Below are 72,089 nucleotides of genomic sequence, written 5' to 3'. Positions count from 1 at the left end.
GAAATTAAATGATGAAATCAACCATAGATTAGTAGAATATAACCATAAATGAGTTAAGAATCGTTACCCAAAAGTTTTCTCTGAAAATCCCTCAAACAATCGCCCAATCTGAGCTCTCAAAATCCCAAAATCGAAATGGGAAAACAACCCTCGAAATCCTATTTTCTGCCCAGCAAACTCGCTTCTACGAGCCTTCAATCGTACCTGCAGAAAACTCATCGCAGATGCAAAAATGGCTTCAATGGTTAGGACCGCATCTACGAGCTTTGAGCCGCACCTGCGAGCCCGCTCCTATGGCTTGACATCCGCACATGCGCTCACAGACCTTCTTGACCAACAGCGCACCTGCGCCCTTCACTCCGCACGTGCGATCCCGCACCTGCGGTTTCTCCACCGCAGGTGCGAAAATACTAGAAACCAAAAGCTTCAGCCATTTGCCTAAGTCCAAATTCAATTCGTTAAGCATCCGAAACACACCCGAGGCCCCCGGGACCTCAACCAAATATACCAACAAGTCCTAAAATACCATACGAACTTAGTCGAGCCCTCAAATCACATCAAACAATGCTAAAAACACGAATCACCCTCCACTTCAAACTTAATGAACTTAAAACTTTAAATTTCTACAATTGATGCCGAAACCTACAAAACCATGTCCGATTGACCTCAAATTTTGCACACAAGTCATATTCAACATTACGGACCTATTCCAACTTTCGGAATCGGAATCCGACCCCGATATCAAAAAGTCCACTACCGGTCAAAATCTCCAAAATTCGACTTTAGCCAATTCAAGCCTAAATCAGCTACAAACCTCCGGTTCACATTCCGGACACGCTCATAAGTCCAAAATCGCTGAACGGAGCTAACGGAACCGACGAAACTCCATTCCGGAGTAATTTTCACACAGTTCTGACTACGGTCAAAATCCTAAGGCTTAAGCTTCCGTTTTAGAGACTAAGTGTCCCAATTCACTCCAAAACCACAACAACAACCTCCCGGCAAGTCACATAAGCAGAAAAAGATACGGGGGAAGCAGTTAATAGGGGATCGGGGCAAATACACTCAAAATGACCGACCGGGTCGTTACATCCTCCCCGTCTTAAAACAATCGTTCGTCCTCGAATGAGCATAGAGACATACCTGAAGTGGTAAACAGATGAGGATAACGGCTGCGCATATCATGCTCGGTCTCCCAAGTCGCCTCCTCGACCGGCTGACCCCTTCACTGAACCTTCATGAAAGCAATGATCTTTGACCTCAGCTTTCGAACCTGCCTGTCCAAAATAGCCACTGGCTCCTCAACATAAGATAGATCTTTGTCCAACTGGACTGAGCTGAAATCCGACACATGAGACGGATCACCGTGATATTTCCGGAGCATAGAAACATGGAATACTGGATGGACCCCTGCAAGACTGGGAGGCAAGGCAAGCTCATAAGCAACCTCCCCAACACGTCGTAACACCTCAGATGGGCCGATAAACCTTGGGCTCAGCTTGCCCTTCTTTCCGAACCTCATAACGCCCTTCATAGGCGAAACCTGGAGCAAGACCCGCTCTCCAACCATGAATGCAACATCATGAATCTTCTGGGGCATCCTAAACCAAGTCCGTACCCAATAATCTAGCCTTGCCCGGCTCGAACCAACCCACTGGAGATTGACACCGCCTACCATACAGATCCTCATACGGTGCCATCTGAATGCTCGACTGATAACTGTTGTTGTAGGCAAACTCCGCAAATGGCTAGAACTGATCCCAAGCACCCCCAAAATCTATCACACAAGCGCGGAGCATATCCTCCAGTATCTGAATAGTGCGCTCGGACTGTCCGTCCGTCTGATGGTGAAATGATGTGCTCAACTCAACCCAGTACCCAACTCCTGCTGTACAACCCTCCAGAACCGTGATGTAAACTGCGTACCCCGATCAGAGATGATAGATACTGGTACTCCATGAAGCGTGACAATCTCGCGGATATAAATTCGAGCCAGCTGCTTAGAAGAATAGGTAGTCATCATATGATGGAAATGATTTGACTTGGTTAGCCTATCCACAATCACCCAAACTGCATCAAACCTCCGCTGAGTCCGTGGGAGTCCAACAACGAAATCCATAGTGATCTGCTCCCATTTCCACTCTGGAATCTCTAACTTCTGAAGTAACCCACCTGACCGCTGATTCTCATACTTCACCTGTTGGCAATTTAGACACCAAGCTATATGTTCCACTATGTCCTTCTTTATTCTTCTCCACCAGTAATGCTGCCTCAAGTCCTGATACATCTTCGCGACACCCGGATTAATGGAGTACCACGAACTGTGAGCCTCCTAGAGAATCAAATAATGCAAACCATCCACATTAGGCACACATAGTCTGCCCTGTATCCTCAATGCACCATCATCCCTAATAGTGAACTCCTTAGCATCATCGTGCTGGACCGTGTCCTTAAGGACAAGCAGAAGAGGGTCATCATACTGACCCTCCCTGATATGATCATAAAGAGAAGACCGAGAGACCACACAAGCCAATACTCAACTCGGCTCAGAAATATCCAATCTAACAAACTGGTTAGCTAAAGCCTGAATATCAAACGCCAATGGCCTCTCTGCTGCTGGTAGATATGCTAAGCTCCCCAAACTCTCTACCCGGTGACTCAAAGCATCGGCCACCACATTAGCCTTCCCAATGTGGTACAAAATAGTGATATCATAATCCTTAAGCAGCTCTAACCACCTCCTCTAACGCAAATTAAGATCCTTCTGCTTGAACAGATGCTGCAAACTCCGGTGATCGGTGTAAATCTCACAAGGGACACCGTACAAGTAGTGCCGCCAAATCTTCAAGGCATGAACAATAGCTGCTAACTCAAGGTCGTGGATAGGATAGTTCTTTTCATGCACCTTCAGTTATCTAGATGCATAGGCAATCACCCTACCATCATGCATCAACACCGTACCGAGACCAATCCGCGACGCATCACAATATACAGTATAAGACCTTGAACTTGTAGGCAATACCAATACTGAGGCTGTAGTCAAAGCTGTCTTGAGCTTTTGAAAGCTCTCCTCACACTCCTTTGTCCACATGAACGGAGCACCCTTCTGGGTCAGCCTGGTCATAGGTGCTGCAATAGATGAGAATCCCTCTACAAAACGACGGTAATACCCCGCCAAATCAAGAAAAATCCGGATCTTCATAGCTGATGATGGTCTAGGCCAACTCTGCACTGCTTCCACCTTCTTCGGATCCACCCGAATCCCATCACTCGATACTACATGACCCAAGAATGCCACTAAGTCTAGCCAAAACTCACACTTTAAAAATTTCGCATATAATTTCTTTTCTCTCAAGGTCTGAAGCATAGTCCTCAAGTGCTGCTCATGATCCTCCCGAGTCTGGGAGTACACCAGAATATTGTCAATAAACACAATGATGAACGAGTCAATATAAGGCCGGAACACACTGTGCATCAAGTGCATAAAAGTTGTTGGGGCATTGGTCAGCCCAAAAGACATCACAAGGAACTCGTAGTGACCATACCGAGTCCTGAAGGCAGTCTTTGGGATATCTGGCTCCCGAATCTTCAACTGATAATAGCCTGAACGTAAGTCAATCTTGGAAAACACTCTGGTACCCTGTAACTAATCAAATAGGTCATCAATACGAGGCAAAGGATACATGTTCTTCACTGTAACTTTGTTCAACTGGCGATAATCAATGCACATACGCATAGAACCATCCTTTTTCTTTACAAACAAGACAGGAGCACCCCAAGGTAACACACTGGGCTGAATGAATCCCTTATCAAGCAATTCCTGTAACTATTCCTTCAACTCAGGAGGAGCCATACGATATGGAGGAATAGAGATGGGCTGAGTGCCCGACAACAAATTAATGCCAAAATCAATATCTCTGTCGGGCGGCATACCCAGATGATCAGCTAGAAACACATCTGGAAAGTCACTCACTACTGGGACTGACTCAACTGTAAGGGTATCAATACTGACATCTCTCACATAAGCTAGATACGCGTCACACCCCTTCTAAACCATTCGTTGAGCTTTAAGAAATGAAATAACTCTGCTGGGAGTATACTCTAAGGTACCTCTCCACTCTAATCGTAGAAATCATGGCATAGCCAGCGTCACGGTTTTAGCGTGACAATCAAGAATAACATAATTGGGCGACAACCAGTCCATGCCCAAGATAACATCAAAGTCTACCATGTTGAGTAATAATAAATCAGCTATGGTCTCAAAACCACTAAGAGAAATCAAACATGACCAATACACGTGGTCCACAACAAGAGAATCTCCCACAGTAGTAGACACATAAACAAGGGGAACTCAAAGAATCCCGAGATACGCCCAAATACGGGGCAAAATAAGAGGACACATAGGAATATGTAGAGCTTGGGTCAAATAATACTGATGCATCTCTATGACAGACCAGAACAATACCTGTAATGACAGAAGAGTCGGAAGCAACTTCCTGTGTACGAGCCGGAAGAGCATAATATCTGGCCTGGCCTCCCCCTATCGGGAGACCTCGACCTCCCGACCTCCACCTCGAGCTAGCTGAGCAGGTGGGGCAGTAGCTGGTGCTGGAATCATAGCCTGAGGACCCGGTGGAGCACGCTGTGCTTGAGAAGTCTGTGGAGGTGCACCCCTCCTAAGTTTAGGGTAATCCCTCATCATATGGCGAGTTTCGCCACACTCAAAATAAGCTCTCGGAGTACGTGACTATTGTGACTGGCTCGGGCTAGGTCTGCTGGACTGGCTGCTAAAAGCACCCCGAGCAGGAGGCACACTAGAAACTGGAGGTGCATAATAAGGCTCATGGGGCCTAGCAGGGACCAGAATACCACTGGCGACTGGAAGAGCTGCATGAATGGGGCGACTCCCATAAACTCAGCCATTATTATTATAAGCGCACTATAGCGTGCTTGCTATCTTGCGCCCTCGACGAAAATGGGGAGGGAACGGTATCACGACCCAAACTCCCTCCGTATAACGTCGTGACGGTACCTAGTCTCTACGACTAGGTAAGCCTAACAAATTTCGAAAAATAACAAAACAGAAGTAAAACTTGGCAACTAACAGTAGTGGATAACTAAATAACTAGTAATAATGTTGCTCGACATGTACAATAACCAATACTCTATAAATACACAGTCTTCCCAAAACCCGAAACATCATAAGTCACAAGCTACAGAAGGAAACTAGTATCTCTATACACAGAGTCTAACAAGAGAAGTACGGAAGGTAAATGACATAGGAGAGAATAGAGGGGGACTCCGTGGTCTGCGGACGTGGCAAATATACCTTGAAGTCTTCGTACAACAGCAAGCACTCTCAGCTAGTAGCTGGGCTGATAAAAAGCACCTGGATCTACACACAAAAAATCATGTGTAGAAGAGTAGCATGAGTACACCGCAACGGTACCCAGTAAGTGCCAAACCTAACCACGGTCGAGTAGTGATGAGGTCAGGTTAGGCCCACTGGTATATAATAAATAAAGCCGGAGAATATGCAGTATAATAAGAGACTAGAATTTAACAAAAGGAAACACATCAAGGCAACAGTGCAACACACAGGGGTAAACAACAGGGGATCTCCCGAGATACCATCTCGTAGTCCCAAAATAAATATACAGAGAGAACTCCCGAGGAACTGCCTCGTAGTCTCAAAAGTAAATGTGTAGGGAGAACTCCCGAGGAACCGCCTCGTAGTCTTAAAAGTAAATATATAGGGAAAACTCCCGAGGTACCGCCTCGTAATCTCAAAAGTAAACACACAGCTCAAACCGACAAATATAACAGTTAACAGTAAGATTTCTACAGTATATGATAAAGAACAATGAAAAGCATGAAATCAACTAGGCATGTTTCATAGAGTTCAAATAAGTAGTTAAAGCATGTAGACATGTGATATTAGACTAAATAGGATAACTACACATATTGGAATAGCTCAATTAAAAATGAAAACAGATTAATACTCATTTAAATGGTATAACTAAAATTAAAGGGAAACAGGTTGCTACTCAGTAAAAAACATAAATCGAGTTTTTACAACAAATAGATCGTGTACATACTCGTCACCTCACGTACACTGTGCTCACATATTACAACAGTACCAAATCATAAGAGAATTTCCCCTACACAAGGTTAGGTAAGCCACTTACCTCGAACCAAGCTTAATCAATCGGTAACAATGCCTTTTCTACAAATATCCGACTCCGAATGGCCCAAATCTAGCCAAAATCAATTACATACCTTAAATACAAGTATAAGAAATTAATCTAATTAATGAAATCAAAGCTAAAGCAAGAAATTAGAGAATCACCCCAAAAAGTCTCCCCGGGCCCACGTCTCGGAATCGGGTAAAAGTTATAAAATATGAACACCCATTCTCTCATGAGTTCACTCGTACCAAAATTATCCAAATCCGATATTAAAATCTGAATCAAAACCCAAAATCTTAGTTGAAGAACTTCTTCCTATTTTCCCCAAAATTTCAACCCAAATCCGAAATTAAATGATGAAATCAACCATAGATTAGTAGAATATAATCATAAATGAGTTAAGAATCGTTACCCAAAAGTTTTCTCTGAAAATCCCCCAAACAATCGCCCAATCCGAGCTCTCAAAGTCCCAAAATCGAAATGGGAAAACAACTCTCGAAATCCTATTTTCTGCCCAGCAAAATCGCTTCTGCGAGCCTTCAACCACTTCTGCGGAAAACTCATTGCATGTGCGAAAATGGCATAAATGGTTGTGACCAGAGGCGGATTTAGGGGGGCGGAAGGGGGTTCACCCGAACCCCCTTCGCCAAAAAATTACACTGTATATATAAGATAAAATCTATTTTTACCTCTATATATTATATTTTGAATCCCCTTCACACAGCCCAAAAGCATAGATTAGTGGTCAATGCGGTTCAAGATCTTTGTAAGGTCATTGGTTCAATACCCACTAGTCAAAGCGGTTCAAGATCTTTGTAAGATCATTGGTTCAATACCCACTAACAACAGATTTTTAACTTTTTTCTTTTTTGAACCCCTTAACGAAAATTCTGCCTCCGTCACTGGCTGGGACCGCATCTGCGAGCTTTGGGCCGCACCTGCGAGCCCGCTCCTGTGGCTTGACTTCCGCACATGCGCTCACAGACCTTCTTGACCAACAGCGCACCTGCGCCCTTCACTCGGCACGTGCGATCCCGCACCTGCGGTTTCTCCACCGCAGGTGCGAAAATAGCAGAATCCAGAAGCTTCTGCCATTTGCCTAAGTCCAAATTCAATCCGTTAAGCATTTGAAACACACCCGAAGCCCCCGGGACCTCAACCAAATATACAAAAAAGTCCTAAAATACCATACAATCTTAGTCGAGCCCTCAAATCACATCAAATAACGCTAAAAACACGAATCACCCTCCACTTCAAACTTAATGAACTTGAAACTTTAAATTTTTACAACTGATGCCGAAACCCACCAAACCATGTCCGATTGACATCAAATTTTGTACAAAAGTCATATTCAACATTACGGACCTACTCCAACTTCCAGAATCGGAATCCGACCCCGATACCAAAAAGTCCACTACCGAACAAAATCTCCAAAATTCGACTTTTGTCAATTCAAGCCTAAATCAACTATAGACCTCCAATTCGTATTTCGGACATGCTCCTAAGTCCAAAATCACCCACGGAACCGATGAAACTCTATTCAGGAGTCATTTTTACACATGTCTGACTACGATCAAAATTCTAAGGCTTAAGGTTCCGTTTTTGGGACTAAGTGTCTCAATTCACTCCAAAACCACAACAACAACCTCTCGGAAAATCACATAAGCCCAAAAAGATAAGGGGAAGCAGTTATAGGGGATCAGGACTAATACACTCAAAATGACCGGTTGGGTCGTTACAGACGACCACGTAAATCTGCAAACAAGCAGCTGATTTCAGAGCTAAGAGATGAAAGAATTATGGGATTAGGAACTTCCAAATCACCACTGGTTGCACCTTACAGGGATAATGGAAAATGTGTTACACCTCCAAATCGAGTGCAAGAGCTGCAGATATCAGCCATGGAGATGAGGAATACCCCAAAATTAGATATGATAGAGATTAATCGAAGCAACAATAGCACAATTCCAGTGGGTAATCGAAGTATTGCGGCCAACTCAATTACAGTGAAAAAGGAAGGGAGGACAGTAGTTGGGGAAACAGAGCACGGACTCAGGTTGGGATGACGCAGCCGATGATAAATGTAATGATGATGGAGAAAATTCAAGAGCAGTACCCTAAGCTTTCTGACATCCAGAAGGAGGTACTAACTAAGAATGAGCAAAAGTGGACAAGCTTATTTGCGGGTAATAGACTGCCTGCTAGGGGTATGAGTTTGTCTTTCATTTCTCCGATGATTAAGGAAGGGGAGAAGATTGTTCAGTTGAAGCAAGAAGAGTTGGATAAGGGAACTATTCCAGCGATTGGAGAATTGGAGAGATTCATAGATACACAATGGAATTTTGCTTCTAAACCTAAGATCTACTTCCATAACGATGGTTATTTTGTGGTGAGATTTAGTAATATAGAAGATAGAGATGAAGTCCTCTATTCTGCCCCCCATACAATAAATAACAAACCACTTATAATCAAGGCCTGGGAAGCTGATTTCAATTTTAATGAGGAAGTACTGAAAACGATATCATTATGGGTGAAATTTCCTAACCTACCTCTAAACTGTTGGAAAATAGAGATGTTGAGTAGGATGAGCAGTGTGCTTGGTAATCCAATCTATGATGATGAATGCACGACTAAGGAGGAAAGGATCTCATATCTAAGAGTTCTTGTTAAAATAAATGTCATCGTTCCATTGCCTCGAATGATTAGAGTCCAAGATCCTAAGGGAAAAATCTTTGAACAAGAGGTATGTTATGATTGGATACCAGAATATTGTGAGGAATGTTTGCAAGTAGGACATAATTGCAACACTAGAAATGAGAAACAACCTCCTGAGAAGAAGGAAAAATAGAAAGATAAGCAGGTGCACAAGTTACCAAACAAAACCAAAGTTTATGAATGAAAAGCTAAGTTAGGGACTGCTATTGTAATAGAGGGAGACAAGGGAGAGGTGTTGAAGGAAGGAACTAGAATAACTACTCAAGGCACACAGGATGCAATGCAGTCACAACAACCACCAGAAGAAACTTGGCAGAGTGTGAAAGGAAGATTTGCTGCTAAAAATGCCAATATTCATAAACCAAGTACTAGTGGGCTTACTACATTAAATGGGTTCAGTTCTTTGGGGATACAAGAGCAGCCCCGGGAAATGCAGGAAAGTGGTCTGAGTAGTGTATGTAGGAAGGATGGGGACCCAAAATTACCTAATATCTCACGATAAAATTAATAACACGGAATGTTGGGGGATTGAATAAGTTGTATAAGCAAAAGGAGATGAAGGAGTTCTTGAGAATGAATAATTTTAGTTTAATAGCTATAGTTGAACACAAAGTAAATGAACACTATGCTAAAAAGATTATCAGCAAAATAACACCATTATGGGAGTGGAGTACTAATTATGAAAGTGGCACCAGAGGGAGAATTTGGCTAATATGGGATCCGAATACAGTGTATTTTCAGATGGAATATTCAAATATCCAATACATACATGGGAAGGATTGCTTGCTTGCCAAAAGAATTGAGTTTAGTTTCACATCAATTTATGGACTGCATACAATAGGTGACAGAAGATGGTAATGGTCTGAACTAGAACATCTTAGCAATGTGCAACAAGGCCCATGGTTAGTAATGGGAGATTTTATTGCAGTTTTAATAGTGGATGACAGAATTAACGGTAATCCAATTCATGAGACTGAGGTTACTGATTTTAGAAAATTCATGAGAACCTGCAATATGACTGAAATAAAAAATGTTGGAAGAGAGCATACCTGGACAAATAAAAGTATACATAGTAAAATTGACAGAGGAGTGGTAAATAATGAATGGATGAATCAGTTTTCCCACCTCGATATGGTGGTAATGGAACCATACTTTTCAGACCATAGTCCATTATGCATTACAATAGAGGAGAACTTAGAGAAGGGACCTAAGCCTTTTAGGTTCTTCAATTACATGGCAGACCATAAAAAATTTGCAATGAAGGTGGAAGAAGGGTGGTATAAAACTGGACAGGGCAAACTTATGGAACATATCTGGGCAAAATTGAAAATGATTAAGTTTGAAATGAAGCAATTGGCAGTATCGTATTTTCAGGGCATTGGAAAAAATGTGGAAACTATAAGACACAAGTTACTAGCAGTTCAGGATCATATGAGAATATTGAACTAGTACAATGATCTTGTTGACCAGGAAAAGGAACTATGAGAACAATTAGAGAAATGGGTGCTTATTGAGGAAAGCATAGCGAAGCAAAAATCAAGAAATCAATGGCTTCAGTTGGGTGATGATAACACAGCTTATTTCTTTGCCTCAATAAAGAATAGAGTTGCTCAGAATAAGAGCAGGAGCCCGGTTACTAATAGTGGTGAATTGATTCAATCAGAGAAAGCTATCACTGAAGAGATCATTGGGTTTTATAAGCAATTATTGGGTTCTGCAGCCACACAGTTACCAGCCATCAATCCAAGGGTAATGCAGGATGGTAAATGCTTAACCAGAGATATGCAGAAGCAATTGATATTACTAGTGACTAGAAAGGAGATAATAGATGCTTTAAATGACATTGATGATCAAAATGCTCCAGGTTGTGACGGATTCAATGCTTTGTTTTATAAAAGAGCATGGAAGATCATATAGGATGAGGTAACTGATGCTATATTACACTTTTTTCATACTAATGAGCTATACGAAGCCATTAATTGTACTTCTGTTACCTTAATTCCTAAAGTTAAACATCCATCATCTGTCAAACAATTTAGACTAAAAAAGCATCTCTAAAGTTCTCATTAGCAGACTACAAGGGGTCATGGATTATCTAATTGACTAAAGTCAATCTGCTTTTGTTCCTGGAAGAATCATCACTGATAACATCATTCTTAGCCATGAACTTGTAAAGGGGTATGAAAGGAAAAGTATTTCACCCAGATGTATGCTTAAAGTTGACATGTAGGAAGCCTATGATTCTGTGAAATGGCCTTTCTTAAATCAAATTCTAGTCAGCCTAAACTTCCCGGAAAAATTTGTTAATTGGATAATGACTTGTGTAAGCAGTGTTTCTTATTCTATATTGATAAATGGGAAGCCCAGTCCTCCTTTTCTGGCAAAGAAAGGCTTGAGACAAGGAGATCCTTTATCTCCATTCATTTTTGTGCTTGTAATGGAGTACTTGAATAGAAAGTGTTCTAAACTACAGATAATTCAGCTAGGTTTTGCTGATGACCTATTGTTATTCAGCAGAGGAGATGCGATATCAGTACAACTATTGTTTGGTTGCTTCTTAAATTTTTCTAGTTGCTCTGGTATGAAGGCAAACAGTGAAAAGAGCTCTATATTTTTTAGGGGAGTTGATAATGTGGTACAAGAAGAGATTATTAACATATTGGGGTTTGCAAAAGGAGAACTACCTATTAGGTACCTTGGGGTGCCATTGAACTCTAAAAGACTCTATGTGGTGCAATGCTACCCGTTAGTAGAAAAGATGCTGTAAAAAATAACCTATTGGACTTCAAAGTTTCTCTCTTATGCTGGGAGGTTGCAGCTGATAAAAAATATCCTATTCTTCATTCAAGTGTTTTGATCACAAGTTTTTGTTCTCCCAAAGAAGATTGTACATCTGATTAAGACAACATGTAGAATGTTCTTAAGGTCTGATGGGGTGGAATTGACAAAAAAAGCATCTATAGCCTGGGAAAAAGTATGTTGGCCCAGATCAGTTGGTGGCTTTAATGTTTTGCACATTGAAACATGGAATAAGGCAGCAATCTGTAAACTCTTGTGGAACTTATGTACTAAGAAGAATAAATTGTGGGTGAGATGGGTTCACATTTATTATGTAAAGGGGAGGCAAATATGGGAAGTAGAGACAAAGCAGGCCTCATGGATTCAGAATAAGATCCTTAAAGCTAAAAAGTACTTAGATCAAGCTGGAATAAGGATCGTTGATGTAACTCAAATGAAGATCTTCTCTATAAAGAAAATTTATCCGGCAATGAGAGGGGAATTTACTAAAGTCCCATAGAGGAAACTAATGTGTAACTACTTTGCTGTGCCTAGATGGTTATTTATCCTGAACCTGGCTATACAGGGCATGTTAAGTACAAAGGAAAGACTAGCAAAATGGGGGATAACAGTTGACTAGACTTGCATGCTATGTAGCAGAGAACAAGAATGTATTGACTATCTGTTCTTTGAATGCGATTTTTCTAAGGAAATCTGGAGTAGAATATTGAAGTGGCAACGCATTCATAGACAACTGAAGTTGTGGCAAGAGGAAATAGAATGGGCAAACATTGAGATGAGAAGCAACAACCCTACTGCTAAAGTGTTCAGAATGACATTTGCTGGGTGCGTATATTATATTTGGCAAGAAAGAAATTTTAGAATCTTTCAGAACAAGAAGAGAACTGTGGATGTCATAATTAGACTCCTGGTGCAGGACATTTTTTTGTAGAGGAAGTAGAAAATGCAAACTTGAGAATAAGCTAAGAGCTTTGAACTGGTATCCTTTGTATTAGCTGAACTTGGTTGTTAGTAGTTGAGTAGCTTACTGGGAATTGGGACTTTGTCCAATCTTCCAGATAGCCAGTTTAGTTTTGTGCTGTACAATTTTACAACTTGATAATAAAATTTCTTTATTTACCAAAAAAAAAAAAAGATCAACCATTATTTCCAATTTCAGATCTTCCAAAACATATTCTCCAAGAATGTCTTTTCGGAGAATTGCTTAACTTCAGTTTAATCTACATTTATTTATAGGATTTAATTTACGTATACAGATATTATAAACTTTTTTTATACTATCAGTGCATATAATAGTTGTAGTAGGTCACTTGAATTAGATTTTAGGTAACTAACCTATAATTAACATATGTAACTACATGTAATTATATTTTATATGACCTGATAATATCGTAAAAGAATTTTTAAATTGGCCTATATATATAAATTAAACTCATATTGGTACTAAACAAATATTACGTGAAGTGCTAGACAATCCTTCAGGGCAACATCATACACTCTGATTGATTTCCTTTTTTTCTTTTTTCTTTTTTCTTTTTTTTTTTCATTCTCCTTCCTCCATTGTCTGAAACTCACCTATTTGATTAACCCAATTCATTTTTAATTTGGATTCCTGTCGAGTAAACCCACTAAGGGGGAAAAGATTTTCTGCTACTAAGGGGTAAACCCACTATGTGACATGGTTACCATATAGCATTGTTTACACCAAAATTGGATAATAATTAAATCTGTACGCGGTTTTAAGCATACGTGGTTTGGTTCAACACGAATAACTGAGGATATTAGATAAATGAATTAAAGACGAAATAAGCGATCAAACCAATTGCGATGTTATGGCCAAGCCTGAATTTAGATTGAACAGTGACCTTGCCCTCGATTGGACTCTCTGTTCGAGTCCAATCGTGAATGAAGAACATGATAAGTGAACAAGAACTTTATCAATAGCTAAAAGACAGAAAATAAACTTGTATTGCTTTAATTTGCATGTTACAGTATGTGTTACAAAAGAAAAACTTTCCATTTATATAGTAGGAGAGTTTTACGCCTAGTATAAGTGTAAAAAAGGTAAAAATCTTCCTTTCTCGTTAATTACTGATCCATAACTGACATCGAGCGAGTTTCGCGTCGTGATATCCGATTGGGTCCGAATATTATGGCCCTCTATTCGTCGCATGTAACCGTTCATTGTGTTACCCGAGGTCTTAGAACTCATTCTTGGCCCGGGACGTGTCGCTTTACCATACCCGATGACGAGCACATTGTTTACTCTTCCTGGATCTCGATACGAAGAGTATCTAACCTCGATTACAATCTCGTGCACCCGTGCCCGTATTCAGTTCTCTCACCGGGAAATCGGGGTAGACATTACCCCCGATTTTAACCGTACACAGATAGTCCCCTCATTTTTCAGAGTGTAGGTTTACCAAAATGATGGGAAATGATAGATGAATCCTGGTTCCTTCCTTCGTACTTTATAACCGAGATGACGGGTAAATCGAAACGTCCCATCAGTCGCATCGTTCTGACTTCGGACATGTGTCAGTCACCGATTAACTGTCCTTGAATGCGAAACGTCGCGCACTGATTGTTTTCCCTCGATAAAAGTTTCGACCCTTTTTCACTTCTTCCACTTTTCGATTCTAGAATTTACCCTCGAGCTCTCTAATTGCTTTTAACTCCTCCAAATCTTCATACATTGCTCCCTGAACCTTCATATCTTCATCTTCAATCCTTATACATTTTCTTTGGATCTTCAATCCAGACCTTCATACCATCTTCAAACCTTCATATTGTTTTTCAAACCTTTATATTTTTCGTCAAACCTTCATATTTCCCAGATTACGATGGAAAAAACCTCCAAGTCAGTGCCTCAGCAGGCTACTCCTTCATTTTCTCACCCGTCCACATATGCCGAGGTGGCCGTTCCTGAGGTGGCTCAGGAGCCCTCCATGAAGATCTTCGTATCTGGGGGCTGCTCTATCAGGAACAACTTCAATGTAGAGAAAGCCTCTAGTCAACAGGACCGCGGCGAGGGAGCATGAAGATACATAGGCTCTGTTATTGAGGAAACTCTATCCATAGTCCGAGCGGACTGTAACTAGGAGGGTAAGGATATGGTCGTCCCCGAGCCCAATGACGACATCACTACTCACGTGGGGAGGTATTTAAGTGTTTACACTTATCCCTTGACGCTTGCCCCGATGGACCCCATAGTTCTTGCTTTTTGCAAAAGGCGCGAGGTGTTCCTTGTGCAAATCCACCTGTCCTTTTGGAGGATCGTGATCCTCTTACGTCATTATGTGAACGACACTTAAGACCCTCTGTTCACCCTCGACCACCTACTTCGCCTATACAGTCCCCGAATCTTTCGATGGGGGCTTATCAAGCTCGTCTGCCGAGCAAGCAAGGCTCCGTTCTCGAGCATCGATGATGACCGGGATCGAGGATGGCAGGGGAGGTTCGCTCGGGTAAAAAATGAAGACCTCATCCCTTCCGAGTTTCCGCTCCTTGAGAGGTGGAACATTTCCCGTAAGTATTTTCCTTCTTGAGTATTTGTCATTTCTTTTTGTTTTTTCTTTCATAGCCTATGTTTGTCGCCGTGCAGTTGTTGCCCAAGTTCCTAATGCAATTCCCCGCTTCAAGGACTAGATAGAGGGGATCTGCAAACATATGCCATATTCCGAGCGCGCATGGAGCAAGCTCTCGAAGCGCCGAATAGTTACTTTTGTACTTTTGGCTTACGCATTGCTAAGTCTCTTTTTTTCTTACAGATTTTCCCAAGACTACCGAACTCAAGCCGTTGGGTGAGGACGAGGATCTGCCCTTTCTTGCCAAACCCTCCACTTTGGGACAACCCGGGGTTGCCGCAAAGGAGGAGAAGAAAAAGAAGAAGAAGAAGAAGAATAAGAAAAGAAATTCCTCGGATTTCCCGGATGCCAAGGCGAATACGAAGAAAGTGACCGTCCGGGTACGAAAAATGAAAAAGAGCGCCAAGTCCAGGGTACCGGACTCCGATTCCCTCTGTTGGTTAAGGGACGAGCCCGAGGACGATGACCTTTTTATTGCTCATGGGTCGACCCTTAACAAGGGGGAGCAGGCAACACTCAGGAAAGATGACCACAATATAGATCCCCTCTAGATAAGGAGCCAAAGGGAGAGATGGAGGTTGCGGCCTCTCGGGAAGCCACTCCTGTCCCGAAAGAGGTATCTTGTCACGACCCAAAATCCTAACATGTCGTGATGGCACCTATCGATGGTACTAGGCAAGTCGTTTCTCCAAAATACTTCTAATGTTTCACAAAAGATAAGTCAAAAAGCTTTTACATGACAGAGTTTTCGTAAAAATGGGAGTTAAACTCAAAATACAGTGCGGAAAATAGCCCCAAACATTGGGTGTCACCAGGTCATGAGCATCTAAACAACCAGTCTAAGAAACAGTATCTACAAGAGTCTGTGTCAAAATACCAATACAAAAAAGAAAATATAACAAGGAAGGAGAGACAAGGACTGCGAACGCCGGTAACTACCTTATGAATCTCCGATACTCAATCACGCACGAGATCAACGTCCTCCGTGATTAGAAACACCTGGATCTGCACATGAAGTGCAGGGTGTAGCGTGACTACAACCAACTCAGTAAGTAACAATAATAATTAAGGAACTGAAAGGTAGTGACGAGCTATACAAATACAGTTCATTTCAGTAATTTCAGCAATGAAAGTAGACATGTTTCAATTCCGGCAATTTAAGTCAAGTCAGTTACACATTACCAAGTTCAGGTAAAACTGGATACAGTATTTTCTAAAAATTTCAGAACAATGACATAAATCATCTAAGTGCAGCAACATTGAAACAAGTGCAACCTCTCAGGGCAACAGTCCCTCAAGCTCTCTCAATATCTCAACACTCAGCTCTCATCCCTCAATACTCACACTCAATAGGTACTTGCGCTCACTGGGGGTGTACAGACTCCGTAGGTGCTCCTACAGTCCAAGTGCTATAATCCGCATGGATAACTCACGTGCTATAGTATCATATCAAGATCCGCACGGACAACTCACGTGCTATAGTATCATATCAGAATCCGCACGGACAACTCACGTGCTATAGTATCATATCAGAATCCGCACGGATAACTCACATGCTATAGTATCATATCAGAATCCGCACGGACAACTCACATGCTATGGTATCAATAACTCACAAATAGGCCCTCGGCCTCACTCAGTCATCAACCTCTCTAGTCTCACGGCCCTTAGTAATAAAGGGGAATCACCCAAAATAGAATGATATAATGTATCAACAGGGAATAACAGAGACTGAGGTATAATATGTAAGTAATACAATGACTGAGTACAAGTAACAATAAGCAGGAAGGTTCAACAGGTATCACGACCGCTGGGGGTCTTTACAGCACCAACACATAGCCTAAGCATGATTTCTAACATGATTCACTATCAAATTTCTATAGCACAGAAAGGGCACACAGCTAACAACAAGCTTATTCAACTCTCCAGTTTCACGGAATGGACCAAGTCCCAATTCCCACGGTGCACGCCTACGTGCCCGTCACCTAGCATATGCGTCACCTCCAAAATACTCACATAATACAATAATCCGGAGTTTCATACCTTCAGGACCAGATTTAAAACTGTTACTTACCTCAAACCATGCAAAACTCTACTCCAAAGTGCCTTTGCCTCTTGAATCGGTCTCCAAACGCCCTGAATCTAGCCACAAGCAGCACAATACAATTAATATAGGCTAAAGGAATCAATTCCATAAGAAAAACATGAAATTATAAGCCAAAATCCGAAATTGACTCAAACCGGCCCATAGGCCCACGTCTCAAAATCCGATAAAAGTTACAAAACCCAAAAGCCCATTCACTCACGAGTCTAACCATACCAAATTTATTAAAATCCGACACCATTTGGTCATCCAAATCCCCAAAATTTACTCTCTAATTCTCTAGCCCTAAACCCCCAAATTTCATCTCAAAAACTCACCAACTAGGTGTAAAATCAGTGGGGAAACATCATTATTGAAGATAAATGGACACAAGGAGCTTACCTAAGTAATCACTTCAAAATCCCTCTAAAAATCCTCCAAAATCCGAGCTCAAAGTGGTGAAAATGGTGAAAAATCTCGAAGTCCCATATTTGTATGTTCTGCCCAGGCCTTTCCTGGCCTTGCCCGCTTCTGCGGCCTCCCTTTTCGCTTCTGCGGGCTCGCACCTGCGATTAAACTTCCGCAGGTGCGATTACACCAGCTGAGTCCAAACTTCAGCAGTCTTCCAACTTCAAAACTTGGTCCGTAAACCACCCGAAATCAACTCGTGGCCCCCGGGACCTTAACCAAATATACCAACAAGTCTTATAACCCAATACGAACTTAGTCGAATCCTCAAATCACCTAAAACAACCTCAAAACATGAATTACACACGGATTCAAGCCTAATGAACTTCGAAATTTCCAAATTCTATAAACGACGCCGAAACCTATCAAATCACGTCCGATTGATCTCAAATTTTGCACACAAGTCATAAATAGTACCAGAACCTACTCCAACTTCCGAAAATCTAATCCGACCCAGATATAAAAAATTTCACCCTCGGTCAATCTTTCCAAAAACTTCAAATTTCCATTTTTCGCAAAGTGACCCCGAAACGACCTACGAACCTCCAAATCCACTTCCGGACGCACCCCTAAGTCCAGAACCATCATACGAACCTGTTGGAACCTTCAAAACCCGACTCTGAGGTCATTTACTTGAAATCACACCTTAGTAAATTCTTCCAACTTAAAGCTTTCGAAATGAGAATTTTCTTTCTAAATCAACTCTGAACTTCCCGAAATCCAATTTCGACCACACGTATAAGTCATAATACCTGAAGTGAAGCTACTAATGGCCTCAAACTGCCGAACGACATGCTAGGGCTTAAAATAACCGGTCGGTTCGTTACATAGCTGGTGGCATTGATATCGTGGAAACACCCTCCTACACCGAGTCCATGCTCGTAAAGGCCCAAGCGGTCAAAGAGAAGTCAATCGAGATGGCGCAGAGCCCAGACGATGCCCTCAACACATTCTTCAATGGGATGGATATGGCTACACTGGAGGACTTTTCCAGGCTTGGTCACCTGGAGGTCCCGAAAAAGGATACATCATCAGGAGCGAGTGAGCCGAGTTCAAGCCCAAAACTAGTGAAGTAATTCCCCGCTCCAAGCGTTGACCCCGAGCACAAGAGGAGTGTTATTCTTACGACCCTGGCGGACGCTCGGGTCTTGTCCGCTCCGGTGGGTGTAGCCAACTACCTCCAATGCCTGGTGACCGAGGAAGACCAGGCAAAGATGAATGAAGTAGGCACGTCGAGCCTCTTCAACGAGGTGCAACAAGTTTTGAACCGGGTAAGGCGTTTACCCTTCGTACCCCTTTGTGAACCTTGTTTAGTTTTAGATTTGTCCTAATAACTTCATTAGTTTTTCAGGATTCAGTGCTTCATCGTAAAAGCTTCCTCCTGTCCCACTTGGAGATCAACCAGCTTGAGTTCGAGCTCGAAGAGCAGGTCCAGAAAAAGGACATGTATAGGGCTCTTCGTGAGCAGCAGGACGAGTCCCCCAAGGACCTCCCGATTCTCCAGGCCAAGCTGGAAAAAGCCTAGAACGAGGTATTGACCCTAAAGCAGGAACACACCGAAATGGTTGAGAAGGTAAAGATCTTTGAGGCTAAAAATGAGCAGTTAGTTGTGGTGACTAACAACACAACTTCGAAGGTCCAAGAGAAGATAGACCTGATCGACCAACTTCTAGCTGAGATGGATGAGGTCAATGCCAAGACTAGGTGTGAAAGGGCAGGATGGACCTGTTGGCTTCAGAGAAAGAAGCTGCAATAGCGGAGCTGGCATCGGCCAAGAACCAAATTCGGGTGGCGAAGGATAAAGCCTATAAGTGGTCTCGGCTAAATGATGATCTCCAGGCATAGTTGAGCTCGGCCGTCATGGAACGGGATGCCCTCGGATAAGAATATGATGCACTGAGGTCCAACTTGGAGGCAACCTATTTCTAAGTACATAAAGCGACTATCCTGGAAAGAGACCCTCGAAGAGATCCATGCCCGAAGTTTTGACGTATCGGCCGAGATTGAGGAAGCTAGGAGACTCGAGGCCGAGGAAAAGGAGCTCTACGAGCCTGAGTGTTGATGGTAGGCTAGAAACTCGAGTTTTAGTCGTAGTTTACACTCTAAATTACTGCATTTTATGTGTGTTTGAGCTTAAATGGTGGTGATCTGCACTTATTACGTGTTTTATACCTTACAGGAAATGATTCTGAGTTAAAAGGATAAATTGGAGCTAAATCGAATAATTGGAGCTTTGAAGTTTGAGTAAAAGCCAAAAAATTAAATCGGAATCGCATCCGGGTCTCATGCACATGCGTTGCATACGAAAGTGGGAAGAAAGTGCAAGGTCCAGAACAAATGGACTAAGGTGATGCACAAAGCCTAGCACTGTGCGACGCATTAGTGCAAATATGCATCAGAAGTTTGACAAGTTCAGAAACTGGGTTTCTTTGGTCTGACAAGAAAAAGCAATGCTGCGACGCGGCATGCGACGCATAGTGCGACGCACTAAGGCAAAATTCTGTCAGACACGCGGAGTTCAAAGAGTTTGCAACAGGGTAAAGTACATTGATGCTATGCAGCCTGGAACGTACTGGGTGACGCATGAAGTGTAATAAGTTTGCAGGTTTTCCCACTTCGGCTCAAAGAAGGTAGTTTTGTCCGGGTTCATTCCTACTTGGTATAAATACACCGAAAACACGTTTGTTGGAGGACTTTTGACCTATGAAAGATGGAGAACCAACAAGGCAAGAAGACTCAATAATTTATCAATATTTTAACTTGCAATCGGTGCAATACATGAGTTTGTATAGAATCATTAGAATTGATATTTTCTTTGTTCTTAAACTTATGTGAGATGTCTTATTCCATAGATATGAAGTAATTTCGATTAGGGAGTTAACAGATATAGTGTTTTGATAACTTGATTAGGGATTCAATTCTTGATAATTGTTAGAATTGATTGATGGAGTTTTAATTCGTATTGTGAAGTTATTTATTATTTTGCTTAATCGAAAGAGGAGCTTTATATTGAATTTTTTTACATATTACGCTCTAGTTTAAATTCATGATTCAAATACGTAATCGAAAGAGGCTCTTGAATTGTTAATCGAACTAGAAAATAGGGAAATATTCATGAGAAGTTACCCTTTAGATCATAAACATCATATTATTATTGTAATTGTTTACAGTGCTTCAATTGGATTAATTACTGAAATTAACATTTAATCGAAAGAGGAACATTAACTTCAAGTGTAATCTGATTATCGGTTGATTCGTGAGAATCAACCGTATTATAGAGTGAATTAACTCAAGAATTAGATACGAGTCAGTTATCTTGCACCTATCTATTCAAATACCCTTATTCCTCTCATTGATCATCTACTGTCTCTTGTGATCAATTGTTAATTACTTAATTTTTAGCAGTTAATCATAGTAATAGCCATCAAATCAAGTGTTAATTCTCCTGGATAGTAATCAACTAAATATTATTCGAACACTGTTTAAATCCAATCCCTGTGGAGATGATAATTAAACTATACTATCTTTGACTAGCGAGCAATAATTTTGTATTGTGTTTGGACTCGTCAAGTGTCCCGAAGGCTCCGGTGAAGACCAGGTGTAGATGCCATAGTTCTTTTTCAATTTTTCCTTATGTATTTATTTTTGTTTATTTTGAGGTCATTCTATCATTCCTTTGTAAATATATTTTGGAGTATATAAAATTTTCCCCTTTTTGGCAATACCGTGTCTTTTACTTTTCCAGCATCTACTTGAAATTTTCTATTTGTGTTTTGTTTTTAATGCCTTAGCATAAAATCTTATGTAGTTCTAGAGCATCCATTTTTCGGAGGTCCGAACGGAGGCCGACTTTGAGGCAACTTCGGATTGCTTGTGGCTCCGAATCCTCGGTAGAACCGAAGGTCTTTAAAATGCTTAAGTGTTTTTAGACGATATTTTTGCCGAGGCTAACCTTTTAGAATGTTTTGATTTTTTGTATGGGCCTTACTTTCTGGTTACGAACTTTGGACGTCTCCGAGCCGTTTTTAGGGTGGTCATATCCTTTCATATTCGGGCACTGCCTAATAGGTTTGGTACCTCCGGGATTTGATAGCTCGTGTCGTACGAATTTTCATCGGGCGACAGTCCCCAAGTAGGGGTAGCCCATGGGCTTGACAGTCCCAGAGCAGGGGTAGCCCGTGGGATTTTAGGATCTAGGATCGAAGAAGCAAAATGCACAGTAACAAAGCGCAAGGGAGGTAGAAATTTCTTTCATTGCTTAATATGCAAGGTATATGATTGAAGACGCATAAGACTTGTGCCGTGGCTAGAGTGGACTATGTGGGCACGGTTCATATAACCGCTTGACCCTTACAATGAATCCTAACCACTAAGCCTTGGCTTTTAGCACATAAAATTTTCTTTTCGCTTGCTAAAGATCTTAACTTGGGGGTAACGGTCCCTAGTATTCAAGGCCAAACTCGTGAGGGATCAGATACTGTTGATCTGAAGCAAACGATCATCGATTCCGATTTAAGACCGGTCTCCAAATATAAGGTAGCACATTTTACTGTTGCCTCATTAAAAACCTTGCCGAAAAATTCACTTTGGGATAAAATCGATCAAGGGAAAAAGAGTGTGACACATACTTTTAGACCTAATTGCCTCATCTATCCTTACCGATTACATGCATACGTTAGTCCGATTTATAACACAATTAAAAAGGAATTGAGTTCGTACCTTAGCACTAGTACCGCTTTAAGTGTGTCACGTTCCAGTTGTTTGGTAGTTGTACACTATTTTTCGCTTTGAGTTTATACGAGCCTTTGCCGGTATTTCGATAACTCGATATGACCCTTCCTAATTTAGGCCCAGTTTTCCTTCGTTCGGTTTCCTGGTGTGTAGTTCTACCCTTATTAATACTAAGTCCTCGACTTGAAAATGTCGGAGATTAGCTCATCGGTTATAGTATCTTTCTACTCGCTACTTCTGGGTGGCCAACCGGACCATGGCGGCCTCCTGCCTTTTGTCCAGCAGTTCCAGGCTCATGATCATGGCCTCACTATTTGACTCTTCGGTAGCGTACTTGAATCTGAGGCTCGGTTCCCCCACCTCGACATGTATAAAGGCTTCAGCTCCGTAGACCAGTGAAAATGGGGTGGCCACGGTGCTTGATTTCGAAGTTGTACGGTATGCCCACAGGACTTCGGTCAAGATTTCCTTCCATTTTCCTTTTGAACCGGTCAACCTCTTTTTCAGGTTTTGGAGTATAGTCTTGTCTGTTGATTCCGCCTGCCCGTTCCCAATATGGTGATAAGGCATTGATAGTATCTTTTTGATCTTGTGATCTTGGAAAAACTTACTGATATTTTATACTTCAATACCACACGAGAGATGGGGGTGATTTGTGTGGTGTCCAATTTTTTCGTGCACTGATTATAAAAGGACCCGGTTCTTCTAAGTATTCCTTATACAACTGTTGCAAAAATAGTAAATGCGGAAAGTAAAGAATACAAGTATTTTTATGTGTAAAATACCCGGCTCAAAAGGTGAAAACATCACGACCTACTACTAAGTAGGATTTTCCCCAACACTTCACTAAATCACTGATCCAAAATAACATTTACAAATCTTTGTAAACCTAAGGATTACCTCTAATCCCGTTGTGGCAACCAACCTCTAACTGTTGCGACAACTTCAAGTTAACTCTAACTTGAATACTCAGAGTACCTAATATAATTGCCTCTTAGATAAAGCTGAAAGGTACAATTTAAAAGCACCTACTACAATGAAACTAGAATAAAAGACAGACACTTGGAACTGGTTCTTCTATCTGGTTCATGTAGCTTCAGGTTCGCACACTTGAATCATACAAGAATTGTTTGCAAAATGCCCTGCTATTTTGCTCTCAACTCACGTTTAACTTCAGCATTTGTGCGTACCTTTAGAATGAGAACATCATACAATATATAGAGTTAGTAGAATAAGAAATAACTAGAGTTCTAATGCTACTCTTCCTTGATAGAAGAGTTCTAGTTATCTTCAACTTCTAACTCCACCCTTATCTTGGATAAAGTTCTCTTCGAGCAAGGAGTCCTTCTCCTTATCATTTATGTAACCTTTTCGATCAGGAGATATCAGATATAACAACTTAAGCTTATCTCCTTCACATGCATCCCTTATGCTCGAATCTGCCCGTGTCTGTGTACACTGTGTATGGACCTAGTTCATGCTCGAGTTCCTTTGTCAATCATCTAAACAAACTTCACTTGGGCCAACAAATTTCCCTTTTTTGATGATGACAAACTTTGTGTTTTTTCTAAGCATAAGCTATTTGTCAACTTAGCTCAACATCAACACAATGTTAGAACATTTTCCATTTTAAAGTCACAAATCATCAAGGACCATGTTAGGTTATAAACATCATAATCCAGAGTAAAAAAAGCACAACCTATCTTTCCCCTTTTGGCATCATCAAAAAGTTGCATAATTATGTTAGATAACTAGATTTTAACAGAAATTACTCATGGCCATTAGGGCTACTTCAAATGCAATCATGGATTCAAGCATCATTTATCAATTTAATGATATTAGTCAACTAAGAAGTATCAACAAACAGTTAGAGCACAAAAACAGTTGATTATTATTGATACTAGTCATCCACAAAGCATAAAAGGAAATAAAAACACTGAATCATGAGCAAAAAGATCAAAAAGAAATCTCATCCGGGTCACTAGTTTGTCTAACTAGGCTAGGAAGGTTTTAAGGCTGGGAAGGACTAGGTTCTTGGTTCTTGGCTTGAAGCAGTTTCAACATATCATGAAGAATGCCATCATTCTTCTCCTTTTCTTTTACAAGCTCAGCTTTGAGAGCATCTCTCTCAGTTTCTACTTCTGCCAACCTCTTCTTCAGCCTTTCTATTTCAGCATCCTTAGACCCACTTTCTTGCACCAAGGCTTGAACTTTGATGTTCACATGTACCTTTTTGGATGAACCAGGTTCTTTGGGAGTGGTATGGACTTCATAGTCATAAGCAGTCAAAGTGTTTTCCCAAAAGTGATCCTTGCTTGTACCAACTTCCCATTTCTTGATGGGTACCTTGAAGTGCACAAGTACAGCCGTGAGAATGAAACCATAGAGTATGGCATGAGTTTTGGTGCCAGTCAGAACCCTATCGAGAAGCTGGATGATAAATCCAGGCTAATTGATTTGCCTCCCACTGTCCAGACATTCCATAAGGACCAGGTCCATGAATGTGGCAATGTGCCTCCTTTCCTGCCTAGGCAACACAACTTTATTAACAAATTCGAATAGCACTTTGTGGGGTGGCTTCATCTCACTTTTGTATATAGCCTTAGGCTCAAGCTCTTCTTCATTGCCACCAAACTTTCTTGTAATGGCAAAGGTAGTAGGGAGATTCTCTAGACTAGGCTATTTGAGTTTTTTGTAATCATTGTACCCTGCAGCAGGTACGCCTAAGATCTCTCCCAGTTCCTTGTCATCAAAACTCATTATCACCCATTTCACTACACTGGTGACTCTACCATTCTTGATCTCACAATTTTCCATAAACTACACAATCTCAGTTCTAGCAAGTTTTCCATCCATCTGAAGGACCATGTCCTTCCAACCTTGCAATTGTAATTTTTCCGGCAGCATCACCATGCCTTCCTCCTCCAAGTTCCTGAGGAGTCTACCTTTCAAGATGGTTCTTTTCCCAAACTTAACTAGTTTGTCCTTCTCTGCATCAGATTCTACTTCTTCTTCTTCTCCACTCCATTCTTCTTCTTCCACTATTTTTACTTTTCTGGACTTCAAGGCAGACCTGGTTCTTTTGGCCAAGGTAGACGGCCCTGCAGACTTTGTCTTTGAAACAAACTTCTTTATGGAAGTCTTGATCTTCTTTGCCTTTGGAGTCATAACCTCCATTTCTTCTGCCTCCCCTTCATCATGAAGAACCAGGTCTATCTCCTCAATTTTAACTGCCTCAACAGGCTCGACCACCTTCTTTTTCCCCTTAGCAACAACTTTTATCTTACTTTCTTCTAAGGCTTTTTCCAGTTCAGCCTCACTCTTCTTCATCTTAGGAGGAGTCTCTACAAGGATAGATGAGGCAACCTTTCTTTTCTTGTTTGACCTAGCAGTACCAGGGACTTTAACTGCTGAACTCCTTTTCCTTTTAGGATTGTAACTGTCAGACACTTTTCTTAGTAGGTCCTCGAAGGGTTCCTACACAGAAGGAACATGATCTTGAACCTTCTTCCCAAATCTAACCAACCCCTAAGCAGCTTCTCCAGACCCACTTTCCCATTTTTCTCTCACACTTTGTTCTTTTCCAGCCGATTCCTCACACCATACTTCCATAGCTCTTGTTTCTTCAGTCAAACCAACAGGAATGGGTGAAGATTCAATCTTCACCCACTCCTTTTCCCATCCCCTCACATTGCCTCAAGAACCTTCTATCCTTTTCTTTTCTCTTTTTATTTTTACCACCAATCTTCTCAGACTCAGCAATCTCTACCCCAGCCACAGTTCCTACCAGAACAAATCTAGTTTCCAGATTTGCAGCAACCTCAGAGATTACTTCAGATGTAACTTTAGGACCAGATGTTACCTGCTCTATTTCAGAAAAATAGTTTCTTCCCCCTCAGTAGCAGACTTGAATGATTCATCAGATTTCTGGTGTTCATCTGCCTGCCATGCCTTCAGTTTCTCATTGATTTTCTTGATTTTTTCTCCTTCGACGACTACTTTGTGAGTAAGCATCTTGAATCTTTCTTTCTTAGCGATAGGTGTGGTTGAGAGTGTGGTGGAAGGAGTGGGTATGGATTCTTTGGGTGGTAATGAGGAATTCTCAGAAGTGTTTGCCATTGCTGTGTTTGGGTATGGGAAAAGATGAGTATGTATATGTTTGGAAGATGAGAGAATATAGAGAGAATTGTTTAACAGCTTAAACTTTGAAGTAAAGAAATAACTAAGGACTAATTAATTTAAAGAGATAGAGTTTAATTGGGTAACAACTACTTTTTCAGAAGTTTAAAGGTCTAATCAAACTGGGAGTCAGTTTGAAGAGACGTTTATGACTCTCCCTAGAATCTAGGCACTTATTGCGTTTTTGTGATTCTTTTGAATGAAACTGGTTCATTTCATAACAGATTAGCTCAAGGAGGTTAGGATTAAATGGGACTCTCCATTTGATCAGAATTCAAATATAATTATTACAAAATATGCTGAGTGGAGAATACGTACCATGTAATCTTGATGAACTAGGTTCTTCACTGAGAAATCTCTTGTGTAAGTCTGAATTTTCCAAGAAAATAAAGATAATATCATTAGAGATTAATGAGACATTTTAGCACATGGCACAAGAGTATACTGGTGAAGGTATGAAACTGAGCAAAATCTAATCTAATTATGTACAAAAATTCACAGTTTTTCTAACCAATTTTTGAGTTAGAACTGGTTCCTTTTAGGTGATCTTAATCATCCCTAATGCTAACATGTTCCTTTCAAAGTGATCTCTACTTAAAACTTTTGTGAAGATATCAGCTATTTGCTTGTCAGTAGCACAAAATTCCACAGTGATCAAAAAATGATGCCTAACATCTATTTGCTTAGTTCTCTTATGATGAATCGAGTTCTTGGTCATACTAATTGCACTAGTGTTATCACAAAATATGGGGATACGACCTACATCAATTACAAAGTCCATTAATTATTGTTTGATCCACAACAATTGAGCACAACATGAGGTAGCAATAACATACTCAACTTCAGCAGTAGATAAGGCCATAGAATTTTGCTTTTTGGTGGCCCAAGACACAAGACAAGAGCCAAGAAAGTGTGCCATACCTGAGGTGCTCTTTCTATCCACAAGAAACCATGCATAATCAACATCAACATATCCCACTAAGTTGAAATTACTACCTTTTGGATACCATAGACATAGGTCAGTGGTGCCTTTTAGGTATCTCAAGATCCTCTTGACAGCAGTCAAGTGAGACTCCTTTGGATTTGCCTGAAATCTAGCACAAAGACCTACACTGAATACAATGTCAAGTCTGCTATCAGTGAGATATAACAAAGAGCTAATCATTCCCTTATACAACTTCTTATCAATAGATGAACCAGGTTCATCTACATCTAATTTTTTGTTTGTTGCTATAGAAGTGTCAATTTCTTTGGAATCTTCTATTTTAAACTTTTTAAGCAACTTTTTCACATACTTTTGTTGATGGATCATACTTATATTTGAATTTTATTTAATTTGTAAGCCTAAAAAGAAATTAAGCTCACCCATCATACTCATTTCAAATTCACTCCCCATTAGTTTAGCAAATTCTTTACTTAACTTATTAGTAGTTTCTCCAAAAATTATATCATTGACATATATCTGAACTACCAAGAGATCTTTACCTTTTTCTTTCAAGAATAAAGTATTTTCAATTTTACCTCTCTTGTAGCCATGCTCAAGCAAGAATTTTGATAATCTTTCATACCATGCTCTTGGAGCCTGCTTGAGCCCATAAAGTGTCTTGTCAAGCTTGTACACATGATCAGGACATTCCTTGCTTTCAAAGCCCGGAGGTTGCTTGACAAACACTTCTTCCTTTAGATAGCCATTGAGGAAGGCACTCTTGACATCCACCTTATGGAGAGTGAATTCCATATAAGGAGAAAATGCTATAAGGATTCTAATTGCCTCCATTCTTGCAACTGGAGCAAAAGTCTAATCATAGTTTATGCCCTCCTCTTGACTATATCCTTGAATCACCAATCTTGCCTTGTTCCTTGTAACTGTTACATCTTCATCAAGTTTGTTTCTGAAGACCCATTTTGTGTCAATTACTGATCTGTCCTTGGGTCTTGGTACCAGATACCAAACTTGACTTCTCCTAAATTGGTTGAGTTCATCTTGCATTGTATTTACCCAGTTTGTATCCTGTAAAGCCTTAGTAATATTTTTAGGTTCAATAAGAGATAAGAAGGCATCAAAAGCACAAAGATTCTTCAAAGAAGATCTGGTTTTAATTCCAGAGGTTGGATTAGTAATTATGTTCTCAATGGGATGGGAATGATACTTGTAAGGTTTCACAACCAGCTGATTTTCCCTAGATGTTCCTTCAATATTTTGTTGCTGAGGAACAGGTTCATGGACAGGTTCCCTCGAGGTTTGAGGATCAGCTCCTATTTGTTCAGTTCCCCCTGTCAAGTTGCCCTAGGTGGAAGGACATGTTCCTTCCTCTGGTGCAGCTTCAGTCTGGGCTGTGGTTTTATTTGAGTTTCTTACCAGCCCAATTGCCTCATCATCATATTCCTGCCTCTTAGAAAGAATGTTAGTTTCATCAAAAATTACATGTACACTTTCTTTTACACACATAGTTCTTTTGATATAAATCTTATAAGTTTTACTATGTGAAGAATACTCCCTCATCACTTCTGGGATCAAACTTACCTAGGGAGTCTTTACCATTATTATGCACAAAGCACTTGCATCCAAATGCCCTAAGATGGGATATGTTTGGATTTCTCCCTTTAAGTAACTCATAGGGAGTCTTCTCAACAAGGGTCTAGTCATGCACTTATTTATGATGTAACATGCAGTGTTCACAGCTTCTTCCCAAAAATTATGGGGCAGTTTACTAGAAAGAAGCATAGTCCTAGCCATTTCTTCCAATATCCTATTCTTTATTTCAACTACTCCATTTTGTTGTGGAGTCCTAGGAGCAGAAAAATTATGATTTATGCCATGCTCATCACAAAATTCAGCAAATTTAGCATTCTCAAATTCAGTACCATGATCAGACCTAATTGATGCAAGTTGATTACCTAGTTTTTTTTACTTTTTATAACAAAAGAAGTGAACATGTCAAATGCTTCATCTTTAGATATTAAAAATAATGTCCAAGTAAACCTAGAGTAATCATCAACAAGCACCATCACATATCTCTTACCACATCTGCTCAATGTTCTCATTGGTCCACAAAGATCAGTATGGACCAGTTCAATCATCCTGGTGGTGCTTACCACTTTCTTGCTTTTGAAAGAGGATCTTACCTGCTTCCCCCTTACACAAGCTTCACAAACTTTATCTTCCTTGAACCTAATGTTAGGCAGCCCTATCACCGAGTCCTTGGAGACTAGTTTGTTGAGTTGACTTAGACTGGCATGTCCAAGTCTCTTGTGCCAAAGGAGGAGATCATTATCCACCACACTTAAGCAAGTGAGTTCATTTTCTGAAAGTGTGGACAGATCTTCAACGTATATGTTGTTCACTTTTTTTCCCTGCAAAACTATTTTGTCAGTGGTAAGATTAATCACAAAGCATTTTGTAGAGGTGAATTCTACCATGTTACATATATCACACAATTGTGATATACTTATTAGACTGTACTTCAGTCCTTCTATCAAGTAGACGTTCTCAATAGAGTGAGAATCAGTCTTACCTATCTTTCCAACCCCAATAATCTCACCTTTCTTCCCATTTCCAAAGGAGACATTACCTCCTTTAAGGTCCTCAAGTGAAAGGAAATGGTTCTTGCTTCCTGTCATATGCTTTGAGCAGCCACTATCTATGTACCATATTTGGCTGCTCCCCTTCACTTGGACCTGCAAAAGGAAATCAGGGGTTAGTCTTAGGAACTCAAACTAGTTTGGGTCCCTTTCTATAGGCAAAAGGATGAATCAAATTTTTTAGCCTAACTTAGTAGCCTATTCTTCCCTTGAACAAATTCTTTGTAATTTTGACTAGCCTTTTCTTTTGCAGTGCATTCACTTTTATAGTGACATGTTTTACCACAGTGTGTGCAAATCTTGTTCTGAGGAAGTGTGAGGTACTTGCTTTTGGGATCCCACTTAGGTGCCAGGTTCCCAAACCCAAGTCCTCTTCTGTTGCTACTATGGTATTCTTGTAGCCATGAAAGTGCATCGGAGGACCTGTTCCATTTACAAGTTCTGTCTAGCTCATGCTTGACCTTGTTAGATCCTCCTTTAGAATTCTTACCTGCTCATCCCTTTCATAAAACTCATCTTTCATTTTTTATATATTTTTTTCTAGAGTGAGTTGCGTGTGATCATTTGTCTTTTTACTTGTTCCTAATTTCAGTTTTAGATTTTCAAATTTAAGCTCTAGGACAGTTGAGTCAAGTGCATGAATCTGGTTCTTCAACACAGTATTTTCACTTACAGTTTCACTAACCCTAAGTTCCAGATTTTTGCACTTAGCTTTCAAAATCACACATTCTTTAGATAATTGTTCCTTTTCATGGTTTACATCCTCAGATTCGTCAATTAGTTCTAGAAGTAACCCAGATAACCTTTCTTTAGACAACAATTTAATCTTGTTTAGCAGTGGTACAACTTTGGATTATGCTGTACTCATTTGGACCAAGTCCACAAACAAGCCATTTCTTGGCTTTAGCATTCTTCTCCCATTTTTTCAAGTCCTCAGCAGTGCAATCCGCTCTTGTCTTTGGCACCTCTACTCCTTCAGCATTTATCTTCAAGGTAGCCAGTGGACCATCGGTGACAATGTCCCATAGCTCATAGTCCTCTCCTATAATGTGATCTCTCATCCTATTTTTCCACCAAGAGTAGTACTGGACATTAAAGAGTGGTGGCCTAGCAGTGGATTGCCCTTCCCAGTTTCCAGGTGGTGCACTCATCTTGATCTTCTCCTAAGGTGTTAGCCTCTTCAAGGATAACCCTCTCTGATACCAATTGATATTTCATACTTCAATACCACACAAGAGAGGGGGGTGATTTGTGTGGTGTTTAATTTTTGCGTGCACTGATTGTAGAAGGACCTGGTTCTTCTAAGTGTTCCTTATACTACTGTTGCGGAAATAGTAAATATGGAAAGTAAAGAACACAAGTATTTTTACGTGGAAAATACCCGACTCAAAAGGTGAAAAAACCATTACCTACTACTCAGTAGGGTTTTCTCTGACACTTCACTTAATCACTGAGCCAAAATAGCATTTACAAAACTCTTTGTAAACCTAAGGATTACCTCTAATCCCGTTGTGGCAACCAGCCTCTAACTGTTGCGACAACTTCAAGTTAACTCTAACTTGAATACTCAGAGTACCTAATACAATTGCCTCTAGATAAAGCTGAAAGGTACAATTTGAATATACCTACTACAATGAAACTAGAAACACTTGAAACTGGTTCTTCAATCTGGCTCATGTAGCTTCAGGTTCGCACATTTGAATCACACAAGAATTGTTTGCAAAATGCCTTGCTATTTTGCTCTCAACTCACGTTTAGCTTCAACGTTTGTGCATACCTTTAGAATGAGAACATCCTGTAATATATTGAGTTAGTAGAATAAGAAATAACTAAAGTTCTAATGCTACTCTTCCTTGGTGGAAGTGTTCTAGCTATCTTCAACTTCTAACTCCACCCTTATCTTGGATAAAGTTCTCTTTGAGTAAGGAGTCCTTCTCCTTATCATTTATGCAATATTTTCAATCAGGAGATATCAGATATAACAACTTAAGCTTATCTCCTTCACGTTCATCCCTTATGCTCGAATCTGCCCGTGTCTGTGTACACTGTATATGGACCTAGTTCATACTCGAGTTCCTTTGTCAATCATAAAAACAAACTTCACTTGGGCCAACACTTACTCACCTTGCTGCCGATGAATTGTTTTTCGTTGTCGCAAACAATTACGGCATGTATCCCAAATCAACATATTATGTGATCCCAGATGAAGTCAATGACTTCTTTCTCTCGAATCTTTTCAAACGCTTGAGCCTTGACCCATTTGGAAAAATAATCGGTCATGAACAGTATGAATTGAGCTTTATCAGGTGTCCATGGCAGGGGACCGACAATGTCCATTCTCCACTTCATAAATGGCCACGGAGACAGGACCGAGTGGAGAATTTCTCCCGGTTGATGGATCATCAGGGCATGTCTTTGGCACTCATTGCACTTCTGTACGAAGTCTTTTGCATCCTTCTCCATTTCGGTCCATTAATAGCTGGCTCTGATTAGCTTCTGAATTAAGGATTATGCCCCCGAATGGTTCCCATAAGTTCCCTCGCAAACTTTTCTCATGGCGTATTCGGTCTCCCCCGGTCCCAAGCATCTAGCTAGTGGGCCAAAGAAAGACCTTCTGAACAATGTCCATTCGACCAAGCTAAATCTGGCGGCTTTGGTGCGCAGGGTTATCGATTCTTTAGGTTCCGAAGGCAATTTTCTTATCTTCAAGTAGTCTATATATTTGTTTCTCCAATCCCAAGTTAAAATCATTGAGTTCACTTTGGCGTGGCCTTCTTCTATCACCGAGTTCATTAGTTGCATTACTGCTCCTGAGCTGAATTCATCGGAAGCGACCGACGACCCCAAGTTAGCCAGTGCATCGGCCTCACTTTTTTGATCTCGGGGTACATGTTGTAGGGTCCATTCCCTGAATTGGTGTAGGGTTACCTGCAATTTGTCCAAGTACCTCTGCATCTATTCTTCTTTTACATCGAAAGTTCTGTTAACTTGATTTACAACGAGGTGGGAGTCACACTTGGCTTCGATCACTTCGGCCCCCAGGCTCTTAGCCAATTCTAGACCTGCAATCATGACCTCATACTCGGCCTCATTTTTAGTCAATTTCACAGTTATAATAGACTACCTAATTATATTTCCCGTAGGTGGTTTTAATATGATACCGAGTCCGGACCCCTTCGCGTTGGAGTCACCGTCCGTGAAGAGGGTCTAGATTCCCAAAATAGTCCTTAAGGTTAGCAGTAGTTCCCTTTGACTTGGGGTATTAAGGCCAACGTAAAGTCGGCCACGAAGTCTGCTAAAATTTGAGATTTAATGGCGGTTCGGGGTCTATACTCAATATCGTACCCGCTAATTTTTACGACCCATTTGGCCTACCGGCCCGAGAGCTCGGGCTTATGCATGATATTCCTCAGCGGGTAAGAGGTTATGACATATATAGGGTAGCATTGAAAGTGCGGCTTTAGCTTCCTGGAAGCGCTTAGCAAAGCGAGCGCTAATTTTTTCAGGTGAGGATACCTTGGTTCGGCCTCGCCTAGAGTTATACTAACATAGTAAATAGAAAATTATGTACCTTCTTCCTCCCTGACTAAGACACCACTTACCGTCGCCTCGAAAATCGCCAAGTAGAGGTACAGTTGTTCGTCTGCCTTCAGAGTGTGTAGTACAGGGGACTCGATAGTACCATTTGAGTTCTTCCAAAGCTTGATGGCATTTCGGGGTCTAGGAAAAGTTATTCTTCTTCTTTAATAGTGAGAAGAATTGGTGGCTCTTGTCCAAGGACCTCGAGATGAACCGGCCCAAGGCGGCTATACACTCGGTCAGTCTTTGAACGGTCTTGACATTATCCACCATGGTGATGTCATCTATGGCCTTTATTTTATCGGGGTTGATCTCGATACCTCGATTAGATACCATGAACCCGAGGAATTTGCCCGATCCGACCCCAAATGCACACTTCTCCGGGTTTAGTTTCATGTTGTATTTCTTTAGTGTGTCAAATGTCTCCTGCAAATATTTCAAATGGTCCTCTGCTCGTAGGGAATTGACCAACATATCATCAATTAAAGACCAAATAAGCGATCAAACCAATTGCGATGTTATGGCCAAGCCTGAACTTAGATTGAATAGTGACCTCGCCCTCGATTGGACCCTCGGTTCGAGCCCTGTCGTAAATGAAGAACAGGATAAGTGAACAAAAACTTTATCAATAGCTAAAAGGCATAAAATAAACTTGTATTACTTTGATTCACGTGTTATTGTGTGTGTTACAAAAGAAAAAGGTTTTCTTTATATAGTAGGAGAGTTTTACCCCTAGTATAAGTTTTAAAAAGGTAAAAATCTTCCTTTCTTGTTAATTACTTAATCATAACCGTCATCAAGCGAGATCCGTACTGTGATATCCGCTTGGGTCCTAATATCACGACCCTCTATTCGTCGCGTGTAACCGTTCACCGTGTTTCCCGAGGTCTTACAACTCATTCTTGGCCGGGACGCGTCGCTTTACCATACCCAATGACGAACACATCCCTCACTCTTCCTGGATCTCGATACGAAGAGTCTCTAACCTCGATTACAATCTCGTGCACCCGTGCCCTTCTTCCGTTTTCTCGCCGAGAAATCGAGGTAGACATTACCCCCGATTTTACCCATACACAAGCATGTTAGGTGTTTGTCATGATTTTCTTATTATATTTAGTTTTCCTATTCCATGAAGGAAGGACAATATATTTACCATAATTGATTTTTTTCTTTTATATAAAGGAAAATATAATTCTTCCATATTTGGCTAGTCGCTTTTCTTGGAGAAAAACGTTTGGACTTCTATAAATTGAGGATCCTTCCTTCTCATTTAGTAGCATCCACAATGTAGCCATATGAAGTTTGAGAGTCTTGTTTATGGGGAGAACTTTTCGAGACAAGTGTTAGTATGCCACTTGTGTTTGTCTCTTTCTGAGATTATTCTCTCGATATTTTGTACTCTTTTTGATATAGTGGATTGCTCATCTCTGCCGTGGATGTAGGTCAATTGACCGAACCACATTAAATATTTGTGCCTCTTTGATATATTTCTCTTCTGTTATTTATTTTATCGTCGTTCAAATGTTGCTTTACTAGCTTCCGCATGAACCTGAATATTTCGATCCTAACACATCGAAATCAAATACTTCTTGGCATGTAACTAACTTTTGCGACATGTTGTAATAGAATACTGTTAAGCTTGTAACTCGTCTAAATGATACAAACTCGACTAAGAGGGGACCTTGAACTCTAGATTCTAAAAGTAGCGCAAGTGCTAAATAGGTATCTTGCTATACTTGAATTTTCTGACAAATGTTATTTACTCATGAGGCATGTTAACCAATTATTCAAGTTATAAGCTAATCTATTTTAACATGAGTTTTCACACATCATTATTTACTAGTCAAACAGACAAATTTGAGATTATAGACTGCTCTATGACAAACTCTGTCAAACATGAAACAGAAACACTCGTCTTCATTGTTTGTTCAGAGTATAAAGGATATTAAAATATTTTTTTTGGGAATCATAACTTGTGTTGAAGAAGCACTTAATAATTGGCAATGATAAGTCATTGGATTCTACTGGTTAGGAATGAAAGATTCTTAAGTTGGTATATTGCATGAGCTGTTAAACTTTCTTCCCAGCTTGCAGAATGGTAACTACTAATAAAAACAAGAAAAAGACACTTATTAAAGCCAGAGAGTGTGATTATAACTTTTTTTTCTAAACTTTTCAAGTTTATCTTGACGTAAAATAATTAAACATGTCTATTACAATTTCATTGCTAATATCATCAAAAATTAAATCAGCAATCACCTTACCTATTTCCCTTTTCTCCTCAAATCCACTTGACTGTTCAAAAGAATTCAACAGGTCAAAATGCATTAAGTTTTTAATATTAGTTTCATTTATAGAGTCTTGACTCCATAACCTTATATTCTCCAATAGAAGCTCCCAAAGTTGCTCAGCTCCTAACATTCTTTGAAATCCTTCTTCTTCTTGAGGATCTTTCCTTTTCTGATTCTCTACCACTTCCTTCACACAGTCAAAAAGGAGCTGTCTTGATTGTTGTATTGCTTTCTTGCTATTAATGTACTGAGACTCAGGACTTGTTTCCTCTGATTTAGAAACTGATGGGGTTGAAAATTCCACTTGTAACTTCTTTGGCTTGACACATTCTTGTTCTGTTTTTGTTACATAAAAGTAGTTAGAGTTAAGATGTATATTTACACTAAATTCTATATGATTAAAGAAAGTTGCTATCATAAAAAATAGTACTAGTACTTACTTTTAAGATCTGGGGATTCCTCATCAGAAGATTCAGTTTCTTCTAACACTGACACAGGGCTGAGTTGCTTACTTTCTTCAAGAAAATCCAGTCTTAGCTTTCTGTCTTCACAAACCTGTTACCTTATGAACAACCAATCTGAATTCATAACAATAAAGTCACTAAACTATTCTTTATCACATTAAAACTAATCTCATCGTATGGCCACTGACGTAGCTACATACATTGAAGGGTGGTCAACCCAACACTCTTCACTGAAAAATTATACTGTATATATAGCAACTTATACTGTGTATATAGGTTAAATATTCTTTTTTATGTGTATTAAATTCTGAACACCCTTCGCCTGGCTTTGCCACTGCGTATGGTCACTGATTTTATTCAAAGCCACAATCTATATTTTGTCACATTTAAGTTAATTTTAGTGTATGATCAGTGAACTTTATCGAGTATAACAGTAAAATCACAAACTATTAAGTTTTATATGCATGTTTAGTTGCTGCAAAACCAAGTCTTTACCTGTTTTTCACTGAGAAAGTTTCCATCTACAGCTTGTGGTGATAAATTATCTGCTTCTTCTACATCACTAGTATCTGAACAAGAATTGAACACAGTAGTGCTGCTTGCTGAAGAAAAGTTATCATCATTTGCATTAGTATTGCCTTGGCCATTCTTGATTGTAGCATTATTGTGTTGTTCACTTGCCAAATTCTTGATTTTTTGGTTATGGCTAATGGTAACAAGCTTGTTCAACACAGATTTTACAATCTTAGAACAATTAGGAATGACTTTTCTTTTCTTCTTTGTACCACAACTGGCTGATTTCTTCAAGAATTTAGTAGTAGAATTTACAGAACAGCACCTACAATCGCCATTTGAGCTAAGGGTGTGGCCTCTTTCAAGAAGGTAAAGCTCTAAGGTAAAAGGTTCTTGTTGTTCTAGGAGGAATTCTCCTAGTTGTTTGGACATGTTTTGAAATATTTAGGTTGTAGTGTGGGTGCTAAAAGTAGAAATGAACTTGAACTAGCTATGATGTTAAAGAGAATAAATTTGAAAGACTTAAAGAGAATTGCTGGTCAGGGCAAAAGGATAAGGAATTGGGCATTATTAATTGTGAGAGACAAGTTAAGCATCTGTCTCTTTTTTGTGACAGAACAAGTGTTTGGATCAGAGAGAAATAGAAGAGAAGAACACTGCAGATTTAAATTAAGGGGATGGGGCATTTGAGAAAAGACAATAACATGATTCGCTTTTGTGAAAAAAATGGATTTTTATATTAAAATTTTTACCTAACCTTTTGAGACCATGCAATCTGAAGTCAATGTGCTAGGTATTTCTATAGTTAAACTTAAAGCTACCAAGCCTCGAGAAGGTGGCCCCACCTGAAAGAAAATATATTATTTAAGTTATACACAAAGATTTACATTATTAGGGTAATTTAATCGTGTTATTTGATTTTTTACACTCTCAGCATAGTTTAATGATAACAAATTAGTTACAATTTTTTTCCTCGCAAGGCAGGGGTTCGGTTTGCGTACACACTACCCTCCCCAGACCCTAAGCGTGAGATAATACTGGGTATATTGTTATTGTTGTTGTAAATTAGTTACAATTTTTATCAAGTTATTGGTAATTCCTATCAGACATTTATCTATAATTATTTTATAAATAATTTAATCGTATAAATATTTTTTTACATTACGGGACTTGAACTCAAAAAAAAAAAGAAGCACAAAAATCAACAAAGAGGCATGAACTTACTATAGTATGTGTGGTCCTGATAGGTTTTGGTTTTATTCAAGAGCAGCCTATCTAAAAAAAGCAACAAAGGAACAAAATGAAAATTGATGACTTTTGCATGGGAAGTTTAATTTGGTAACGTGACTGTGTACTGATTAGTCTAAGCAATAAGCTAAAGGAAAGATGAATATTTGTACTATAAAATAATTATTTTTCAACATACTATAAAATATATTGAACACAAAATTTTGGAAATGTTCATCCACAAGTCATAATCAACAAAATTGGGCATCCAGTTAAGTAAATATATAGCGGGATAATTTGTATCTCCTCTATATGCATGTGCATCATCCTCAAACTTCGTTTTCATGTCCCCTTATCTCTTTCCTCTACCTCTTTAATTTGACAAAAAAATTGGTGGGAAAATGTATGTGCTTTTTCTATTGTATTTTGGGAAAGCCACATGGTAACATAAGACTCAAACCTACTTCGTTTCGACATTTTTAAATAACTCATTTTATTACGTAAAGATTGTAATAGTAAAATGTTGATAATTAAGTTTGTGATGAAAGGTAAAATAGCCATTTAATACACTAACCAAGGAGAAAAAGACGCTCGAATATGGAGATAGTTTGCCTCCAACTAGCTTGAAAGACTATGTAGGGAGCTCTTTTGCTTTTAATAAAACTTTCAATATGAGTTAGTCGGGTCGATAAGTTTTGAATACCAGATAATTAATAAAAAAGCTAGCTCGAAAGACTATGCCTGATTATATTATAAATACATAATCATATCTCTTTTACTGTCGATTAATTTCTTGTATATTATAATTAAAATATGTGTAGGCTAAGTGTAATAAGACCCTTCTAAATATCCTTTCGTACACACATATGTTCACTTAAAAATCTAATGATCTAATGATTTAAACTTCATAAACTCCCTAACATTTTTGTTGATTCTTAACTTTAAACCCTAAAAATCCTGGTCGAGCCTAATCAATACTCACTCCGGTTCACAATAAGTGATTTTTTTGCCTTTGTTTGTAGTCCAAAATAAGTGATTTTTTCAGATTTCAAGAATAAATTAATTATTTTTTTTCCTACACTGCCCTTGGAGTAAATAGGGTTGGAGTATGTTTTAGGAGTGTTTATGTGAAGAAATAGTAAAGGTTAATATAGTCAATTTCATTGCTAATTAATGTTAAAAGGTGAATTTTTTAATCTGTGTGAAAACAACCAAAAAATCACTTATTGTGGACCGGATGGAGTAATATGTGGTTCTATGTGTGAGAATGAATGCAATGAACATAGAGCTTCAGCTACCGTTTGATTCTTATGCACCAACAAAAAATAAATGTCTATGATTTTCAGAGCATATTTTTTTCCTCAATAATTGTTGAGACAAGGCGCTGTTTGTTTTCGTTATTATAAAATTACACCTCTTTTTGGGGCCAAATACGAGGAATTCTGCCAAAATCTTCCATTTTGTCTCATATTAGACGAATATTAAATCGCCAACCTCTTCCCTTTTCTTTGGTTTTTAATTTGCATACATTTCTTCCTTTTGTTGAATAACACGCAATAGTATATTATGTATTTATCTTAATATCAGGGGTTGTTGAATTGATTAAATATCATCAAATGTATCAAGAAATTTAATATGATTTCTTCTGTCTATTCTCCATCCATATATTGAGATAGATATTTATAAAGAAACTTGTCTTTCAATCGAGAACGTTTGGAACTCAGGTTTAGCGGATAAAATTAGTACCCGAAACATCACAATCTATCTTGTTTCTGTTAATCTAGCTAGCCGGGGGTTTATCGGATATAACCTTTCTACCTGCATAAGGTACGAGTATGGATACGAACACATTATCCTTCACATGCCTCACTTATGAAATTACACTTGGTCTGTTATTGTTGTTGTTGCTAAACGCACAAATCCTCAAAGTTCTTTTCAGTAAGGACAGACTTTGATTAGGCTTTAAGAGAGACGTGACTATATGAAATGACCAGCGTAAGATATCTAATGGGACTTTTCTTTTCAATTTCATTAATATTTGACGAGGACACTTATATTTATTTTTCCTTGTTCCTTTTTCCCTATTTTCCGTCTGTAATGAAATTGCAAGAAAGTTCAGGGAAAGAAAATGATATAATTGAGCTACAATATTGAACATGAGGTTATAGAGAAGACACGTTATCCATCAATCTTCATTTCCTTTCAAGAATAAGACGCTTACATCTACAAGAAAAGAGAACTAAATGCAAAATAATAAGGTACAAAAATACCCAAGCCTTCAAATCATTTACTCATACCGTCGGTAAACCCGTGACCTCGCGAGAACATAAATGAATTCAAAATTTTAATTAATAAATAAAGAATATTAGCCAATTTTACCTAATATACTTTTGTGACAAATTGCCTCAACTTTAACTTAAATGTAAATATTTTTTAAAAAGTTGGCAGTAGTATAGTAGCAACGTGAAAACTTACTGGCTAGAGATGAAACATTCTCTGAACAGATAGAAAGAATCCTCAGCTTATTACGCCTTGTGCAGATTACAGCAGTTTGAGTAGACAGAGTTATGGGCACAGGGACAGGAGATGCTTTGGTAATGACGTAACTATGGAAGACCATACTGTTTCATGTGCACTTGTTTCAAACTTCAAACATGAAAAGACAAACAGAAACCAAATCTGCAGGTGCTATCTTCATTTCTGCTCACGACAAAACTACTCCTATCAATTATTTGTCTCAGTAAAACCATCCTGCACTAAAAGACAAACAGAAACTTGAGACAATGAAGTTTTTTCCTGTTACCATTATAGACCTATTTTCCTGTTACCATTATAGACAAGTGACAAATGCTAGGTGTTCGTTGCATCACAAAATTGTGTGACTTACATTTCTTTTAATATACACTTCAAGGGAGATTTTACATATAGAATTTTTTTTTATGAAGTACCATTTGAGACTAGGTTATTCTAGTGGTAAAGCTTATAGCGACTACTCCCTTGTTTGAAACCGTTATGATAAAAATTCTAATAGAGAATATAGGGACATTTGGTGTGTTGTGTCACCATTTGCAAGATACTTTTATTCAAGTGAGGAGGTTTCGAGGGTAATGCAAGTACACAATGGTGTAATCTTGTATGTCACTCTGTATCACTTCTTAACCAAGGCCGTATAAGTCAATGCATTACAACAGGAGTAATACAGATACATAATTCAGTTCATAATGGGATCCTGAATAGTATTTAGTTACTTGAATACATAGCAAGAAGAAAGAATGACACTACAACACCAAATTGTGCATGACTTGGGTTCTGTGACTTAAAATTGTGTATGAAACTCAACTCTCATAATCCAGGAGATCTGGATATACTGAAATTGGCTTCTGTGACTTAAAATTACCAATCACAGATTTGAAGTCACTATGAAGCGAGACGATGGATCTTTGTCGACATGCAAAAGCAACACTAAACTGTTTAATCTCGTCTTCGAGGTTTTGCCTCCTCTTTACTTCAGCATTCAAATCCTCCCATACCTTTCCCTTTTGGTTAGTAACGAGTTCGAGCTTCTCACTGGAAGTGGAAACTTTTTGTATCAATAAATCCCTCTCTTCTTTCAAGAGATGAAACTCCCTTTCTAAGCTATTATATCTATCCCTGGAAGCGACAAGAAGCTGATTATTGAGGTCCAACTCCTTTTCCAAGTTCTCGTACTTTGCCTGGATTGTTTTGATATCTTCATCCAGTTTCTTCTTCCAACAAGCAATTTCTCCACCCAGAGTGCAGTCCTTGATCATATTAAAAACGTATACTTAAAGAAAGGAGGAAAAGCGTCTATAACTATCAAGATGTTTAAGCTAAAAAAGTGATTCCCCTTGTGGGTTAGATCATGGACCTTGGAACTTAAATTATCATGAGCCTTGAACTTAGCAGGTAATATCCCATTGTCAGAATCGAAAAGCATGTAAGAATTAACAAGTGAGACCTTGAGAACTGTGACTGGGCAGCTACCTTATATTGGGAGCTGAGTGGCTGATTTCCTGAGTTTTCATCCTCTGATAATACAAGTGATGAAATTGTTCTATTCAACTTATCATAAAGCTTGATACGTTGCGCTTCAATTGAAGAATTATTTCCAGCAGAGGACTTATCACTGTGCATAGCTACCGAAAAGTGAGATTCCAGAGTTGCAAAAAGACAAGTACCAATTTCACTTGTTGTAGAGAGCAATTTGGCCGTTGCAGATTTCTCATTAGCTACAAAATTCTGTCCAAACGACAATGGAGAAAAGACATACATAAGAAAGAGATATTCACCATCCACAGAAATTCGCCGAACTTACACAATAAGTAGGCATTACCTGCAAAACTGAAAGCACATCCGTGTATATATCTTTACAAGTTGTGACAGACTCGCACAATCTTTGAGGGATCTCATGGATCAAGAGTGCCTCTTGCTGGAGTTCAGATACCTCACTCATTAGCTGTTCATTTAGTGATTCTTGTTCTGTATGGTGTCTCTGAAAATTAAAGATTAAAGGATAAGTTGAGAACTTAGTGCAGCATAACAAAACCAATAGTTTGTCACATTTATCCTCAAATGACTTGTTCTATACTTCAGTAAGTCATGTCGTTCAAAATTTTGTATCTCTTGATAAGAACTAGGACCAGGAAGGACTAATCTATTGAACATCTCAATCAGGAAAAACGTCTTAAACAGTAGAGTGATAAAACAGGTGGTCAGTGACTGGTCAACTGAAACAAGCTTTAAGTAACAAGAAAATGATATCAATTGATACTAACCCTAAGTTCATCTCTTTCCTCTAAAACAAGTTCCAACTGCCTTCTGAGATTCTGTGCCTCTTGCTTGTAATTCTCTGTCGACAAACCCTGGTAGAAATTCTGGTAAGTCTTACAAATATGTATGTGTAAACTTAGTTTACAAGAGTAAATATTTGTTAAATAATTGAAGGACAATTGAAACTGCAAATCATAGCCTTCAATATAGTTAAATCCATGTTAACAATTATCAGATGAAAAAGATGATGTGCCCCATTCTCCACCCCCTTCCCCTCGGAGCGCTAAAAAAGAAGTTATAGATAAACGGTGAGAACACCCAGAAACTCGTGCTAAACTATTTGCCTATCAGATTTGTAAAGATTAAGAAGGGTGCATATAACTTTCGCAGTGTAACAGAACATAGAGTAAAGCAAGTTGTCTTGCATTTTGTTGGGGAAGAGAGAATAAAAGTATAATGGGTAACAATTTAAGAAGAAAGACCACAGCATCTGTATGCGAAAGTAGACTCACATCATTTTCATCATTGGGTAAAGATGATTGAACTTTTATAGAAGGAGTCATGTGAAGTGAATCAAGATCAACCACAAAGCCTTTATTTATTTTCATCCAGGTGTCTTCATCGGCAAAATTGCTAAAAGCATCTGGCACAGGGCTGTATTCTAGCTGCTGAGACCGTTGTGATCTCTTAGCAACAAAGGCACTGGGAACTGGCTTCAAACAAGGGGTACTAAAAGCATCTTCCTGGCAAGTGATACTGCTACTGCTTTCTTCCTGGTTCTACGAATAGAAATTGAACTTCTGTCAGTACCATGCACATAAGAGAAACAGAGAATTGGCATTCAAATTAGAGGTCTCCTATAAAAAGTATGAGCAAGCCCTTGTCTACTTTTCGTAGTCAAAATTCCATAAGAACTACAAGTGCATCAGCATGATGAAAGTACGAAGTGCCAGAATATGAGAAAATTTTAAGGTCACTCTCTCTCATAAGAACCAGGTAGACAATTCGCATAAAAGGTAGCTAAATCCTATATGGCAAGCGAACGCAATGAAAATGCTAAAAGTATCCAAATATGTGGCACTCAAACACTTCTATTGTACAAACGTTGTGGCAAACATATTTTTTCTTCTGTGCGAACCATTTTTTGAGGAACGAAATTCAGAACATAAAAGGGGTTAAAAGATAATAGAGAATGGAGATGATAAAGAAACAGGAATCATCCAAGCATCTCATTGTGTCCCAAGTGGAGCCTCCACCTGATATTCTAAAAAGGAGCTGAGCTCGGGACAAAGGGACAAGATAGTCTAAGGAAGTCCACAGCAGCACAGTTCACATATTTTACCTGTGTAGCATGTCCATTTGAGTCTGAGATAGATGCAAGATTACTGAGATTATGGATTTTTTTCTGTTGCTCAAGGATGCATTGCTCTCGCTCTTTCTGTGATCTTCTCTCCTCCTCCAACTCCATAGCAAGCTTCTCTCGCTCGTGTTCGTACTGATGAATGAAGAATAAGCAGTCATGGCCTATGTCAATGTAAGACACGAACAAGCTTCTACCTCTAAACAAAAGAGTAAATAATAATTACCTTCAGTAGGTCATTTCTGAGTTTCAGTATCTCTTGCTCGAGCACCTCGGAATGTGATCCCTATGTAAAAGATTTCATCCCATTTATGATATTGTTATGTGAGTTATGAATATGAAGCCCAAGACACATGTCAATAACCTGAAGTTTCATGCGTAGTTCCTCTATTTCTCGAGTTTGCCGCTTCAATAAGGCTGCATCAGTTAATATCTACAAAGAAGTTGAACTACAATAAGCTCTGCCTTAAAAGTCAAAGAAAGAAGCTAGTAACTTATAAGAAGTCTCGTTATTTGGTTCTGGGCAGAAAATCTGCAACAAATAAGAAGTCTGATATAAGAAGTCTCCTGAAGCTTGTGATTTGTAAGAGAAAGGGAATTATAACCAGTTCAAGAATGCACTGTACTGCTTCTAGGCAAAACTCACCTTCTTTGTGTGTTAAAAATAGGTGCTTGAATGGATGTTTAAACCAAAATCTAAAGTATATATATACCAGAAAAATTTAAGTTGTGTCAATTAGGAACTTTCAGAAAGACGAAGCTTATCAGAAAGGCAGAGATTGATAATCCGTGGTCATGACAGCTAAAAAAATGGAGTGCCTAAGTGCTGCAATTGCATTATTGGCATGTGAACTACTATCACGTTCAAGCAGTAAATAGAGTTTCCTCGATACATACTGCAATTTTGAAAATTAGAAATCTACCATACAATGTCTTATTGGATATATTTCATTCTTTCTCTGTCAACAAGCATGCCCAATGGAGCGTAATTTGATATCTCTGAATGCAAGCCATAGTGTCTTAGCAACTAATATCAAATTAACCTGTTATACTAACAAGAGTATTTCTATTTTGCAGGAACACAGGTGACCATTTAATCTCATTAGGTGTCTGTAGAGTGGATCATAAACAAGTAATTACATAAAAAGAATAATTAATGGAGCCGACCTCATTTACTTGAACACAGTTGGTGATCCGTTTAGCTCTACTAGCAAATTGGAGTGTTCCCTTTGATTCCTCTACATGAATCTGGACACAAGCATTGAACTCTTTAGACTGATGTACAATTTGATTTCTGTTGTCACAACAAGGGTAATAATAACAAGGTTACCTCTTCTGGTGCTACTGTACAAATTATTGAAGTTATAGCATTGCCGCCTAGAGCAGGTTGCAGAATGCGCGTGAGCTTACTGTCACGGTAAGGAATGTGTACCCTGATCAAGTAGATAATCAGACTAGTCACACATTCATTTTGTGCATGAACATATATTCAATTGAGTATCCGAAACAACTACCTTAGTTTTACACCTTCACTTAGTTTATTGATAACATTACCAAGGATCATTAGGCTCTTGTTAATGTGCTTTCCTTCCTTCAGACGAACTCCCCCAGCTCCAGTTTTAGCAATCCGTTCAGACCCCGCTAAATCTACCAAATTCTAGTATCGAAGAGTTGAGTTGACAAATTAGATTAAATGGAGTAAAGTCAGTAAACACTATAAATGAGGGCAAAGGACAAGAAAGGTGAATGACCAGAAAGCTAAAGAAGAGACTATCATATTTGCGATTTATGCTCTCCTGCCCAATGAGCTTCTTAATCAACTACAACAAATCAAAACTAAATGATATTCTTTTACTTCTTTAATTGCACCATATAAAGACATAAATCAGACGATCCACAGAAACTTGACATTCAAAATGACCTACAGAATGATATACTTTGCAACAACTACAAATTTTTAAAATTTTCTCAGATTCTTTGAGAGATCTATCACACCTCAAAGAACTCTTTTTTTTTTTAATTTCTTTTAAACAACTATAAGAATTTTATAATATAAAACCACTAGTAATTCATATGGAACAATAAATTGCTTGCAGGGAACTTGAAGAAATGAATACCGACCAAAATGGAAACACGAACAGCGTCATCTGGATTATGCTTTCCTTTGCTTTCAATTACCTAATTTAACAGAAAGGAAATGGAAATGAATCATTTCAATATTCTCATACAATTTTTGGAGTCAACATGCATCAGCATTCGGAAGAAACATAATCAATCTACAATTGACTCAAGATTATTACCATCCTGAAGATGGTGTGAGATCTACTGCTTCTAACATTCATGTTGGTTTCACCAAAATGTCTGTTAACTGCAAAATTTATTGTCACGTGTAGTGTATTGGTAATACATATAACAAAATAACTATAATAATCAAATAGTCATTAATAACTACACTAATTCTACAAAGAAGAGTGTCCTATATTATTCTTCATGATGTCAAACCTTCTCCTTGCTGTATAAGCTCAAGTACTTGTTCAGCATCGTTTACTATTTCTTCCCTCAAACCTGCGACAAAAACTCCACGCTGGAAAATAATTTATATTAAGTTTTCTTGACATCAAATAAGACTTTTGAAAGTATATGATATAAAAGTAAATGATGTACTACCCACAACTTACATCCAAACTTTCATGAATCTGCAGTTTCTGGTTCTCTACAGCAAATAGATCATTAATCTCTTCATTGTAGATTTCCATATAAGATACTCGAATCAGAAACTCCCTATTAGTTGTCTGGAAAACATGAATTAGAGTAAGTAAAAAAAGGGAGCTTTATTTGCAAAACGCCAGTAAACAACATACAAGAAACAAAACTGGAGAAAAAGAAATTAACTAATCTATTGATAAAACAAGCTATAGTAACAAATAAAATTAAAGAAAATAAATACCATCTCAATTTTCTGAAATATGTCATTGACCGCACGCTGGATGACTCCTGGATCATTCTGAGTGCCATTCATAGTAAAAGTTTTACCACTACTGGTTTGCCCATATGCAAAAGCAGTTCCTAAACAAAAATTCAACTGTAACATAAGGACCTTTTGAGTTGAGTAAACTGTAGTTTCAGAGATTTTTCACATCGGATAATAACAAACACCATATCTTCTTAAAACCAGAAAAGTTATTGCCACCATCCTTTAAAGACTACATAACAGGCCAACTTGTTATGCAAATCCTTGACATAAAGCTCAAAGCAGCAGAACCGGTTCCAATGAGTTTTGTGATTTCACATTGATTAAGTTCTACTGTATCTTCCTTCTGAAATTAACAAATTTGCCACGAAACCTAAGTCGAGTCAGCTATCAGTCCCCGTCTTTCCAAAATTTTGTAATTTGGTACACTACCCCCTAATAACCTCGAAATGTTTACCTTTAGGCGAAACAATTAAGTTTTACGAAAGCAAATTGTTCAGAAAATAAACTGCTACAACTGCCTCGAAGCAAAATTACAATCAAACATACATGGTAAAAGTCGCCCTCGATTAACACATTCCAGCATATAATATGTTAAGCTGAAAGGAGCTCACACATCAAACAAAACACGATGCCGAGAAAGCGTACCGTTGAAACCTTCAAGAGCAGCATGAATAATGTCCTTAGTAAGAAGGTCATAAACCCTAGCATTAGAACAGTCCTGATCGAACACATGATCTGCCAGACATCACACATTCTGGTCAAACTTTTACTTCAAGTTCACACACACATATGTAATCGAAGATAAATGGTGAAAAAGTTGGATACCAAAAGTGTAGGAGGCGCCGGAGATCGGAGTACCGAGAGACTTGTGAAGAGAAATGCGATTGTCTTCAACTTTCCAAAAGGTTCCATTGTAATTCTCTTCGTTACTCCTTGCAGGTCTCACTCTAACTGCTACGCACACCTTCTCCATATCTTTCTTTAACTGGATCTGATTTGGTTCAGAGAATTGGGGATTACAGGTTTGAGACGGCTATGGCCTTTAGGAGGGGCTTTCATTTGAATTATTTCTAAACGTTGTGATTTGAATTTGCATTCTTTTACGTAAATACCCTTGTATTTGTTTAGAATTTACGAGTCGGTTTGATGGGCTGATAAAAAAAATGTAAATATGTTTTTGGGCCATGAGGTGTTAGGGTATGCCCAATGGGTTGTCTTTCATAGAAAAATCATTTATTCATATTTTTATTTCTTCTGCATTTCTGGTCCGTGTGAGGCTTTTTTTAAGTATAAAATTGGTCGGTCGATCGAACTAGTTGCACTCGCTAGTCAATATACATATATAATATGCATATTATATGTATATATTATATATAAAATATATATTTTGTCTGCTATAGAGCGACTAAAATATACATTTAAAAAAATCTTTTTGGGGTCCATGTGAGGATTCACAGAGGTTTTACCTCCTTAATACACAGTAGGACTCGCTTACTCCCCAAGGATGAGAAATAATCTTAGCATAAAATTACATGTAGTATTAATATATCGTCTGATTTTTCTTGTCAAAACCCTTAATTAGGAATGTAACATTTGATTATCATTTTGATGAATAACCTTTGCGATAATTACACACTTAATTCAGTATTTTATGTGTGATAGGATATGAAGTATGAATGTGTATTATTGTACGTTATACATGGATAAGCTAATCTTTTAAAAACTAAAATTGTTGTTGTATCAAATAGTTAGAATTGGCAAAGCGCCTCTTCATCCTCAAGTTTTGGAAAAGTAAATTCATACTGGTAACTAAATAAACAGTACTAAAAGGCATATATAGGGTTAATTTCACTGATGGTCATTGAACTACCTTTTAATTTCACTAAAATCATTTAACTATTTTTTATCACTTAAAAGTAACTAAATTTTATCATTGTCACTTAAAAGTCATTTTGCCTCAAACCCCTACCATAAATATGACATGGCATTAAATTTTATGATAAAAATCCAAAAATAAATGCCACATAAGCTAATATGGGTCATACCTATTTTAGATCTATTTATCCTTTAATGTAATTTGATCCATAATCCAAATGAGTTTCGATAAAAAAAGATATTAATTTCATATTAGTTTAAAATGATTATCCTATACTACAAAGTTTTGTCTTTTCTGTCACAACACATTCATAATTATTCTATACTAAAATAATCTATGCTAGAAAATTCTTATCTTGTTTGTATGCCCCATCTGAGTCATTTTATAACTCTACTGAAGCTAAAATACTATTATATACAATAGTATTTTAAAATGACTCGGATGGGGCATACAAACAAAATAAGAATTTTCTAGCTTAGATTATTTTACTATAGAATAATTATGAATGTGCATTATGTAACAAAAAAGGTAAAAAATTTTAGTATAAGATAATCATTTTAAACTAATGTGGAACTTAATATTTTTTTTTATCGAAACACATTTGGATTATGGGTCAAATCACATTAAAGGATAAATGAATCTAAAATGGGTATGACCCATATTAGCTTATGTGGCATTTATTTTTGGATTTTTATCATAAAATTTAATGTCATGTCATATTTATGATAGGGGTTTGAGGCAAAATGACTTTTAAGTGACAATGATAAAGTTTAGTTACTTTTAAGTGACAAAAAATAGTTAAATGACTTTAGTGAAATTGAAAGATAGTTCAATGACCGTCAGTAAAATTAACCCGGTATATATACTTAACTGTATATTTACATAAAATTTGACATTACTTCAGTCAAACAAAAAAATATCTTGGTTAGGTAGTCTTTGTAAAATCCGATACCTATTAACATGCTACAATAAAAAAGTAAGTTAATTCCCCAAATTCTTTCTTAATCCGTGGACCAAACGAGTGAACTAACTCTCATCATTTCAATTATCTTTAAGCTCCCTTATCTCATTTATTTTGTTTTCTTTTTAAATCAGCGAGGAGACATACTTTATATTACCAACAGGGAACCTAATTAGAAGCATCTTCAAACCCTACGAAAAGTTGCCTTATCACTAGGAAAGTGCAATATCACAAAAATATGAAAAAAGGCAAAGCAAAGTCAGAGATTGCAAATCACTGAGGTACAAACTAAATTAAACAAAGACACATACATCTCTGTTGCTATCAGCTTTATTAGGTGATAAAATCAACTTTGTCACTCAACTCTTCCCAAACTAGTCAAAAAGGAAAAATACATTGACACTTTCAAGAACTTTCTTTGTTGAGCTACCAAAAAACTTGGAAATGAAGAAAAAGACTGACTAGAAAATAATTAAGACATGGCCCCGCACAGACCGAGGTAGAGTTTGAAGTCTATCATTTTTATACTATTTGTCATCCAATTCATAATTCTTATTAGGTTACAAATTAAATATTTATATATATTTAACAAAAAATTTTAATACACATATATAATTTTAAAAAAAATTACTATGTTCGTACTAATAGCTAATATTGTTCCGCCCACCAACCGGCTCCCCCGGAAATTGGAAGGAAATAGCAGCCGAAAAGGCCAAAACTTGATCATATATAGATAACAATATTAATTAATACTACTAATTAATGAAACTAAAACAACCTTTTAAAAGTAGGTTTGAACAACGTCTAAGGTGTCTTTTATATGATTGGTTCAGGGAAATGCTAAGTGCACATCTAAGATTGATAACTAACTAATTGTGCAATTTGTGGTCTTTGTTATTCTCTTTATATCAACTTTATCTTTTCTTTTTCTCTTTGGACTTAGGGAAAATGATCTGATTTGATGGGGGCAACAAATCTGTTCCCATCCATACAAATAACCTTCATATATGTTAGTAGTTCGTTAAAGAAAATCATAGGAAATCTCCTTATGCATGCATGCATATATTCATTTCATTTTCATCTACTTAACATTCAGAGAAAATTCAATGTATAAACCTATTTTAGAAATATCACTCTTCCACTCAAGCTCTTGAAATAGTTTGATTTTTTTTCTTTTTTTTGGTATATAAACTTAATTGGCACGATATATATACTCCAGTTTCTATTATAGTTGAAGCTGTTTTATTTACGCGTTAACTTTTTTAACAATTTAGTTCCAACTTATCGTGACTTAATAAATAAAAAGAAAAACTTTGTGTGCCGACATATAAAGGTTTTTATAAGACTATGTACGAAATGTCAGCGTCAAAACCCAAAACAAAAAAGAAGGAAACGTATATATAATAAATTACAGATTCTTACATCAGAAGAGTACTGATCCATTCAGAATATAATTATTTCTTTTTCTTTACTTTTTTTTTTTGAGTGGGGGATGGGAGCAGAAACATACTGTGAAATTATGAATTTAATATTTATTATATATATATATATATCGTGTCAAAAATATTTGGTTCAATTGAACTAATCAGTTAGATATAAGAGAGGAGAATTCCTGAGCAATCACTAACACTATGTTTGTATCGATCATTGTTACTCATCGTTTTATAATGTATTGTATTGTATTGTATTGTATCGTTTTATGGATACAACATTTAAATAGATTGTATCATTTGCTATTGTTAAATAATATTTTTGTTGTTTGGTTTGACTGTATCGTAGTGTAGTACTGTAACTGATAAGTTCACTAAAATACCCGTAATTATTTTAAATAAAATTTATCAAAAATTAAACATAAAAATAATTTAAAAGAATCTCTTTCTACTAATTTATCATTAATTACGTAGCTTGGAAACAAGAGCAAAAACCTGGAGAAAAAAAAGGTTAACTAATATTAGCAGCAGTAACAACAACAACAACAACAAGAAAATTAAAACAATGGAATGGACAAAGAATCGAATGGATACTTGGATAAAAAGAACAGGGTAAACCAACTCTAGAAAAGATGAAAGAAGACAAAGTAGGTCAATAGGTTGGAGATTTAGAGTTAAAATAAATAAATAAAAAATGATAAAATAGAATTATGGAGTAATAAGTAAGGGCATAATTGAAAAAGAAAATAGGAAACGATCCAACCATACCAAATCGGTTGTTTTATAAAATGGGGCTTTTGGTTATTGCGGAACAATTGATTTAACAATACGATACAATCAATTTTAAATAAACAATCAAAACAAGCATTGTTTTGGAATAACAATACAATACGATACAATGGGCAACAACCATCCAAACAAGCTGTAAGCTGCAACTCCAATCTCCGAAACCCAATTGTTCAATTAGCTTTAATATGAGAGGAATCTATAATTCAAATTACGTACTAAGCTCCACAAAATAATGGCCATTCACGGGATATATATTTCAAGAGATTAGAACTATGGTTGAAGAATTTTCCACCATTAATTCTTTACACGTAGTGATAAGAAGAACAAGCAGGCAGAATCTTTTATTTTAGATAAGTTATTGACAAGTATGCGGTAAATAGATATTCAGCAAGTACTTATATATATTCCTTAATTAAGTAGTCTATTTTGAAGGTCTTTTTCAGTTTAGTACGTAATTACTAGCTTTTTAATTATGAGCTGTGACACAACATTTTCAAATTGTTAAATTGACACATTACGTTCATAATTCTGTGCGAGGATAGTGCAATTTAAAGAATCAAATTTAAATATATCCATAAATCTCCGGCTACAAACAGAGCCCTAGCACCTGTCTTGACTTCGTTAGAATTGTTAAAAGGATAGAAAATACACAAATTTTCAGAAACTACTATTGTTTAATGTATATTAACTTCCTATAACTATCATATATATAATTACTTCATATAGCTACTTTTTAGATGTTACGATAGTAATATAATAGCAAAAGTCGCCTAAACACAGGGGGTTACAGCTGTACGTGACTGTATTCACATGTATTCGTGTCATGTATTAATGAATATAGTAACGGCAATCACCTTAAAAATAGGTATGTCCATCTATCTAATAACGGAAATAGGATCAATTAGCGTGATACTGTGATGACCCAAAATGTCATCTTTAATTTAAACATTCATTTATGTGTTCTAAGACCTCGAAAAGCACTATTTATCATTCCTCGACTTGCGTGCACAGTCCGTATAATTTTTCGAAAAGTTTTTATGTGAAAAATAGATTAAAATGTGAAATAGAACTTTAAAACTCAACTGAGTTGACTTCGGTCAACATTTTGAGCAAACGGACCCGGATCAGTGTTTTGACAGTTTCGGTAGGTTCGTATCGTGATTTGGGATTTGGGCGTATACCCAAAATTTAATTTGGAGGTCCCTAACTTGAATTATCGCCAGTTGACGAAAACTAGAAGCTTAAAGGCTTAAAGTTTCAAAGTTTGGCCACAAATTGACTTTTATTGATATCGGGTCGGAACCCAATTCTAAAAATTTTCATAGGTCTGTTATGTCATTTATGACTTGTGTGCAAAATTTGAGGTCAATCGGACTTGATTTGATAGATTTCGGCATCGAATATAAAAGTTAAAAATTCTTAAGTTTCCTTAAGCCTAAATTGAGGTATGATTCGTGGTTTTAGCGTTGTTTGATGTGATTTGAGTTTTCGACTAAGTTCATATGATATTTTAGAACATGTTGGTGTATTTGGTTGAGGTCCCGGGGGCCTCGGGTGGATTCTGGATGGTTAACAGATCAAAATTTGGATTTAAGAAAAATCTAAAATTTTGGCGTACTGGTGTAATCGCACTTGCGGATTTTAGACCGCAGAAGCGAGCCTGGCCTCGCAGAAGCGGATAGTCCGCAGAAACGGATGGGGCGTCACAGAAGCGCGACCGCAGAAGCGGCACACGCATCGCATAAGCGGAAAAGGGGAAGGGGCAGCCTCGTCGCAGAAGCGAGTCCGCATAAGCGACCACAATCTCCGCAAAAGCGGAACCACAGATGCGAAAATGCTGGACAGAATATTTAAAAATCGGGAGTTAGCCATTTTTACTCATTTTGAGTTTTGAGTCTCAGATTTAGGCGATTTATGGCGATTTTTACGGAAAACATTGGAGTAAGTGTTCCTTATCCTATATTGATTATATTTCATGATTCCATACTCATTTACATCATGAATTAGTGAATTTATGGAAGAAAAATCAGATTTTTATAAAATCTTCCAAAAATATAAAATGAAGATTTGAAGGTCAATCCGATGTCGGAATTCGATAAATTTTGTATGGTTGAGCTCGTATCGGAACGGGTGTTCGGATTTTGTGAGTTTTTTCGGGATTCGAGACGTGGGTCCCACTATCGATTTTTTAAAAATAAATTTTGGATTTTAATCCGAAAAATTAGTAAATTCATATGAAATTAATTCCTATGATTCGTGTGAATATATTAAATTATTTATGACTAGATTTGAAACTTTCAGACACGAATTCACGAGGCAAAGGTTTATTGGAATCTTGAAATTGGTTGCAAAGCAAGGTAAGTGTCGTGGTTAACCTTGACTTGAGGGAATAAAACCCTTGAATTATTTGTTATGTGAACGACGTATAGGCGAGGTGACGAGTGTCTATACGTCGTCAAATTAATTGTTAGCATAATTATTTGAAAATTATAAATTATTTTAAATCATGAATTAATTATTATATTAATTATTTCTCTCATATTCCTTGCTCAATATTATGCCTTGAATCCATGCTAGAATTGCTACATGCTTATTTGATTTATGTGACTTAATTGCTACTTGATATTTAGCATACTAATTATTAAATTACCTATTTCCTCCTTAATTTCCATAATTAATTGCTACTTGTCATCACTTATTTCTAAATAAATCATAATTATTGTATATTTGTTGTCTTATAATTTTATATTAACTGTTGCATTTATTGGAGTAATTTTTTTTATAAGAATTGATAAATTATATTATTTGAGGAGCGGGTTGCACGCCGCAACAGAAATGAAAGTGAATATATTGGAGGAGCGGGTTGCACGCCGCAACAGAATTGAATGAAAAGATATATTGAGGATCGGGTTGCACGCCGCAACGGGATTAAATGAAAATGAATATATTGTGGGATCGGGTTGCACACCGCAACGGAATTGAATATGAATATATTGTGAGATCGTGTTGCACGCCGCAACGGAAATTGTTTGAAATAATAATTTGTTATGACTGCCGAGTTGGCTTCAACTGTTGAAATGAGTTACCTGTTTTATTTCTATTATTGTTGTTATTATTATTATTGCGTACAAGTTAATGTAAGTGACATGTCTTAGCCTCATCACTACTTCGTCGAGGTTAGGTTCGGCACTTACTGGGTACATGGGGTCGGTTGTACTCATACTACACTCTGCACTTCCTGTGTAGATACCAGAGTTGGTCCCAGTGGCGTACAATAGATTTTCTCGGATTCAGCTATTCGCAGGAGATTTGAGGTATAACTGCATGGCGTTCGCAGTTCTGAAGTCCCCTTCCACTTTATCGTAGCTGCATATTTCTTTTAGACAATTTCAATTTCATTCAGACCTTTATTTGTATTATTCTAGTAGCCCGTACACTTGTGACACCAGTTCAGGGATGGTATTTAGACATCGCTATTATTATGGATTATTCACTTTATTTCATACTTTATTCTCGCATTTGTTTCTTTGTAATTAATTAATTTAAAATTATTTTAAAATAGATAATATTATTCTAACGTTGGCCTGCCTAGCAGGTAAAATGTTAGGCACCATCACGGTCCCGAAGGTGAGAATTTCGGGTCGTGACAAGTTGGTATCAGAGCACTATGTTACATAGGTCTCACGAGTCATGAGCAAGCTTAGTAGATTCTGAAGGATCGGTACGGAGAGGTTTGTACTTATCTTCTAGAGGCTATGGAGTTTAGGAACAGTATCACTTCTTTCTTATTCTGTCATGCGATTTTATTCTATCATCGATAATTGAACCATTCTATTCTTATTCTCTCGCATATGGCGAGAACACGTAATACATCTATCGACGGAGATGGACCAGAGCCCCCGGTGGCAACTATGACCAGGGGTAGAGGCCGAGGTCGTGCTAGACCTTCTCAGGACCCAAGTTATTTCCAATCCATTTTAGTGGTACACCTTCTCAGGACCCACATGATTTTCTTGACCGCTGCTATGAAGTATTACTGAACATGGGGATAGTAGAAAGTAATAGGGTTGATTTTGCTGTGTTTCAGATGACTGGTTCCGCCAAGAGGTGGTGTAAAGGTTATGTATTTACTAGACCAGTTGGTTCGCCTGCACTTACTTGGGAGTAGTTCTCACGGCTATTTCTAGAGAAGTTCCTCCCTATCACATTGAAAGAGAATTACCACAAGCAGTTTGAGCGTCTCCAGCAGGGCAGTATGTCAGTCACTCAGTATGAGACCCGTTTTATGGATCTAGCCCGTCATGCTCTTCTTCTACTTCCTACTGAGAGAGAGAGAGAGAGAGAGGGTGAGAAGGTTCATTGATGGACTCGTTCAACCTATCAAACTACAGATGGCCAAAGAGACCAGGGGTGAGATTTCTTTTCAGACGGCTGCTAATGTCGCCAGGCGGGTCGAGATAGTTCTTTCATAGGAGAGAGGGCCAGTGTCAGATAAGAGGCCCCGTCATTTCGGTAATTTCAGAGGCGCCTCATCGGGAGGAAGGGTACTTATGGTAGGGGTCATTCTCCCGGGCCATTTTATTCAGCACTTTAGGCATCGCATGGTGCTTCAGGGAGTCATGGTCCTATAATGCCTTACTCTAGGCAGCCGACATTTGGTGCACATCCAGCTCATATCAGTGCACCATCAGTCCAGAGTCACTATGGCGGCTATCCGACCCATTTGGGTCAGCTTCAGCTTCAGCAACCACGACAGCAGGATGGGTGTTATGAGTGTGGGAACATTAGTCACATAAGGAGGTATTTCCCTAGGTTGTCGAGCAACAGATCTCACCAGGATTCTCATGCCATCATACCGGCACTGGTTGCTCAACCGCTTGTCCGGCCAGCTAGGGGCAGGGGTCAGACAGCTAGAGGGGGAGGTCAGGTTGTTAGAGGTGGAGGACAACCAGTTAGAGGCCGTCCCAGAGATATAGCTCCGAGTGGTGGGGCCCAGCCCTAATTTTATGCTTTTCCAGCTAGGCCTGAGGCCGAGTCATCCGATGCCATGATCACAGGTATTGTTCCAGTTTCCATAGAGATGCTTCAGTTTTATTTGATCCAGGATCTACTTACTCCTATGTGTCCTCCTACTTTGCCTCATATTTGGTTGTGCCTCTTGATTCTTTGAGTGCTTCTGTGCACGTGTCCACACTGGTGGGGGATTCTAACATTGTAGATCATGTCTATCATTCGTGCGTGGTTACTATTGGGAGGCTTGAGACTAGTGTGGATCTTCTACTTCTCGACATGGTAGATTTTGACGTCATACTGGGTATGGATTGGCTGTCACCTTATCATGCTATATTGGATTTTCATGCCAAAACGGTGACCTTAGACATGCCGGGGTCTCGTCGATTAGAGTGGAAAGGAACTCCTGGTCATTCTACCAGTAGGGTTATTTCTTATATGAAGGCTCGGTGTATGGTCGAGAAGGGGTGTCTAGCCTATTTGGCTTATATTCGCGATCCCAGTGCGGATGTTCCTTCTATGGACTCAGTACCAGTTGTTCCTGAATTTCCAGAAGTATTTTCCTGTAGATTTTTCGGGGATGCCACCCGACAGAGATATTGACTTCTGTATTGATTTGGCTCCGGGATCTTAGCCCATTTCTATTCCACCATACCGTATGGCCCCGCCGGAGTTGAAAGAATTGAAGGAGCAGTTACAAGACTTGCTTGATCAGGGATTTATTAGACCTAGTGTCTCGCCTTGGGGTGCACCAGTGTTATTTGTAAAGAAGAAAGATGGTTCAATGCGGATGTGTATAGATTATCGGCAGTTGAACAAGGCTACTATCAAGAACAAGTATCCATTGCCAAGAATTGATGACTTATTCGATCAGCTTTAGGGTGCCAAGGTATTTTCGAAGATTGACTTGAGGTCTGGCTATCATCAGTTGAAGATTAGGGCATCTTATGTCCCTAAGACAGCTTTTCGGACTCGGTATGGGCATTATGAATTTCTAGTGATGTCATTTGGGCTGACAAATGCCCCAACAACATTTATGGATTTGATGAACCGGGTCTTCAAGACCTATTTGGATTCGTTTGTGGTGGTATTCATTGATGATATCTTGATTTACTCCGGCAGTTGAGAGGAGCATGAGCAATATCTTCGGATTGTGCTTCAGACTTTGAAGAATAAGCAGTTATATGCCAAATTTTAAAAATACGAATTTTGGTTAGACTCAATTGCCTTTTTGGGGCATGTTATATCGGCAGAAGGCATAAAAGTGGATCCTAAGAAGATTAAGGCAGTTCAGAATTGGCCTAGACCTAATTCAGCTACAGAGATCCGTAGTTTCCTGGGTTTGGCAGATTATTATCGTCGGTTTGTGGAGGGGTTTTCATCTATAGCATCTCCATTGACCAAATTGACCCAGAAGGGTGCCCTATTTAGATGGTCAGATGAGTGTGAGTTGAGCTTTCAGAAGCTCAAGACTGCTTTGACTACGGCGCCAGTGTTGGTATTACCCACAGGTTCAGGATCTTATACGGTGTATTGTGATGCAACTCGCATTGGGCTTGGTGCATTATTAATGCAAGATGGCAGAGTGAATGCATATGCATCGCGGTAGTTGAAAGTTCATGAGAAAAATTACCATGTTCATGACTTAGAATTGGCAGCCATTGTTCATGCGCTGAAGATTTGGAGACATTACCTTTACGGTGTCTCGTGTGAGGTATTCACTGATCATCATAGTCTACAGTACCTGTTCAAACAAAAAGACCTCAATCTGAGGCAGAGAAGATGGTTGGAGTTGTTGAAAGACTATGATATCACCATTTTGTATCACCCCGAAAAGGCCAATGTGGTGGCTGATACTTTGAGTAGAAAGGTTGTGAGTATGGGCAGCCTTGCATATATTCTGGTTGGTGAAAAGCCGCTAGCTGCAGATGTTCAGACTTTGGCCAATCAGTTTGTGAGGTTAGATGTTTCAGAGTCTAGTCGGATTCTAGCTTGCACAGTGGCTCGGTCTTCCTTGTATGAGCGTATCAGAGAGCGACAGTATGATGATCCTTATTTGCTTGTCCTTAAGGACACAGTGCGGCACGGTGGTGCCAAACAGGTTACTGTAGGGGAAGATGGAGTTCTGCATATGCAGGGTCGTATTTGTGTGCCTAATGTGAATGGGCTTCATGAATTAATTCTTGAAGAGGCCCACAATTCCCGGTATTCTATTCATCCGGGTACCGCCAAAATGTATCAAGATTTGCGGCAACATTATTGGTGGAGAAGAATGAAGAAGGATATAGCTGCATATGTAGCTTGGTGTTTAAATTGTCAGCAAGTCAAGTACGAGCATCAGAGACCTGGAGGTCTGCTTCAGAAGTTAGAAATTCCTGAGTGGAAGTGAGAGTGTATCACTATGGATTTTGTTGTTGGGCTCCCCCGAACTCAGAGGAAGTTCGATGCAGTATGGGTCATTGTGGACATGTTGACCAAGTCAGCACATTTCATTCCAGTAGCAGTTACCTATTCCTCAGAGCGGTTAGCTGAGATTTACATCCGCGAGATTGTCCGTCTTCATGGTGTACCCGTGTCTATCATTTCTGATCGAGGTACACAGTTCACCTTGCACTTTTGGAGGGCTGTACAACGTGAGTTAGGCATGCGAGTTGAGTTGAGTACAACATTTCATCCATAGACAGACGGATAGTCAGAGCGCACTATTCAGATATTGGAAGATATGCTTCGCGCTTGTGTTATAGACTTTGGAGGTTCTTGGGATCCGTTCTTGCCACTTGCGGAGTTTGCCTATAATAATAGTTACCAGTCGAGCATTCAGATGGCTCCATATGAAGCATTATACAGGAGGCGATATCGATCGCCAGTTGGCTGGTTTGAACCGGGAGAGGCTCTGTTGTTGGGTACCGATTTGGTATAGGATGCCTTGGATAAGATCAAGATTATTCAGTATCGACTTCGCGCAACTCAGTCTAGGCAAAAGAGTTATGCCGACAGTAAAGTTCATGATGTTGCATTCATGGTAGGATAAAGAGTATTGCTCCGGGTTTCACCTATGAAAGGTGTAATGAGATTCAGAAAGAAGGACAAATTGAGTCCTAGGTATATCGGACCCTTTGAAATTCTTGAAAGGGTGGGTGAAATAGCCTACAGGCTTGCACTACAACCTAGTTTATCAACAGTTCATCCGGTGTTCCATGTGTCTATGCTCCAGAAATATTATGGTGATCCGTCCCATGTGTTAGATTTTAGCTCAGTCCAATTGGACAAAGATTTGACTTATGAAGAGGAGCCGGTAGCTATTCTAGCCCGGCAGGTCCGACCATTGAGATCTAAGAGTTATTCTTCAGTTAGGGTGTAATGGAAAGGTCAGCCGATTGAGGAAGCTACCTGGGAGTCTGAGTCGGACATGCAGAGTAAATATCCACATTTTTTCACTAGCTCGTGCACTTTTCTAATTTCGTTCGAGGACGAACGTTTGTTTTAGAGGTGGAGAATGTGATGATCCAAAATATCATCTTTAATTTAAACATTTATTTTTGTGTTCTAAGATCTCGAAAAGCACTATTTTTATCATTTCTCGACTTGTGTGCACAGTCCGTATAATTTTTTGAAAAGTTTTTATGTGAAAAATGGATTAAAATGTGAAATAGAACTTTAAAACTCAATTGAGTTGACTTCGATCAACATTTTTGAGAAAATGGACCCGGATCAGTATTTTGACAGTTTTAGTAGGTTCGTATTGTGATTTGGGACTTAGTCGTATGCCCAGAATTTAATTTGGAGGTCCCTAGCTTGAATTATCGCGAGTTGACGAAAACTAGAAGCTTAAAGGCTTAAATATTTCAAAGTTTGACCACAAATTGACTTTTATTGATATCGGGGTTGGAATCTAGTTCTAAAAATTTTTATAGGTCCGTTAAGTCATTTATGACTTGTGTGCAAAATTTGAGGTCAATCGGACTTGATTGTTAGGTTTCGACATCGAATGTAGAAGTTGAAAATTCTTAAGTTTCCTTAAACTTGAATTGAGGTATGATTCGTGGTTTTAGCATTGTTTGATGTGATTTGAGGTTTCGACTAAGTACGTATGATGTTTTAGGACTTGTTGGTGTATTTGGTTGAGGTCCCGCGGGCCTCGGGTGGATTACGGATGGTTAACAGATCAAAATTTATACTTAAGAAAAATCTGAAATTTTGGCCTTTTGGTATAATCGCACCTGCCGATTTTAGACCGCAGGTGTGAGCTCGCAGAAGCGAGCCTGTCCTCACAGAAGCGGATAGTCCGCAGAAGCGGATGGGGAATCGCAGAAGCGCGATCGCAGAAGCGGCACACACATCGCAGAAGCGAAAAAGGGGAAGGGGCAGCCTTGTCGTAGAAGCGAGTCTGCAGAAGCGAGCCATCCCGCAGATGCGGTTAAGTGTCCGTATGTGCGAAAATGCTAGACATAATGCTTAAAAATCGGGAGTTAGCCATTTTTACTCATTTTGAGTTTAGAGTCTCGGATTTAGGCGATTTTTATGGGAAAACATTGGGGTAAGTGTTCCTTATCCTATATTGATTATATTTTATAATTCCATACTCATTTACATCATGAATCCGTGAATTTATAGAAGACAAATCAGATTTTTATAAAATCTTCCAAAAATATAAAATGAAGATTTAAAGGTCAATTCGATGTCGGAATTTGATAAATTTTGTATGGTTGAACTCGTATCGGAACGGGTATTCGGATTTCGTGAGTTTTTTCGGGATTCGAGACGTGGATCCCACTGTCAATTGTTTTAAAATGAATTTCAGATTTTAATCCGAAAAATTAGTAAATTCATATGGAATTAATTTCTACGATTCGTGTTGAGTATATTGAATTGTTTGTGACTAGATTTTAAGCTTTCGGACATGAATTCACAAGGCAAAGGTTTATTGGAATCTTGAAATTGGTTACAAAGCGAGGTAAGTGTCATGGTTAACCTTGACTTGAGGGAATAGAACCCTTGAATTATTTGTTATGTGAAATTCATGTAAACGACGTATAGGCGAGGTGACGAGTGTCTATACGTTGTCAAATTAATTGTTTGCATAATTATTTAAAAATCATAAATTATTTTAAATCATGAATTAATTATTATATTAATTATTTTTCTCATATTTCTTGCTCAATATTATGCCTTGAATCTATGCTATAATTGTTACATGCTTATTTGATTTATGTGATTTAATTGCTACTTGATATTTAGCATACTAATTATCAAATTACTTATTTCCTCCTTAATTTCCACAATTAATTGCTACTTGTCATCACTTATTTCTAAATAAATCATAATTATTGTATGCTTGTTGTCTTATAATTTTATATTAATTGTTGCATTTATTGGAGTAATTTCTTTTATAAGAATTGATAAATTATATTATTTGAGGAGCGGGTTGCACGCCGCAGCATAAATGAAAGTGAATATATTGGAGGTGCGGGTTGCACGCCGCAACAGAATTGAATGAAATGAATATATTAGAGGAGCGGGTCGCACGCCGCAATAGAATTGAATGAAAAGATATATTGAGGATCGGGTTGCACGTCGCAACGGGATTAAATGAAAATGAATATATTGTGGGATCGGGTTGCACGCCGCAACGAAATTGAATATGAATATATTGTGGGATCGCGTTGCACGCCGCAACGGAAATTGATTGAAATAATAATTGGTTATGACTGCCGAGTTGGCTTCAACTATTGAAATGAGTTATCTGTTTTATTTCTATTATTGTTGTTATTATTATTATTGCGTACAGGTTAATGTAAGTGACTTGCCTTAGCCTCGTCACTACTTGATCATACTACATGGGGTCGGTTGTACTCATACTACATTCTGCACTTGTTGTGCAGATACCGGAGTTGGTCCTAGTGGCGTACAGTATATTTACTCGGATTCAGCTATTCGCAAGAGACTTAAGGTATAATTGCATGACGTTCGCAGTCCTGAAGTCCCCGTCCACTTTATCGTAGCTGTGTATTTCTTTCAGACAGTTTCATTTTCATTCAGACCATTATTTGTATTATTCTAGTAGCTCGTGCACTTGTGACACCAGTTCTGGGATGGTATTTAGACATCGCTATTATTATGGATTATTCACTTTATTTCAAACTTTATTTCCGTATTTATTTTTTTGTTATTACTTAATTTAAAATTATTTTAAAATGGCTAATATTATTCTAACGTTGGCTTGCCTAGCAAGTGAAATGTTAGGCACCATCACGGTCCCGAAGGTGGGAATTTTGGGTCATGACAGATACACTCCTAATATAACTCAACAAAATCAATTCTAACACGCCTCATTACCAACCCAATTAATTAGAATAATTTTTCAGTTGTATATAACTGTTGTATTTAGTGTGTTTCAATATTTATTTTTTATTGTTGCATTCATTAGATTCAATGTTTGTATTTATTGTATTCACTATTTTGTATTCAGTGTATTCAAATATATTTGAATTAACAGTATTTTAGTTATTCCTAATATGTGTTATTACTGTTGTATTCAGTATATTTCATTGGTTGTATTCACTGTATTCGTTTTTGCATTCAGTATATTATACTGTATTTCACTGTATTTTAAAATTAAATGTATTCACTGTTTATATTATGTTCTATTTCAATGTTTGTATTCAGTACATTTCAATGTTTATATCATGTATTCATGCATACTAAAAATACAGACCTTCGAAATACATAAATACAAGCAAAAAAATAATGTATTATACAAAAATATAATGTGTTTGAGTGAATTTGTACAGAATACAATATATTTGTATCTTTGTATGTGATAAATAGCAAAGAAGAGAAGAAAGTTCGTTGGAGATGGCATTTTCCGGCCAAGCAAAATACTGTATACATCATATTAAAACTAAAAAAGGAGATGAACAAAAACCGGCCCTCAAATCTTCCCCGGTGTAGCCATGGACAGATCTGTTCACCTAAGAGGATAGCTCGCTGCTGCCACAGGGATTCCAGTTGTCGGCTTTTCACCATAATCAGGCAATGGAGATTTTGAAACATAATCACTTGGAGCTGAGGGATTTATAACTTAAAAACTTGAATGTTTTTAGATTAACTGTGCTTAAACTTTAGACAGCAACGAGAGGAAATGAAGGATTCAGCCGGATAAGAAGGAAATATTTTGCTCGAAGGAGAGAAGGAAGAGAGAGATAGAAGAAAAATTTTACTGAGATTTTGAGAGAGAATCGTGTGTTAATTAAAAGAAAGAGAGAAAAAACATAGCGTATTTCACGCCTAAATGGTATGGTATACCATAAATACTTATTTTGCTATAAAATATAAAAGGTAACTATAGAAAATAATATTTTAAAATAATTTTGATTTATAATAAATAGGATGTATACGTTTGCCATAATACGCAAAATTTCCTAAAAAGAAGTTACTTAAAGTTAGAGGACTTCAGCAGTCCAATCTTTTACATTGGTCCGCTGTCTTAAACTGAATATATTCTAGTACTAGTATTTTGTTTTGCCGAAGTCAAATTTTAAAATCCTAGCAAAGAACTTTAATTTATCCAAAATGTGAAAAGTTGAGTCTTATGCAATACGATTATTCATCTTATTCAAATTTACTCTCAATAGAGGAAGAACACGTTACGTTTGAAATAGAAGACCTAAGTTAATGCGCTAAATAAGCCTAGTATTGTGTATTAATTCAAAAGGTAGTTCATAAAGAAGCCTGTAACGGATAGGCAAAACGAAAAGAAGAATACATTACATACACCACAATATTCAAATAAAAACTTCTTTTAAGAAAATATTAAAATATGTCAATTTTTTTGGACTAATAAAAATTAGTGCCAAGTGCCAACTAAAATGGAACGGAGAAAGTATATTTTACATACACTAAAAATGTAAATAATTGTTGCACTATTAGTTCATTTAAACTTATCTATAACAGGTTATTTATATATAAATTGACTTCTATGTTACTAAATTTTGATTATTATCTTTTTATTGTAGGTCACTTTGATTTGACTGTGTAAGAAATTGTACACGGTTAATATATATAGAGAGAGTGATGGGGGAATGTAAATTTTGACATGTATGATTCTTTTTCTTCAGAAGTATGATACGAGAAGATAATCGATATGTGAATTAGTAAGGTGAAAGTTTTTAAATAAGTAACTCGCTTAAATGGGTGATGTTTTTCCATTTTCTTTTACACACCTAAGTTTTTGAATTAAATTGTAGGAGGTTTACAATCCACAATGATGAATATTCCAATATATAAGGACGACAGACAATTTACTATCTGAACAATGACATGTGTTTCTACCTATTTTCGTTGAAGAGTCCCGTAAAACTTGTTTACCTGAAAAAATTGGTACCAATTGATTTTGTACGTTATTTTAAGGATACGTGATATATTTTGATACAAATTGAAAAAATATAAATACACGTATCGAAATTAGTCGTAAACGAAATAAATACAAATCGAATGAATCAATTAGCATTGACCCTCAAATTTGGTTACCCTCAAACTAAGTGGGGAGTGAAATGATACAAGGACAAAATGATTGAATATTGAAAACCACAAGAAAGGCAGTATATTGCTTATATTGTATGAATGAGTTCCACTACAAATGATCAGACCCCATTTATATAGTAGGGAAGTCCTATTATTAATATAATTTCTAAATACAGCAAGGAATCCCATGATAGATTAATTAATTGGCCTCTCCTTGATATGCGCCGGGATTTCCGCCGAGATTCTCACCCAATTTCGGATATTTCGGCTTTCTGTTTTTTGGCTCGATAAGCTTTCCTCGATCTTGGCCGATCTTGATCTTGATCGGTCTCTATTTTGCTCGATCTCGATCTTGATCGGTCTCTGGGTCACGAACTCGGTAACCTAACTTCGCATCATGGCTCGATATTACACGAGGTTGAACTTTGCACTATCATGTTCTACTCTCGATAAGTCACATAAAATACAGGCTCGATTTTGACCGTATACAGATAGTCCCCTCGTTTCTCGGAAAGAAGATGGTGAGAAACGATATGAATTTTCGAACTTCTACTAGATGGGTAATGACGTCAGCGACGAGCCCGATTATGACGTATGTGACAAAACGTCCCGTCGGTCCAATTATCAAGGCATTAAATGCCTGTCAGTCGTTGGTCGACCACTACCAGTTCTGAACCTCCATCATCAAGCTATAAGTATTCAAACTTTCATACTCAAAAGCTCTTTCTACTCTTGCTTCCTCTTTAGAAAAAAAATCCCTTTGCTTCACAATTTTCACACCAAAATTTCTAGAACTCTAATCAAACCGCATATCATCTTAATTCTCTTTTCCTTTGCTCATTAATGGCGAAAACTTTCAAAATCGTACCACAAAAGTAAGCTGCTTCCTCATCACGGCCCGCCGGCGGTGAAGCTGCGGCGGAATCTCACCCTAAGGAATTCATTCTGGCAGGGTGCCCGACTGTTACTGATTTTAGGGTCGAAAAGGCCTCCTTGATAGCGGGCCGATGTGAACCGGTCTCGAGGTACATATCTACAATCACCGAAAGACTCCTCCCTAGGGTTAAACAGGAATGCAACTGGGTCGATAAGCATGTGATGGTTCCTTCGCCCGAGGAATCGATCACTACCTTCGTGGAGGGGTTTCTAAGTGTTTACACTTATCCCTTTACGTTAGGTCCCTTATATCCCATTATTATTGCCTTTTGTAAAAGGTATGATGTGACCCTCGACCAAATCCACCCCTCTTTTTGGAGAATAGTGATTCTCCTCTGATTTTTTGTAAGCAAAATCGAGGGATGTCCCTTTACCCTCGACCACCTTGTGCGCCTCTATAGTCCCCGACTCTATCGAGGGGGGTTGATCAAGCTTGCTCGCCGAGCCAATAAGGCTCCGTTCTCGAGCATAGATGAAGGTCGGGACCGAGGTTGGATGGGTCGATTTGTTCGAGTAAGGACTTCGGATCTGATCCCCTCTGAATACATGCCATTTCCCGAGAAATGGAATATGGAACGTAAGTAGCACTTTGCTTAGAAGGTTTAATCTCGTTGCTTTTCATCTTATTTCTTTTTTATTGATATTTTTTGGCATTGCAACTATGGCCCAGATGCCAGACCCAATTTCGGATCTTAGAAAATGGGTTGAAGGCCTCGCGTTACAGAGGCTGTACTCAGAGCGTGCTTGGATGGAGTTGTCGAAGGGTCGATGGAAGGCCCGTAACCATGGTGAGTTTTCTTCTTAGAACGGTGATCGTTCAGACTTTTCTTTGAGCTTACTCATATTTTTCTTTGGCAGGCATCGGAAAGGATGTTGCAATTAGGCTCCCATCTGGTGACGAAGTCGTCCTTCCACCTGCTCCGAAGCAGGACAAAGAGAAGAAGATAAAAGGGGCTCCGAGTTCCCCGGGCTCGGAAAAGAAAAAACCGATGAGGAAGTTTTGCAATCCCAAGGGGGACACTGGTGTTATGTCTTCGAAATTAATCAGCCGATTAAGGAACGAGCCTGAAGAAGGAGAAAAGGAAGATAATTCCCAATTAGTGGCCCGTGTGCGGGCTGGTACTTTGATACCATAGTCCTCCGATCAGGCGGAGGTCGAGGAGGGAGCTTTGGCCATAGTTCCTGAACCAGAAGGAGTTGAGGCCACTCTGTCCCAAGCTGAGATGGTCGAGAGCGAAACCGAGCTCGAGGCTTCCCGGGCAGTGGAAGATGTCTCGAGGGACGAGCTCGGAGTGATTGATATTTTCGGATCCCCTCAGATTTCGGATGCTATGATCCACGAGGCCAATATGTTGGAAGGTCGCTCTTACGAAGGCATTCATGGGGCGACCGATATCCATGGCTTCTTGGATGGGTTTGAGTCTGCTGCTTCGGAGGATGCCACCAGGTTTGGTGGTTTATCGATACCGAAAAAAGTACCGTCATTGGGCACTACCGGTTCTTCATCGAGCCCAAAATTGGTGGACCGATTCCCGACCCTAAGTGTTAATCCGAACCGTAGGCGGAATATAGTGCTTTCTATCCCGGCGGATGCCCGAAATTTCTCTCCTCCCATGGGGATTGCTAGCTACCTTCGATCCTTGGTGACCGAGGAAGACCAAGCCGTGATGAACGCGGTGGGAGCCACTTGTCTTTTCAATGAGGACCAGCATGCTCTGAATCGGGTAACTTCAAAGGTTTCTCCATTATTTCTTTTAAACTCGGAGTTGTAGATAATTCTAACAACTTCTCCCTTGTTTGTAGGCTACGGCGTTAGCAGTAGAGATCAATATGATGTCTGCTGACCTAAGGAAGTTGTCTGACCCACAGAAAGAGTTGGAGGCGGCTGAGGATAAGAAAAGAGTTCCAAACCTTTATGCATGCACCTCCGTACAAGTGCTGCATACAAGTTCCGGCCAGGATGATTGAGAAAGATTCAACCAATTTGAACCGCTCGGTCAAGCCCAAGGTTCGTTCTACTGCTGTAAAATTTCTGCCATTTACACGTCTTGGTGGGGGGTCGGCATCACGAGGCTTTTCTCCAAATCCGGGAGGAGCACGAGGTTGAGGTTCGGAACCTCACTAAGAAAAGTGATACCTACAAGCTTCTTAGTGAGAACCTACAGGTCGACTGAGTGACGGCTCGGGATGAGCATGCCGAGATGGCCGAGCAGGTATTCCAAGTTCTTCACGATAGTGAAGATGAATTGGAGATAACTACTAACGATCCGGTTCTAAAGGTTCGACAAACGCTCGAACAAATCGGACGGCTCCAGACGCAGGTAGATGAGATACAGGCCAAGGCGGAAGAAATCAAAAAGAACATGGACATCCTAGCCTCGAAAAAGGAGACCGTCCAAGTACAAATGAAGTTAGCCGAGACCCAACTTCGAGGTGTAAAAGATAAGGCCTCGGTATAGGTCGAGAAGATCAAGGAGCTTCAGTTTTGGTTGGATTTGGCCGTTTCTAATAAGGCAAGTTTGGCCAACGAACTCGAGGTGGCCAGGTCTGAGGTGGTCGTGGCCAGATCTGAGGTGACCGTGGCCAACACAAAAGCTGATTCCAAAGTGGCCCAGTTTAGGGTCGACGTCGAGGCTATCCAGGCCAAGGCCAAAGGCATGGTAGATCATGCAAAGTGTCAAGCTCGAAGGGAAGTGCTCGATGGAGTTCATGCCCAGGGTTTCGATATTGCGGGTGAGATCGAAAATGACAAATCTAAGGAGGACAGGGCCCGGAGGCTGGCCTTTTCTGAGGAAGACTCCGAGAGCTCGAGTGAATCCGAAGATGGAGATAATCCCGAGGATGGAGATTCAACCTCCGACGAAGACTAAGCCACTTAGGATTTTTTATCTTTTGCATTTTTATGAGGTCGTTTTTGGCCGTTGTAAATTTTTTTTTGTGTTAGGCCGATTTGGCCTTTGTAAAAAATCATTGTATATAAATATAAAGCTTTTCCTTCCCTTTCATCTCTCATATTTTTCCTTTCTTTTGTCATTTGTATTTACAAAGGTTAAAAATGCCTTCGCACAAAATAAGGTTGTGTTCGAGAGTTCGAACAAACCTTGCCTTTACTGCCTTTCTGGGTTAAGGCGTTAATGGATGATGTTACAAAAGTTTTTTCCCGAAAACATCTTAAGCTTTGAGATTTTTGCCGAGGGTAGCCTTTAGAACCGGTTGTGAAAGAATTTTCTCTTTTTCGAAGGCCTTTTTTTTGTTATGGGTTTCGGACCGAACCGTATTAACTTGGTCGTAGCCTTTTGGTTTGGAAGCTACCCATTGGGCTTGTTTTTCTATTTTATCTGGGTTTGCCCGAGATAATAGTCCCCGAGTGGGGTGGCCATGACCTTCAGAAATCGGGGCATTGCCTATTAGGTCTTTTGCTCCCGAGGCCCGATGACTTGGGCTGTTTGAGTCGTACGGCAGTCCCCGAGTGAGGGAGCGATCGTTCATATTACGGTTATGTATTGCCCTTGGGCTTGTTATTTTCGGAAGTACGAAGCTTTTTGATGTGTAAAGAGGGAAAAAATTTTAAAACATAAGATGATTGAAAGAATAGTACTTCTCTTTATTCTCGATCGAGACAATCATACATGTATACGTATTTTATGTCAGCGTTCGAACAATCTACGTGGGCACGACTTGTTTTGACCGTTTGGCACTTATAACAAATCCTGTCTATCGAGATCCTCCCTTTATGAAGTAGTTTCCAAGCTAGAGTTTATATTTGAAGATAAATGCATATCCGAGGGTAGCCCCCCAGTATTCGAGGTTGATTGTAAAGAAACCTTGGATATTGTTGGATTGATCTTTGTTGTCGATTCATAATTGGGCTTGATTCTAAGTTAGCACGATTCATCATCGCCTCGTTAAAACCCTCGCCAAAAAAACCCATTTGGGACAAAAAATAGTCTGAGGGAAAAACAGTGTGATACATGCTTTCAGACCTAAAGACTTCATGTCATTTGCTAAAAAATCTATCGTCGTTTCTTGTCGACCACCTGCATGTATTTTTTTGAAATAGAAAAGGAACGAAAAAAGGGCGTACCTTAGCAGTAGTACTGTTTAGGTGAGATATGCTCCAATTGCTTGGTAGTTGTTCCCCATTCATCGTTCCGAGCATGTAGGACCCTTTTCTGGTGATCTCGAGAATTTGGTATGGTCCTTCCTAATTCAAACTCAATTTTCCTTTATTAGGATTTCGGGTGGCTTTTCTTAGCACTAAGTCCCCGAGGGCAGTTAATCGGACGAGGGCAGTTTCACGCCTTTCATCTAATAGTTCTAGGCTCATATATATGGCCTCGTTATTTGATTCCTTTGTTGTATACCGAAATAGAATATTTGGCTCTCCGACTTCGACCGGTATTAGAGCTTCGGTGCCATAAACTAATGAGAATGGAGTTGCGCTGGTGCTGGACTTCGAGGTTGTGCGGTATGCCCAAAGAATTTCGGGTAGAATTTCCTTCTACTTTCCTTTGGCGTTGGTTAGCCTCTTCTTAAGATTTTGGATGATGGTTTTGTTAGTTGATTCGGCTTGCCCGTTCCCGCTGGAATGATAAGGTGTTGATAGGATTCTTTTGATCTTGTGATCCTCAAGAAATTTATCTACTTTGCTGCCGATGAACTGTTTTCCGTTATCACACACAATGTCGGATGGCATCCCGAATCGACATATGATGTGATCCCAAATGAAGTCAATGACTTCCTTCTCCCTAACTTTTTCGAAGGCCTGAGCTTCAACCTACTTAGAAAAATAGTCAGTCATAAATAAAATAAATTGAGCTTTACCTGGTGCCCATGGAAGAGGGCCAATGATGTCCATTCCCCACTTCATGAATGGACATTGTGACAAGACCGAATGGAGTAGCTCCCCGGGTTGGTGAATCATCCGTGCATGTCTTTGGCATTTGTCACATTTTTGAACAAACTATTTTGCATCTTTCTCCATGTCGATCTAGTAATAACCGGCTCTGATTACCTTTTGAACCAATGATTCG

General features: G+C 38.7%; 3 protein-coding genes across 4 annotated transcripts; 1 reads left to right on the top strand and 2 right to left on the bottom strand.

The window, feature by feature from the left end:
- Window positions 1–9,812: 9,812 nt before the first annotated feature.
- On the top strand, window positions 9,813–10,820 carry LOC142167048 (uncharacterized). The gene is made up of 2 exons (XM_075227202.1): window positions 9,813–10,351; window positions 10,424–10,820. The coding sequence occupies exons 1-2, from the start codon at window positions 9,813–9,815 to the stop codon at window positions 10,818–10,820; spliced, it is 936 nt and encodes a 311-aa protein (XP_075083303.1).
- A 25,225-nt stretch (window positions 10,821–36,045) lies between these two features.
- On the bottom strand, window positions 36,046–37,887 carry LOC107780455 (uncharacterized). Its single transcript, XM_016601004.2, has 3 exons — window positions 37,162–37,887; window positions 36,643–36,757; window positions 36,046–36,538 (listed from the first exon to the last, which is right to left on the bottom strand). The coding sequence occupies exons 1-3, from the start codon at window positions 37,609–37,611 to the stop codon at window positions 36,093–36,095; spliced, it is 1,011 nt and encodes a 336-aa protein (XP_016456490.1). The 5' UTR covers window positions 37,612–37,887; the 3' UTR covers window positions 36,046–36,092.
- A 3,645-nt stretch (window positions 37,888–41,532) lies between these two features.
- LOC107780456 (kinesin-like protein KIN-7N) lies at window positions 41,533–48,589 on the bottom strand. 2 transcript variants are annotated; one of them, XM_016601005.2, is made up of 18 exons: window positions 48,357–48,589; window positions 48,177–48,266; window positions 47,505–47,623; window positions 47,236–47,349; window positions 47,060–47,141; window positions 46,858–46,925; window positions 46,679–46,735; window positions 46,072–46,214; window positions 45,888–45,990; window positions 45,725–45,805; window positions 44,922–44,990; window positions 44,784–44,843; window positions 44,540–44,692; window positions 43,710–43,976; window positions 43,203–43,289; window positions 42,761–42,919; window positions 42,412–42,666; window positions 41,533–42,188 (listed from the first exon to the last, which is right to left on the bottom strand). In XM_016601005.2, exons 1-18 carry the CDS (start codon window positions 48,502–48,504, stop codon window positions 41,742–41,744), a joined length of 2,502 nt encoding a protein of 833 aa, XP_016456491.1. In that variant the 5' UTR covers window positions 48,505–48,589; the 3' UTR covers window positions 41,533–41,741. The 2 variants fall into 2 exon arrangements, with proteins under 2 accessions (XP_016456491.1, XP_016456492.1); XM_016601006.2 differs by having other exon boundaries at window positions 43,710–43,970.
- Window positions 48,590–72,089: the final 23,500 nt, after the last annotated feature.

The sequence above is a fragment of the Nicotiana tabacum genome, chromosome 12 (assembly GCF_000715075.1).
Source record: "Nicotiana tabacum cultivar K326 chromosome 12, ASM71507v2, whole genome shotgun sequence".
Lineage (NCBI taxonomy): Eukaryota > Viridiplantae > Streptophyta > Magnoliopsida > Solanales > Solanaceae > Nicotiana > Nicotiana tabacum.
Note: the sequence above shows the minus strand (reverse complement) of the source record. Positions and strands in the feature narration are given on the sequence as shown.

Excerpts from the sequence above, each read along its gene's own strand:
- LOC142167048 (XM_075227202.1), top strand. The coding sequence starts at position 9,813 with ATGGGAGATTTTATTGCAGTTTTAATAGTGGATGACAGAATTAACGGT. Across the intron at positions 10,352-10,423 it reads CATATGAGAATATTGAACTA|CATAGCGAAGCAAAAATCAA; the intron begins GTACAATGATCT and ends TATTGAGGAAAG.
- LOC107780455 (XM_016601004.2), bottom strand. The coding sequence starts at position 37,611 with ATGTCCAAACAACTAGGAGAATTCCTCCTAGAACAACAAGAACCTTTT. Across the intron at positions 36,758-37,161 it reads ACTTTCTCAGTGAAAAACAG|GTTTGTGAAGACAGAAAGCT; the intron begins GTAAAGACTTGG and ends ATAAGGTAACAG. Across the intron at positions 36,539-36,642 it reads GGAATCCCCAGATCTTAAAA|AACAAGAATGTGTCAAGCCA; the intron begins GTAAGTACTAGT and ends TAACAAAAACAG.
- LOC107780456 (XM_016601005.2), bottom strand. The coding sequence starts at position 48,504 with ATGGAGAAGGTGTGCGTAGCAGTTAGAGTGAGACCTGCAAGGAGTAAC. Across the intron at positions 42,667-42,760 it reads ATGTGCTTTCAGTTTTGCAG|AATTTTGTAGCTAATGAGAA; the intron begins GTAATGCCTACT and ends TCGTTTGGACAG. Across the intron at positions 42,189-42,411 it reads CACTCAGCTCCCAATATAAG|GACTGCACTCTGGGTGGAGA; the intron begins GTAGCTGCCCAG and ends AATATGATCAAG.